Source organism: Phoxinus phoxinus (assembly GCF_949152265.1).
Source record: "Phoxinus phoxinus genome assembly, chromosome: 7".
Classification (NCBI taxonomy): domain Eukaryota; kingdom Metazoa; phylum Chordata; class Actinopteri; order Cypriniformes; family Leuciscidae; genus Phoxinus; species Phoxinus phoxinus.
In genome coordinates, this window is record NC_136882.1 from 12,126,618 (window position 1) to 12,198,706 (window position 72,089).

The following is a 72,089-nucleotide window of genomic DNA, read 5'->3' on the forward strand; positions in this document are numbered from 1 at the left end:
GTGTTATTATTATTAAAAATAGTTTTCTCTTATGAGAAAATGAATGGTATTTTATTTTTACATTAGGAACCCAACATTTGTGCTCATAGTTTATACAAGTCTCGTATTCATGGGTATATTCTCACGTCCTGATTCGTCTGTTCTCCTCAGAGCCTGACAAGAAACACTGCCATTGAGGTGGCGAGCACCGTGAAGGCTCTGCACAATGAGACTGAGTCTCTGCTAGTAGGACGAGTGCCATTGGTGAGTTCACTGTGAACATGATCTGGATTGAATGTTTGTAACGTAATGTAAAGCTCATTCTCATTCCCTTTTTCCAAGGCATAAATGTGTATGATGCTGCAAAGCAGGTCCCCATAGGAAAGAATAATCCACACTGTGATGCAGAGCAAATATTATAGCTATCCATTTTTAGGGAGTTTTAGAAAAAGCATCTGATACAAAGCACAATTTCATTACGAAATTTCATTCAGCTTATATTAAATGAAACATAATTGCCTCCAAAAGGAATCCTAAGGTATGAAAGCGCAACTTTCAAATGCTAATCAATAACATTTTCCCTCAGCAGAATGACCGATGCATTTGACTAGTCCACCAGATAGACCAGCACAAAACCTGGAAGTGGATTGATGTGTAATCTTGTCTTGTGAGCGCTCTGATAGAGATCTACCGTATGTAAGCCCTGACTGTGAGTTTATCTCTGTAGCAACTGGACCCTCCACATGAAGAGCTGCTGTCCAATGCCCTGCAGAGCGTGGAGCTTGAACTGGGCAAGCTGGCGGAGATCCCGTGGCTCTACCACATCTTACAGCCCAACGACGAGGAGGTGAGCACAAAAAAAAGCTGTAACTGAGAGCAACAGAGAGAATAAATCCCTTAAATATAGTGTGCCTAGATGTAAGGTCTATATAGAGGAACCGAATTAGTCAGCTATCTACCTACACCTGTTTCCTGCAGGGATAGTTTTTAAAAATGAGCCACTTCCAAATGTGGTTTTAAATCAGATACATATCTAATATCTGGACATCTGACCTGTGTCTAAACACCCATATCCGATTCCCCTGGGAACTCCAAGTCGAGGGCGTCACGTTTTCCCAACAAAGATAGCTTTTTAATGTCGGATTATGAAGCAGACGTGTCTGTATGTGCTTCCACTAAAATGGAAACTTTATATACAGTATAGCTAAGAAATTGCACAAACACAGAAACATTCAGGAGCATAGAAACTGGTTGTCAACCTCTCCCCTGTGAATTTTATAATTAAAAACAGCTTCGTTATTGAAAGCTACATTATATTTCTCAGCAACGGTGAGACAGATTTGCTGTTTTTGTAATTAAACTAACGAGCTTCACTATTACATAGACGCACACACGCAAACTCACAATCTCTGTCTTGTTGATTCATTCGAATTAATTCAAATTGATCTTACCCCGCTACTTTATTTCACTTCAGAATTCTAGATCTAACGAGCTTGTAGATAAAATAACAAATTAAAATTACCATTTGTTTCCGGACTATATCCGTTCAGTCAGATTTTGGGCTGCAAACATCCATGACAGCTTTTAACTTATCAATGCTGGCAAATAATCATGGCCACCCATCATGAATTATATGTATTATTTTAGTACGGCCACTCAAAGCCTGAGGATTAACCATGTCGCATAGTAAAGAGATCACCAACAGAATCATTTAATGTAAACAGATATTGGATACCAGACGTGTCTACAGTGAATCAATGTAAACGGGGCAGGACAAAAAAATCAGATATGGTCAAAAGATCAGATCTGTACATTAAGACTTGCAGTGTAAACACAGCCTTACATGTATTAACAAATATGAACTGAATGGATGTTTTGCAGTTCCTATTAGACTGACAGGTCATTTTGTGTGAGGCAGGATCCCTCCCTCGAGTACGGAAAAAGAAACAGTCGGAGTGGCATGTTTCGCATAGTGCCAAAGTTCAAGAAAGAGAAACTCCCCAAGAAGTCCAGTCCACAGTCAGGTAAGAGTGTGTGCGTGCGCGTGTGTGTGTGTGCGTGTGCGTGTGCGCGTGTGTCCGCATTTACTTGAATATCCTCACATGAGACGGACACTAAAATCACGGATACCTCATGCTTTTTTGCATTCATTGTCATGTAAAACTGTTTTAGTGTTACATTTCATTGGAAAAGATACAAAAACAGAATTATTTTTGGGGGGAAAAGATTGTTCATAATTGCTGACAATATGGGGAACTGTTAAAGGAAGTGATGTCAGATCTCTGAAGCCCATGGAGGCAGAGACACACCGCTTGTGTGATTATATAGAGCGCCATACAGCATGTACATCCTCTTCTGAGAGGACTTTCTGTTCATGTCCAGTGGTCCTCAGTCCAACCCAACCATCCATGAGCACCCCTGCACTCCTCTGGTCATGGTGTTGTCCTGTGAGTCAGAAACAGTCCATGTGTCTACACATGAACAGCAGGCACAAACCAAGGTGTACCACACAGAAGGGGGACAATAGAAACCGCTCACACAACAATAGAAACCCAAACACAACATATTGCACATGTAAATGCTTAAAGGTGAAGTGTGTAATTTCTAGCATTAATAGCACTTAATGGTATTGCACAAATAATGATTGTTTTCTGAATAAATGTCCCAAACGCTCATTCTGCCCAGACTCCTGCCAAACTGAGAGTCTTTCCCCAAACTCTTGTCATTGGTTGAGGTAGAAGTTGATGTTTAGGACGCTCAAACAAACAGAGCAATGTTTGGAAAGTGCCATAGTCTGTTCATAAGGAAGTCAATCTTGTGTGGCCCGACTTTTGACTTTCTTCATAAAGTTTGGTTCACACTGCAGCTTATTCTGGCAAGGATCCGCCTATTTAGACAGGAAGAGACTGTGTGACTGACATATAAAGTGCCCAAGATCCTTACGTTTTGATGTGCCTATCGGGGTGAATTTATCAAAAATATTTGATTTCTTGATTTCATTATATTTGGTGAAGAAAAAATCAGTTTCGACCTCTAAAAATGTGTATTATTAATTAATTCATAATAAAAATAATTTTGTATTTATGTGCCTTTAGCACACTTTAGATTAATGTACCGGTACCTGAAATATTTATAAAATATGTATAGTTGGAGAAAAAACTCAAAAATAGGCAAAAATTTGAATTATCTTTGTTGTTGTTGTTAGTGTTTTAGTGTCACCTTTTGCTTTGTTTTGATTAGAAATTATGCAAAAGAGTGTTTTTGAAAAAATATTATTCATGTAATGAACAATAATAGTTCATGCTAATAATAATCATTGAATTGCTCTTTAATATGAATTATTATTATTAATAACCATAACAATAATGATGCATTAAAAACATTAGGGATGCACAATATATCTGCCACCATATCGGTATCTGCCGATATATGATCATTTTTAATGTTATCAGCCGATAATTAGGCCGATATATTAAAGCCAATAAATGATGCATTATTTCCTTCAGCTGAGACACTTCAGATAGGCACTGTTCCCCGGGATGTTTTTGAATTGCTTGAAATATGATTGGAATCCCTTCAAAAAAGGAAAGTATAGTTAAGTGCAACATGTGCTGTCATATAGGCTGCATAAAATTATAATGAGAACATTATAATTGTGTGCTTGGGACATGGCTTTTAATGGTGAGACTTTTGTTTTTGTAATCAGGCTCTCAAAAATGATATAAAAATTTGGATTTAGATTTATCGGCCAATATATCGGTTATCGGTATCGGGCAAAATGTTCATATCGGTGCATCCCTAAAAAACATTCCTTTCCTTTTCAAAGTTGTGGTTTCAGAAAAATGGCAACATCTAAGTACACAGACTATGTGATCAGAATTACGTCTGTCCAAAAGTCCTGCTCAGTTTACAATCTTGGAAACAAAGCAGAATTGATATTTATGCTTGTGACTCTCAAGTGCGGATTTGATGGCGCTGTCCTCGAGCGATGAATTCTTCCTTCGTATCAAAACAAATTACACACATCACCTTTAATCCTCCCTGAAATCTGATATCTGAAGACTGTACACACTTTGCACATACTCTCCAAAAAAGCATTGCGAGGGAGTCAAAATAGTTTTTCTACCTCTTTTCTGTCAGAACAGATTGATATTCACCCACACTCTTAAACTGAACGTAGATTCGCGCTGGATTTGAGGCGCACGTCTGTTACGGGGATTGAACACGACAACAGAGTGCGTTGTATTTTGGTATTTTGGACGGTCTGAGCGCAGGACTTTAGGAGCGTTAGGTCGCACAGGCTTCAGCCTCCCATTCCCTCTTCTTCCTGCTGTCTCTCCTGTCTCTGTGTCTGCTCTGAATGGGATACTGGTGGACGTGCCACTGTGATAACCTGCATGCCAGAAACGCCTCTGGGTGTGCCAGTGACCAAACCGAACCTGTTTAACCCTCTCTTTGCCAGCTGCCGCCGCCACTTCTCTCTGTCTTCTCTTTCCTGTTTGATTTATTTTTTGGTCCCCTTTTCCTTTTGTGGTGGTTTTTTGACTTGTTCCTCCTCTCGGCCTGACCCTGTTTGCCTGTGTTCTTGCGAGTTCTTACGGGGGTTGGACACTGAAGGGGGCTTCTCGCTCTGTACTTGTGTAGTTCAAAGGTGGGGCACTGAGGAGGTTGCCGCCTGGCTGGAGCAGCTCAGCTTGGGGGAATACAAAGACACCTTCATCCGCCACGACATCCGCGGCTCCGAGCTCCTGCACCTGGAGAGGAGAGACCTCAAGGTATACACACAACCCCTTTCTGTGCCTCACCATGTCCCTCAGAACAACCCAAAACATTCTTTTCTCTGTCCATCTCTCTCTCTCTCTCTCTCTCTCTCTCTCTCTCTCTCTCTCTCTCTCTCTCTCTCTCTCTCTCTCTCTCTCTCTCTCTCTCTTTCTTTCTGTCATCTTTACCTGTCACCCTGTTTGCTATTTTGTGCTGCACTGCTCTGCTTGGCTTCCTCTGTGCAAGTGCCATTCGGATCTCAAATTACTTACACGAGTAGCCACCTTGACGCACACGTAGGGTTATTTTAAGTCGGCTAGGCTCGAAAGACGTCAGCGCGGCTGATTCACACCGACATGCCTCTGTTTGTGTAGCTCATGAGTACAGTGAATGTGTGTGTGTGTGTGTGTGTGTGTGATTTGGTGACAACTTCAAGCATATCAGGCCCTGTTTACACCTGGTATGAACATCCATCTCAGGTGATGTGATCGTAAGAAATCTTTGATTTCTTGACTGCACTTTTGTTCAAAAGTTTGGGGTTGGTGAGATATTAATGTAATAATGAAATAAGTGTGTTTTGTTTACTGTAGTAAACGCTGCTCAATGGCAAAATACAGTGAAAGCAATAATATTGTAATACCCGATCCACTCGCTCAACTTTACTGTAGTAAACGCTGCTCAATGGCCATACTGGTTTAATTCAGCCATATATTTGTATCACTGCATATTACAGTGGTTCTCAACTGGTGAGTCAGTTGACACGACAACGATTTACTAAAAATGGAAACGGTTTTCCTTTGCATTTTTGAAAGGTTTCATATAAAGATGACAACATTGTCAAAGATCCCTGTTCACAGATCTGTGAAAACGACTAAAACACTGTATCATGCATGCCAGGTCAGTAGTTGGCGATGTCACTTTGTTGTTTTGGTTGTCAAGTACTCGCGCATGTCTATACGTAGACTGAACATGTAATACGCATGCGCATGACGTCTCAGGCCCCGCAAAATGCCATTATTGTAGCTTGGCAACTCAGCATTGGCATGGTTCAATCTGAGGGGCGGGATAAACGGTTGTCTTTCAAATTCCCTCTGCACGCAATAGGATAGAGCTACAACCAACCAGAGCAAGGAACGGTTGTGTCTGAGTGAGTCCCATGCGTTTTCCCAAACTCCGAACACATCTTCCTTTTTTAAGAATGACTTCAGTGCTGTTCTTTGTTCTTTTCTCGTAGAAAAACTTAACTCCAAGTCCTCCAGAGTCGCGGCCAAAGCCGATTCGAAAGACCGCTGTTCGCCAGCAGCAGCAGCAGCCATTCTTTGTTTTCAACCGTCACAACTGCCGTTATTATGTTAAGCCCGCCCACTGACTCTATACACGATGTGATTGGCCTGACTAGAGTTTGTTTTTTCCAGCTCGAAAGCCAACAGAGAGTTGCTAGACTACCCTGGCAAAATTAATTTTGCTGCCGCTAGGGTGCGTCTAGATTTCCAGGCTACCATTATTGTATAAATGAATGGCCATAATGCATGAAAAGTTTTCGTTTTTTAGTTGAAGACGGTGTCGTGTGAACACCCACCACTAGGTTTGCTATAAACTGCAAATAAAATACCATAGTTAGAATGGGAAAATATAAACTTTTTAAAGGGAGGAAAAAACACTAGAAAAACCAGCTGAGAACCACTGCATTATAATGTATCATTACATATACTATGTTAACACTACAAATGCAATGTTGTCACAGGCTTTTCTGACTACCTCTGCATGAAGTTTGTTTGAGTGATCAAATCCCAAACCAGACTCCATGTACACCTGTATGTAGTGCTGTTCCGTTGAGACTGATGCTAATATGAGATGTAAACAGGGCCTTATTTACAGCATTTATTCGGTTATAGCTGTGTAGTGGAGCTATTTTAAGCAATAAAACTGTACAAAATAACAATGTTGACGAATTACACAATGGGTTCATAAGAGCAGCTGAGTGTTGCGTAGTGCTGAATGTTTATGTGTTTGGTTTTCTGCTCACACTTATCACAAGCACTAGTGAACCTTGGACTGTGCCATTTTTACTCCTCTGTTATGTCCTCCCATTTCAAATGTCCCTGCCATTTTTCTGGTTTAACCTCATTCTGTCTTAAGGGATGTCCTCAAATAGATAAAAAAAAAAAAAAACATTTAGGACAGAAATAGATCTGAGTGTTTCAACTGTAAACCAGTCAAGCTAAAATTGAGTGGTATTGTGGGATAATGGGGCATTTGCTGTGTCATTAGATCTGCTGCATTGTTTTAACCCGAGGTTAACCAAACCAAGTTTGAAATTTGATACTGTATCTGTATCTGTGTTATGCCTTATTTTCATCAGCCTAACTTCCACTAGATGTCACCTTCCTGTGGTTTTATCTCAAACCTACTTCTTAAATGGTTTCATTATACTTTGGGTATGCACTTGAGTAAGGAATATATATAAGAATACTAAATTGACAATCATTTAACTGATTAAGTTTATTGCTAATACTTCAAAACACACATGCAAGACTCCACACACCATAATCACATAGTTTGAATGAAATATAAATATTCCTACTTAAAGGGGTAATTCACCACTGGCAAGATGGGCTTTTATTCAAATTTGGCTGGATATGTGTTCAGTAGATCAGTGTTACGTGACTAGTGAAAAAGGGGCTGTGACATTCCATTGATCAAAAAGGTAGGGAAACTTCAACACCCATAATGCACTGGATTCGTCTGTGAACAGGGATGCAAAAATGTGGAAGAATCTTTAGTTTTCATAGAAACCCTGAAGCTGTCAAAGGTCCACCAAAAGGCCCCGAATACTGTGTGTTTTACATCATCTGTCGGACTTTTGCTGACAATAAAATGGGGATGTCTCGGTACGGGTAACACAGTAAACATTGTTCATTTAATACTACTGACATTGCAACAAAACTAAGCTGCTTGAAAATCTTACCCTTTAAGAAATGTGAGTATTCATTTATTTTTGTTTTTAAATGATCATTGGTAATTTATTACAGTTAATATGCTAATAATATTTATAAAAAATACAGATACGACAATAAAATTATCTTGCATGGAACGTAAAATATTTCAATTCTATTTTAATATATATATATATTTCAAATTCAATATATATATTAATATATAATATATTAATATTCAAACATATATTTGTACCTATATTTGACTTTTGAATTTAAGACAAATTTGCTTACACTTTTTTTTTTAAGGTTTCCCTTTTACAGTGTAGATACACAAACAAGTGGAAATATGAATTATCATGTACTTACTTCAGGGTAAGGGTTTAGTTTCGGGTAGGGTTAGTTGCTTGTAATTATGCATGCATTGCTGTTATTACTATAGTAAGAACATGTAAGATGTGTAACAAGGACACTGTAAAATAGTTAAGTGTTACCCCAAATTTAATTTCTTTGAATGTGTGATAGACTCTGAAAGTGACAATTTAACTTGGATTAAACTTGGGTTAAACTGCAGCTAAGTTGGTTTATGATATCTATGGTGAAATACAATCTGTATTAAGTAATACAAAGAATCCAAAAGTGATTGTAAGTATCAAAAATTTATTGTTTTGTTTGTAGAAAATCTGAAAAATACAATTTGTGTGTATCTTCTTGCCCTTAATCCTCAATCTTCTAATATTTAGTGGACTGGTGCGAGCGTCATTCTGAGTGCACTTCTGTTTGTCTGATTCCACTAGGATCTGGGGATCTCGAAGGTGGGTCATATGAAGAGAATTCTCCAGGGAACTAAGGACTTGGCCAAGAGTTCGATGGTGGACCTGTGAGACGTCAACACACATTCCGTCCGTGAGCGAAGAGGAGTTGAAGCGGAGCTCCGGCGTGCGAGACGCTTTGCTGTCGTCGATTCGTGTAGGAATAGCTTGTAGAAAAGCTAGGAATGTTTGTTTTAGAAGCGAGTGCCGGTGCCAAATCGACAAGGATTGTGTCCGAGACTTTTAGACCCATAGAAAAGCCATTCCTCTCTTATTGCATCAACGGCACAATCAGGTATGCAATTCTCATCGTGCACGCGACCTCTGGCCTCTTTAAAAGATCCAAATCAAGTAGCAGTACAGGACTTCCAAAACAGCGTTTTCTCCGAGAGGAGCTCACTGGCTCTTTGCCTTGCGGTAGATGGCAACAACAGGAGGGCGATGTGATGTGTCAGCAATATTCTGCTTTTGACAGCACTGTTTACATTTTAAGGAGTCGGGAAAAAGACTGATGGAGTATCGCAATCAAACGGCAATCATCGTAGTGATGCGGTGCAGTCCAAGAAAGGTCAAAAGGGGTTTCCTTCGACAGTGACATACTGATGCATGGTATGCTTGCTATATTTGGATAGCTATTTTACTGCATGATCTGCGTCTTGTTTTTTATTGTACAAACTAACACTTGAACAAGTTTTATATGGATTTAGTATAATGCCATTTGTTACTACTGAAGCATCCCTTTTGGTCCAAGTAGACTGCTGATTTGTTTCTATTTAACTGTCTGCATGGAAACCTTGTGTCAAAAGCAGTGTCATGTGCCATATTTATTGGTAAGAAATGTTTTAACTTTACAGTAGGACGTTAGGTAAGTCGACATCGCGGTGAATCATGTACCAAAGTGAATGTCCCCCGAAAACTTTAAATCCCCCCGTCAAATATTCTTCAAAAAATCTGTAACATCCACACGACATCTGTTTGTGGCTTAAAACGTATTATTATACATTAGTTGAAATAGGACTTCTGTTGTTTTGAATAAGACACTTTTTGCAGTTGACCTGCAACATTGCATAGTTGATATTTGCTGAGTTCACGAACCCAGCGCAAGTTCTATAGGATCATCTACATTTGGTTGGTGGCATTACAGGGTATAAGAGATGTTTGTTAATATATGCACTGTATATACGTTTAAAAAGTCTAAACTGTTAACTTCAGTTATGAGTAAAGCCTTTGTATAATAGAGCGCTTACATGATATTATCAGATGGCACATTTATTTGTGTATAGAGCACCATAACACCTTTGTGAATTATGACGTTTGGTAATCGCCTTTACACGTTAAGTGCTGTTGTACTCTATGGAAGGTGCAATATTGTTTTATTTTGATATTTCTTCTCTATTATGCTTTATTGTGTGAGGTTTTTCCATGGAAAACTTAAAAGATAAACTTCACACACCTTTTGTTTTTGGTTTCGGATCATGGTGGACAAATCATGCCATCTTCTCTCCAAAATTCATAAATCTTCCATTAGCAAATTGCTGATCCTGTCTAACCGTGCTTCCAGGATAATTTGCTAGACGGCTGGATGTCTCCTCACACCGACTATAAAACTGTTGTGCCTCTTTTTTTTTCTGTTAAATGGAAAATTTTGAACTTTGAGCTACACGTAGCTTTCCCAACCAACAGCGCACATGGGACTCATAACAGTGGATTTTAGTTTATATTATATTATAATGTTTCTCTAGAGGGTGTTCGATAACATCAAAGTAGTAGTTGATGCTGTATATATACAGAGAGAACGAGTGTCGGAAAAAGATGTGGTGTTTCCTACCAAGAAATGCAATTCTACCCACAATTTACCTGAAGTGAGAATTCAAACGGATGTGGAGAACGAGCACGGGCCTGGAGGACTGGGTTTGGTCTGTTGGGTAAAACCGAGCAGGATGTTTTTTAAAAGAAAAATACACATTTGAAGAGTTCAGGAAGAGTTTAGTCACTATATCAAACGATAGCACTAAAAATGAGACTCGATTACATGACAGCATTCATTAATCAATAATTGAATACATTACTGGTTCTCAACTGTTGGTTTACATTCAACATGGCGCCAAACGTAGAGCTCAATAGTTTATTGTACACAAAAAAGGTTCTTAAAAGTCATTAATATGATCAAAAAGCGCATACAATATAGATAATATTGTAAATGCACAAACAGTAGAAGTGATTTTTACACTTTTTCTAGGTTGTGTGTTTGGTTTCTAAATGTCAGTTGAGTTTTATACTCTCGGCAGCCAATAATTCACCACACAAAACACATTGTGGTCGGCACAAACCATGTTTATTCTTGTTGTAAGTGAACCCGTTTGGCCTTGTCCATGTTGGCAGCTGCGTAATATCTAGCTCTTGCCAAACGAAAGACGAACTTAATACCGTATAGAGTTTGATTGGGCGCGTAATGCTGGACGCACAAAATTAAAGATGAGGAAAAAATTGTGTCTTCGCTTCTAACAGTTGATAAGCCTATTCTATTTATGTCCTAACTATAGTCAATTATATAGTTAATTGGTTCCCATCAGGGCCGTCCTTTGGGCGGTGTAAACCCAGGGCCACATGCTAGGGACCCACCTTATATTAAGTGTCTTTAACTACTATGTACTAACATTTCAATTAATGTGTACATACATGATTTTACATTATGCTTACATTTTAAAAAATACCTGCATGTAATTACAGCTGTAGTTAATTGTTTGTATAATTACACATTGCACCTTCCTTTAACCCTTAAAGGGATAGTTCACCTAAAATTTTAATTCCGTCGTCATTTACTCACGATGTATGAGTTTCTATCTTCTGCTGAACACAAAAGAAGATATTTTAAAGAATGTTGGTAATCAAACAATTGACGGTAGCCATTGACTTCAATAGTAGGGAAAAAAATTATATGGAAGTCAATGGCTACCGTCAACTTTCTTGTTACCCACATTTTTTAAAGTATCTAATTTTGTGTTCAAAGAGAAAGAAACTCAACATGAGAGTGAGTAAATGACGACAAAATGTGTATTTTTGAGTGAACTATCCATTTAACCCACCTCAGTAGCAGGAAAAGTGATTTGCAATACAATATGAACTCAATAAGCACATTGTACCCAACATTTTTTATTTTTTTTATGTGAGTACATAGTACTTAAAGACATCTGACAACTAAAGACATTAAAGACAACTGTGACTGTTAAATGCCTTCTGTATGTGTTGCCCATGCAGCAGTTGAGAACCACTGGCGTCCATAATAAAGGCACAACAGCGCAGACTACAGACTATAGCCTGCTTTTTTCAGCAATCAAAGTTGCGGTTTAATCGGAAACTTATTGTCTCTCACTTCCCGTATTTTCTCAGGAGTGAGCACCTACTGAGGTTTCAGTGTCTGCCTGTTGGCATTATTGGTTGGCTGTTTAATCCATCGGCAGTTGTTCAAGTTTTACACATCCCCTCTATTTTTATAAATACTTTGGCCAATTTAATGCTTTCAACTACCACTAAGTGTGCATTACTCTCTGTTTAACACAATTTACCAGATTTAAATTTATCCCATCGACATTTTTCTCCAAAATCAGTGCAGAAAATGTCTATTAATTGGGAACAGACAAATACCCTATCATGCTGTGATCATATCCGACAATCAAATGGTGCATTTCAAGCAACAGTTCTGTTTGTGGTTACATGACATAATATCAAAACATACGTGCACGTATCTCCACGCATTCTGAAACACCAATGAATGTAGTGATGTGCTTTTCAAATATGACCGCATTGCTAAAGGTAATTTCCCCAACTAGCTAGAATCATTACCAAAGACACGAGATGATTTCGAGAGCACTTGATGCTCACACTATGAAGCGCCCTGTTTAATTGGCCTTACACGATCTCTGTTTGACCGCTGTAGCAGATCGGCCTTGTCTATGGTGCCTCTGTATAGTGCATTTGTTCACAACAGACTCAAAACACTCAAGTGCAGTCTTCCTCTCATGCCACACTGAATACATGTGCACATGATCACATGAACCTCGGTCCTCAAGCCACCACGTGAGTGTTTTTCATTGGACTGTAAGTGGCGGTGGGCCTCGGCTCATCGACGATGGCGAACGTAAAAAGCTGTAAACTGCCTGGTTTTTCAAAAACAAATTCATTTTGAGGAACTTGTAGAGCAAGGTCACATATCTTTGACATGATTTATATCCATTTAAGAGAAGTGCGATGTGAGTTTCATTTGTTTACATTGTGTTTACGATGGCACAGTTTCATTTTTAAGACTACATGTATAGGTATATTTACAATACTTGCATATTTATTAAGGTTAAACAACTGATGTGTATGTGTTTTCACTATTGGGATATAATGTTACGGTAGTCACTTGTATTGATATCTGGATGATTTTGGTAAGTAGTAGGTAATTTTTATGACTACTAAGTGACTGTTTTCTGTGCCTTTTTATCGTAGATGCATGGTTAACTATTTATTACAATATGGAGGTCACTGAGATGTGTATTTTTGTATCCTGATTAAATAAGTGTTTCGATTTCGATGTACATTTTGAGGTGGTAAAATGCTGCCAGTTGATATCTTCCTTCTTCAATAAAACTGAATGCTTACACAGTACACTTTGCTTTGTCGTGAATGTTTGATGTATTCACTTGAATTTGTATGTGTACATTGAATGAAACATGAATGTGCATTAACACACCACTGAATTAACACAATGGAATTATCTGGAACTGCTACGTCATTACGGTAAGGATTTTGATTGGGTGTTTGACAACGTTGTTATAAAAACATATATTTCAATTGTGCTTGAATACATTAACCACACTCAGTGTATATAAACAGATAATATTTTGAATATCTTAATATTTTTGATTTAGCCTAGGCCACGACCCCCTTGCAATACCTCTGAGGCCCACCAGGGGACGCGGCCCACACTTTTGGAAGCATTGAACTACTAGTGTTCACTACCACAGGGAAGATGGTCCTTATGAAGAGATGCTCATCTGGCTATATAAAGACTATTAATTTGCAAATTTATATCTACAGCTACTGTTCTCTGATCCATACTACAGACACTTCGACTGAAGAACATTTCATGTATGTACAAATTCAGTTTCAGATTACACAGATTCATGTTTGAGACAGACATCTGGTGGTGAAATGAATGTGAGGAACGTAACAATCAGGTTCAGAAAGTAAGAACCCCCATTCATTTTTACAAACTGATGTTTAAAACATCTACCAAGTGTTGTTAAGTGATGAAATACAGTATGCGTCTGTAGAAGCCATAAGGGTGATAAATAAAGGGATAGTTCACCCAAAATGAAAATTCATGTCATGATTTACTCACCCTCAAGTTGTTCCAAAACTTTTATGAATTTCTTTTTTTCTGCTGAACACAAAATAATAAATTTTGAAGAATATGGGTTATCAAACAGTTGATGAGCCCCATTGACTCCCATAGTATTTTTTCCATACTATGAAAGTCAATGGGGTACATCAACTGTTTGATTACCAATATATTTTCAAAATATCTTCTTTTGTGTTCAGCAGAAGATATAAGTTCATAGGTTTGAAACAACTTTTGGTAAACGATGACAAAATTATAATTTTTGGGTGAACTATGCCTTTAAAGTCAGCATGAAACAGTCAAGTCAAGTCATCTTCATTTATATAGCACTTTTAACAATGTAAATTGTTTCAAATTGGCTTTACAGTAAACGTATAATTTAAGGTAACAGATTGTTTTGGCTTTATAGCGGTTCTTGAATAAAGATATTTTCCAGCTAAAGTTAGTTTTGATTGATTCACTTCCGTCGCAAGGATCATTAGTTATTAAATTAGAGGCCGCAAAGACGACACCGTTCTCTCTACACAGACTTTAAACGCAAACCTGTGAGAAACGCTGATGGCGCTCACGTGCACATTAAGAATTAGTTCTATAGTTATGTGCGTTTGAATATATGTGCGCAGGTTTGTAATCCTCCATAGGGAGAGGCTAGTTGGCACTTCAGCACTGCGTTGTCATCGGGTCCAGGCGAAGGTCCTTCGTCAGATCTGGATCCGGCCTGGATCCGGCAGGCTGCGGGAAAACCTTGGGATAAACAAAGACACTAAAATTAGCGTAGATCCCATTCTTCTTGTGATGTAACGAGTACATCAGGATTTAAGGGAAGTGTTCCCAGTTCCGGCTGACCTAATCTATGCAGCCTAACATTGAGTTATAGAAGTCTATAATGCATTATGTGAATGCTAGGTCAAAGAGATGTGTCTTTAATCTAGCTTTGAACTGACAGAGTTTGTCTGCTTCCCGGACAATGGTAGGAAGATTGTTCCAAAGTTTTGGAGCTAAATAGGAAAAGGATCTACCGCCAGCAGTAGATTTTGATATTCTAGGTATTATTAACTGGCCGGAATGTTGAGATCGCAGTAGACGTGAAGGACTATAATGTGTTAAGAGCTCGCTCAAGTACTGTGGAGCTAAAGTGCTTTGTAAGTAATCAGCAATATTTAAAAATGTATACGATGTTTAATAGGCAGCCAATGCAGTGTTGACAGAACTGGGCTAATATGGTCATACTTCATGGTTCTGGTAATAACTCAAGCTGCTGCGTTTTGGACCAGCTGTAGTTTGTTTGTTAAGCGTGCAGGGCAACCACCCATAATAGCATTACAATAATCTAGCCTTGAGGTCATGAACGCATGAACTAATTGTTCTGGATTATTCATTGAGAGCATATGACGTAATTTTGATATATTTTTAAGATGGAAAAATGCGGTTTTACAGGTACTAGACACATGAATTTCAAATTAAAGATTGGTATCAAAGAGCACACCCAGGTTCCTAACAGACGACGAAGACTTAACAGAGCAGCCATCAAGTGTTAGACAGTATTCTAGGTTATTATGTGTGGAAGTTTTTTGTCTAATAATTAGAATCTCTGTTTTTTTTCAGAATTTAGTAGTAGGAAATGACTAATCATCCAATTTTTTATATCCGCTATGCATTCCGTTAATTTTGTGAATTGGTAGGTTTCGTTAGGTTTTGAAGAAATATACAGCTGAGTCTCGTCGGCATAACAGTGAAAGCTAATTCCATGTTTCCTAGTGATATCTCCTAATGGTAGCATGTACAGAGTGAACAGGAGCGGTCGTAGTACTGAGCCTTGTGGTACGCCATACTGAACTTGTGATTGATAAGACATCTCTTCATTTACTGCTACAAACTGATAACGGTCAGATAAGTATGATTTAAACCATGCTAGTGCAATTCCACTAATGCCAACATAATGTTCGAGTCTATTTAAAAGAATGTTGGTAAACTGTGTGGTCAACAGAAGGTGTGATAATCTTTCCTTCCCTATTGTTACATTTGCAGAGATATCTTCAAGAGGGCGGCGGGACAACCTGTCACTCACATGATCACAGCAGTAGCAAACTGTAACGATCCAATCAATTCAACACAAAATTAAGTCTTGCCCAAAAAAATGTCTTGTTCGTGAAGCTGTTTGCTTTCATTAGAAGATTTTCTTTAAAGAGATTTTTTTTTTTATAGAAAATTGTACTTTGCATATTAGCTACTGTAAAAACACATAATTATAGTTGATTTTAGTTGATCATAACTAGTGATGAAATGGCATGAAAATTTCATTTCATGATTTAGTGACCAAAATGATCACGGTTATCACAGAATCTTGTTAAAAAATACTACACAATGAAATCAATTCACCAAGTTTTATGTCGAAAACCAGCAAATAACATATAAAATTAGCATCAATATGCAATTTTTGTTTACATAAACATTAAAATAATACAGATTTTAAGTGTCTTTTATGTTATCTACTAACATGTACACGTTCAAATAAAGTTTTGACAAAAAAGGTTTTATAAAAAGATTAACCTCACATGTTTCAGCCTTTAAATATTTTTTTATAAAAAGAATGAGTCAAAAAAGATAAATTACTGACATTTACAATGCACATTAGCTTATCTTTTATTATTAATAGTAAAATTCGGTCAGATTTTCCTGTGGCGTTTGTAATACAAATAGGCCTAAGTTTTAGTGGATTTCCACCACTGAAAAAAGCTTGCTGAAGCTCTGCTACAAGATTTATTTACGGAGCAGAGAAAAACACCCGTAGTGTTTGGGTGCACCCCCATACTGAAAAGTTTAAAAAATGTCATCTCGCTGCCCCTGGAAAAAATGTGAACGGCCCCTTGGTGAGCTACCTCCAATCAGGCCAAGAGCTACTGGCGAGCGAGCGACATGTTGAAGAGTCGGAGCCAGCAGTTGCCCCCTTGACATAGCTTCTGTGTGCTGCACCTTCTCAGCAAGCAGGGGCGCCAATTTGCCAATAATTGAAATGATAGATAATAGAAAACCGCTTCGCGGCTATGAGGATTAAAAAAAAAAAAAAATGCTCTCGTGCCGCCCCCCATGCGACTGCCCGGTTCGCCCCTGCAAAAAAACGCTACTGACTGCAACATTCCATTTAAAAAAACAGGAATTTGATTCCATTTTGATTTCCATGGTGACAGAACTACAATACCCATAATACTGAAAAAAGATTAACCAATAAGAGAACCTGGTGTTACCATGACATAAATGTATGTATTTAATTGACAAAAACATATTGTCAAATGCTTTGTGGTAATACAAATAGTATGCTTTTTTATATAGTAAATTATAGCAACCATTATCATCATTATCCAATAAATTCATCAAACTGTAACTGCTAGCCTGATATTTACATGGTAATATATCCCAAAGAGAAAGTGAAACGACAAAAAGAATATTAAAATAATAAAATACTACATTAAATTGTATTTATTTATTTATGTTGCCTTTATATTTATTTATTTATTTATGTTGCCTGTTTAGCTTAGTCCCATCAGTGACTCTGCGCTCAACTGCTCTCAACCGCCGCTCCGGGTTGGATTATTTCGGCTGCTCGTCTTGTTTTCATGAAATGAACGGGGGTAAGAGCAACTAGCTGCCCACTGCACGGCTCTATCACTACAAGGTGAGACTCGCTTCAATTTCATTTGCATGTAATTTTCCAGTATAAATCACAGAGCAGTTATAAACCCGTTGATTGTTGTCAATGATGCGGATCACGACTGATGTTATCACAGGCCTGATGCTAATGCGCGAGCCAGCTGCGTCTGTGATGACATCACCAGGCTTTAACATTAAACCGCACATAAACACATTCCTGATAATGCTTTCACGTGCATAATTCTTAAACAAACTCCGCGGTAATTCATGTAAGTTAAGTCATACTGCCTGTACCGTGACGATGCCTGACAATGAAAACAACGAATCATCAAACCGATAATGAGAGGTAAGTATCAGATATGACATATCCGTGACTGCAGATTAACTGACATCTTGAAGAGCTTCAAAACGTTTCTTATAATAGTCAAATGGCGGTTTGTCATGGTAACATGCGGCTGTCAGAGCTGGGGGTTGTGCTGGGTCGTATTTTAACACGTTTGAAGCATTATTGACAGTTGTAATTTAGGGTATTATATTATGTGGCAAGAATGATGTGCGTGTCGTTTTGTACACAGCCACTCCCCTTTATAAGCTGGGAACAGAACAGTGAGATCTCATAAACATCTGTTGGTTTCAGGAAATCATTTGACCCTGGTGATGCTCTCAGCACAGATCACATGCAGCAGCCAGCAGTTGCTAATGTTAAAGTCACCATGAAATCAAAATTGACTTTTTATTTTATGGAATATTTCAGTACTTATTATAAATAATTTATCTGTGTACATATTTTTCTATATATTCATGTGCCTAATAATCAAAATAACTTCCCCTCCCTCTTGCAGCAACATCTCTTCTCTAATGACGTGTTTACTGACAGGAGGGCTGGACAACCTGTCACTCACATGACATCACAGCAATAGCAAACCACATTGATCCAACCATCCAGTGAATTCCCAATTGACAAAATCAAGTATTCCCATTTTTTCTTTCTCAGTTTGACTCGGATATACGTCAAGTATAAGTAAGGAAGAAGAGACTATTGCAACTTCGGTTTCGTGTCGACTTTAACTGCTGGGGTTCAGGCTTGCAGTAAACATACTTATTTTGTGTGCTGAATTCTTAGAAATAATGTTTACCTTTGCAGTCCCCACCCACACACTGTCATGCTGAAATGCATCAAAGTCTGACCTATTTCAGCACTCAGGTGTGAGCACTTCTTTAGTGAGAAAGACTTGCCGCACTAAGCAGGATTCAATTCTGTGGAAATGCTCTGGGCCAACAGAAATGGAGGGAAAGGGGATAGTTTACCCCAATATTTTTTCTCTTTATTAGGTCGTTTCAAACCTGTTTGACACAGAAGAACATATTGGGCCCTATCTTGCACCCAGCGCAATTGACTTTGTACACCGACACATGTATCATTCCTATTCTGCACCCGACGCACAGCGGACTTTTCCATCCACAGACGCACGTCGGTAAATTAGGGAATGAACTTGCGCTCGCGGGGGCGGTTCTGTGAAAAGAGGAGGCGTGTTCCGGTGCAAACGTTCCTGGTGCTATTTTGCCGTTTGAGAAAACAATTCCACCACTGACCAGGAAAAACTCAGTCTAAAGACAGTGGTGTGTTGTGCGTTACTCATATGATATTTTAAGGGCGCATGCTTGGCCATTATGTAGCATGTGAACAACGTGCATACACTTTGATTCTCTCATCTAAACAGACACAGCAGTTTTCATTTTTGCAAATCATACATTATTACAAGGAAAAATAATAATGTATTTAAATAAATAACAATTCCCACACGAGGGAAATCATTGCTGTGTCCATGAAGATGTGAAAAAAAATAGGCATAAATCTAGATTACACATTTACCCAAATTATTATACGCCTGTTTAACCAAAGCTAATTTGGGTGGGTTTCTCCCATCCCCATACATTGTCACTTCTCTGTCTTTTACGGCCCTGACTAGAACGTCGGTCTCCTCGCCTGTAAATCGCTCCTGGCGTGCGCCTGTCAAATCCGCTGTTATAATAGCAATCCGCCATGGAACAAGCGCGCCTGCTCTTAAAGGGAATGTGAGATGACGCTCTGATTGGTTTATTTCACGTTACGCCCAAATAGGGCTGTAAACGATTAATCGCGATTAATCGAATCCAAAATAAAAGTTTGTGTTTACATAATATATGTGTGTGTATTGTGTATAATTATTTTGTGTATATAAATACACACACATGCTTGTATTTGAGAAATATTTGCATTTATATACGGCATATATATTTTTATATGATTTATTTTATATAAAAATAGAACTATTTTATATATAAATAAATAAAAAATCTTAAATATATACATGCATGTGTGTGTATTTATATAAACAAAATAATTATACACAATACACACACATACATTATGTACAAACTTTTATTTTGGATTTGATTAATCGCGATTAATCGTTTACAGCCCTACGCCCAAACCACACCTATGAATAATGCGCAATAATCTTTCGGGCGCAAGAGTCATTTATCCCGCTGGTATAATAGCAACAGCGCCCGGGATCGGCCCACAAAATTACTTGCGTTTCGCGTTTGATACTTGCGTTTCAGAGCATGAAATGGGGCCCATTGTGTAGAATGTTGGTAAATCGTCACTAGTTTACATCTCTTCCAAATTACTGTAGTTATGGCGTGAACGCAGCATAAGCTCATTGTTTTAGTTCAAGAGTAAAAGGTGGCTGTTGTTTCGGTTGCGGTGTTCAGTGACTGACATCTGTCTAATTCTGCATAGCATGAAACGCGCTGATGACGTGTGATGAGGTGCGCAGAGGTATGAAAATACATTGACAGGCGGGTTGGACATCTTTTTTTCTGATTTTCAATTACTTTTTGCTTCAAATCAAAGTGTGTCATGTTGTGATTTACCTCGTAGCTGGTTTGTGTGGTTCATTGCTTATGACGCTTTAACGAAGACTTTTAAAGAAATCACTTGAGGAAAATGAGTGGGAAAAATACTTCTGGAACCAAGGCCATTATGAACTCAAGCCATGTTTGTTTTCTAGTAAAAACAAACTTTCCATTTCAGTTCATAGGCCTTAAACAAACTTGTTTGTCAGGCCGTGAACAAATGGTGTATTATAATTTAATCTGAGCAAGCATTCAAGGAGAGATTTAGTTCTGAGGCCTTATTAACCCACAATAACAGATGGATGCACTCATCCAAACTGCTACTCGAGAGGTAGCCTTCTGCATGTGACAATTGCTGCTGCTTTTTTCTCTCTCTAGTTTATCAGATTCTGTTTCAAATCCCTCTTCGCTTCTTTCACGCAAGCTTCTGCAGTCACAGATAAGATCTCACTGCTACAGCACACTGTTTCGGTTCAGGCTATGTGAGAATGTGATAACAGCCTGACATTGGGCCGTCATATAGCCTTGACCTACATTTTTCCAACATATTGGTGTACCGCGCGCGCACAGATGGCCCAAGATAATTTGACTGCTGTAGGCTGCATAACGTTAAAGATACGGACTTGTTCAACTTTCACTGTTTAGGTAGTTTTCAGTTTTCTCATATTTGCCCCTGTGTTTCTGTCTGACTGGAGCAGCTGGAAAGCCCATGTTGTACCCATAAGTCATGTGATTTCTAACATAATCCAACTTAAAGGCGTAGTTACCTCAACATTTTTAATTCTGTCATTTACTAATATACATGTCGTTCCAAATTTTCTAAATGATTAATCTGAGTGAAAAGTCAATGGGGTCCAAATCTTCATTACCTTTAATTCTTCATTTTTTTTATATTGCAAACACTTGGTATGTTTACATGAAAACTACCTAAACACTAATTGTGGTCGGCCTGAGTGAATCCAATCCGATTTGTGTTCATATGAACTCTGAATGTTGTGAACCGAAAGCCACTGTGACAATGTCATCAGAGTATAATTGTTGTTTTTGCTGTGATGATGACATAACCAAAAATGCTGACATACATGTCAGAAGAGTGGTGGTGATTTAATTGTTAATCCGATTTAATTGTTGGTAGCTAAAAAGAAAATGGTTGATTAATTTAACCCAATCTTCTCTCTTAAAGGAGAGGATATCCTCCTGTCCTGCCCTGCAACGTCATGGACGCCTGTGCCCGGATCAGAGGGGTCCCGTTAAAGAGCCGGGCCACTATGAAGAAAGAGGTATGTTGTCTACTGTTCTGCTCAAACATTTGTTGCATTAATTTTTTTGAATCTCCTGTCATTTCTAACAAGCTTTATGTTGGTTTGAGCAGACCATCCGCGAGGGCTCAAACCTGTGCCTGAAGAGCCTGTTGAAACACAAGAAGGAGCTGTGCAATGTGGTAGTGGAGCTGCATAATAAAGATCCACAGTTTTTATCAGAAGTAAGGGTCACACACTGCCATTCATTTCAGACTTCCATGTGCATGTTTTTATATGCATGCTTGTGGAATCAATGTCACAGTTAAAGGGATAGTTCACCCAAAAATGAAAATTCGGTCATCATATTCTCACCCTCGTGTTGTTCCAAACTCTGCAAAACACTGATGAAGATATTTTAAAGGGGTCATCGGATGCAAAATTCACTTTTATATTGTGTTTGCATATAAATGTGTGTGAACACAACCACCATACATATGTTTTACACAACCATTGAGGAATTTTAACCAAAGTATGTTACAAACTTTACATGAAGACCCTAAAGAATCATGCCAACTTGTGGAAAATGGGCATCCGATGACCCCTGACCCTCCATTGACAGCTATGCAACTACCACTTTGACACTTCAAAAAGTTCATAAAGAAAGTGTAAAACGTATCCACATGAATTGAGCGATTTAGGCAAAATGTTCTAACAGACACGATCGCTTTAAATGATGAACAGATTTAATTTAGGCTTTTATTCACATATTTATCAACGCACACATCAGTTGTGGTAAACATTTCAATAGTATTCGCAAGATGCAAGCGTAATGTTTGAACATATTGGTGTGAAATAAAATCGCATTCTAATGTCTTCTGTGTAAAGTTAGATTTAATTTGACAACCTCATTTTCATGACAAAATAATGCCATAAACTCTAAAATGACTGTAAAAATAGTTTTTTACAGCTCAAATAATAAACACATTTTAACAGAAGAATGAGTGTAAGTGCTTTTATGAAAGTAAGCTTCACATTTCTTCGTTTTAAGTCCTTCAAAAAACGGCCACATTTACTTCCATTGTAATTGCCCCCATCCATTCCTCTTTTTTTACTTTGTTCGAGAAAACAAGAGACTATTCTAATTTATATTTGTGCTAATCAGCATTAATATGCAACAAATGCTGACGATTTGTTATTGGGTTTATTGAACCCCCTGTATTCCTTTGATTGAATAATGCTTACAGATGTATCAGTTTAAATGTTTTGTGACCTCTTTTTGAGCTGAGTGATTTTGAAAGCCTCCATGACAAAAGATATTGGTGATAAGATAGCGTTTAGAGGCAACTGGGACAGTGCAGCAGTATGACTGTTGCATCTCACCTCATTATATACATGAGCGCATCTCACGAGGCTTGAGTCAATTGTCAAATTCAAAAAAAAGAAAGTTGCAGTGCAGCTTGTTTCCTTCATGTTGAGGTGGCATTCTTCCATGTTGCCTTGTTGTAATCCTCATGAAAGGGAGTGATATTTTAGTTTATTTGCACACACTGTCTGCATTGTTAACTAAAGTAAATCAGATAATGCAAACCTGTCCATAAGGCACTATATTTCCAGGGGACGGCACAACATCCCTCCACAGGGCTGTGCAGTGCGACATTGTCACACGTGCTACGAAAAAATAGGTCTGTGCGATTAATAATTTGATCACAGTAACACACGTGCGATACAGTTTGCATGTGTGTGTGTGAGACAGACCCGCTTGTTTGTGTGAAGTGGGAGTTTGTTGTGTGCTTGTTTGTGTGTGAGGTTAATCTAGGGCTGCACAAATAACCCAAATCGCGATTATAAAAAATCACAAAGTTTTAATTAAATACATATGCGCAGTGTTTCATGGTGAATCGCAGCACTCTGATCAGAGCTGTCACTTATAATGTGCATTTGTAAAAGCAACACATGCCAAATATCTCTCTAAACTTGTAATGAGAAGCATTTACAAACCTGCTCTAGTCCAACAAAGGAGCTCTTTTAATCGAGTGTTTACTGGACATGGTCGGTTCACTTAAGCTGTGTTTAAAATCAACCCTTTACCCTCATTCACCATTCCCTACATTACTCCACTAGTATAGTCCACTTGAGGGAGTGAATGGTTACGAGTGAGTAAATTCGTGTGCCGGAAGGGCTGCTGCTTTTGCATAGTTTGTTCTTGCTGTTTAATAATTGTTTTAAACTTAGCAAACTGGCAGCTCCAGTAGCAAACTCTGTCGTGGTATCTAGCCTGTATAAACCTTAATTAAACTATTTAATTATAAAGTAAAAAGGAAATGTATTCCTGTATGATATTATGCTGTAGCCACCAGTACGGATGATTCAACTGCGGGCGCCATCTTCTGGTCAGATTTGGGAATTTATTTGGTACGCAGTGCATTATGGGTAATCTCTAGACGTTGAGTGCACATCAGTTGTACAATTGTTATTGCGATGCATTATGGGATTGAATGAGTGCACTCGATAACGTCCAATATGGTTTACGACGCCTACAAATAGCTTTCCGGCCTCGAGTATGAATGAAACACATTACAATTTATGCGTGTATTGACTAATGTCCACAACACCCTATTTTAGGTTTTAAAAAAAAATAGGAAAGAAATACATTTGAAGTAAACTTATGCCAATTCATATGTTTTTCTCCAGTGTAGAGCAGTGTACAGTAGTTTTTTATTCTTCTCTGTAGTGGTAGTAGAATTAAGAAATTACCTTCACAGACTTTGGGAACACTTTATTTTACAGTGTCCTTGTTACATTATTTACATGTACTTACCATAGTAATAACAGTAAATTATGCATAATTACATGCAACTAACCCTCAACCAAATCCTACCCTAACCCTATAGTAAGTACATTTAGTTAATTAATATTACTCAGTACTTAAAAATATAATTACACTAACAATGACACCTTAAAATAAAGTGTAACCCAGATTTTTATCATAATTTAATATTTTATAATAAGACCTTTCTAATGATTTATAGTTATAGGCTCCCTGCATGTTAACAGCTTGCAGTTTTCCATAAAATAAAGGTTTTCTGTAAAATATAATGATAATTTGATCATCATGCATTTACTGCATCCATGATCAATAGAAAATGTTAACAAACATTAGTCGGTAAGGTTAATGTGCATAAAAAAAGAAACATGTTTGAACTGAAGGGACTGACAGTGACTTAATTTAAATCTGCACAAAGTCACCATGTTTTGCACTTGTGTTTTTGAACATTTTAATGGAATCTATGTTACATAATTTAAATATGATTGGCATGATTGTTTCTTCTTCTCTTTCGTAGGTACATTACGTATGCTTACCCAGTCATGCTGAGGGGGAGGATTTCACCTTACAGGTATGTGCTTTTTGTGCTGCTGACACTAACGTTCAAAAGTTTGGGGTCAGTAAGATATACATTTTTTTAAAGAAATTAATACTTACAGTATATTTAGCAAGGATACATAAAATTGACCCAAAGTGAAAGTAAATGCATTTAAAATGTTACGAACGATTTCTATTTCTAATAAATCCTCTTCTTTTAAACTTTCTATTCATCAAAACATCCTGACAAAAAAAGTTTCCAGAAAACCAGCATACCAGTTTTTAACATTGATAATAATAACAAATGTTTCTTGAGCAGCATATTAGAATGATTTCTGAAGGATCATGTGACACTGAAGACTGGAGTAATGATGCTGAAAATTCAGCTTTGCATCACAGGGATACATTAAATTAAAATAGAAAATAGTTATTTTCAATTGTAATAATTTTTCACTATTTTTACTATATTTTTAATCAAACAAATGCAGCCTTGATGAGCATAAGAGACATCTTTCAAAAACATAAATATAAAATTGTTCCAACAAATTGTTTTTACTTCATAAACTAAAGCTCCCTTAAAAAAGGGGTTTACCTTTTAATTTTTTGTATTATTTAATTTCTTTGTAAAGAACAGTGGCTCAGCAAAGAGCACAAAATAGATGCAACATTAGAGGCATCCTTTGTTGGATCCTAAAGTCAAGGATTCTTTAATGTCCACAGGCTCTGACGTCCCTCTCCACTGAGATGATGGAGTTGCTCAGATCACTGCATGTACATACCCTTAAAGATGAAGAGATTCTGCTCCTCAAAGACCCTAAAAGACCCTTTGAGAGGAAAGACAGTGTTTCTCAGGTTCGTGTTTTGTATATTATGCTTGAGTATTTGACAGTATGTTTATGTTTTGTTTGAGGCGTGTGTTTGCTGCTGTTATTATTTTGATATCAGGTGTCTTTCAATGTTTTGTCTGGGTTTCTAAATTTGTGATGTTGTTTTGTGTGAAATTGGGTCTAAACAGAACTAACCTTGTGGAAGGCAGCCATGGTATTAAGTTTTGTACTCTGAGCATTTCATCAAACCACAAATGTTTTTCAGACATAACAAGAGATTGCATGTTTTCTTTCAAATAAGAGTGCCGTGAGAAGTCAAAATATCACAACTTCTCAAAGAAATTGTCAGTTTAGGGATTGACAGTTTGCAGCCTGAATGATGTTTATCTTAAATATTAACATTACGTTTATTCTAACAATTTAACTTGATGATTTATCATGACGTAAAGGCTTATATCATGTCATTCTAGCATTTGTTTTATTTTTTTATTCATTAATTTTCTTTTAAAAAATGCAATCGTTGTTCTTTTTTCTTTCACCTTCAGGGCTGTTCAAGGGCCTTGTGTATATTGAGACATGGCCCCACTCCTCAGATTAGTGTTTGCACCATGCTGGGGTTGTTGGCTCGATACACAGCTGGGATAAGGTATGCCATGGAGTTGCATGTTCTGCAGAGAGGCACTTCAGAAGCATGTCAAGCTGAGGATGACGACACCAATCAGTCTGTCTCTTCTATCGAGGAGGACTTTGTTACTGCTTTTGAACATCTTGAAGAGGAGCATACAGGTAATTAAAAGCATTTTAAAAACTTTTATGGTTACTGGTCACTAGCTATCTATGCTTCTCAAAATAGCTGAAGGATTTTTGTTTTAAAATACACTGTTCAAAAGTGAAGGGTCTGTAAGATGTTTTTAAAGAAATTAAGAATTTTATTTAGCAAGGTTGCACTAAATTGATCAAAAGGGATAGTACAGATATTTATAGTATATATATATATTTTTGTTATGCTATTCCTTTGAGAAAAAAAAAAGTTTTTAACATTGATAAGGATATTTCAGAATGTATCAAATATATTTTAGAATTTCTATCTTGTCAAGTTGAAATGTTTTATATAATAATATTTTTTTTATGGATTGTGATATTGACCTTGTGTTTGCATAGTAAATAGCCACAATGCATAACATGACGTTAAAAACATTAAACAAACAAACATCAACATTGATAATGATTCTTGAGAACCAAACCAAAATGATTTCTGAAGGATCATGTGACTGCAAATTTTAAATAAATGTTTTTTTATTGTATAATTTTTCAATGTCACAATATTAATGCTTTTACTATAATGCAGCCTTGGTGAGCATTTAAAATACTTATTTTAAAAACACTAACAACCACAAACTTTTGAATGATAGTATAAATAAATAAAATAAGCTTTTATTTAAACCCTTTTAAAAACAAGACGTTAACTTTAGATTATCAAGTAACCTTAATTGAAATATTGAAATAATTACCTATGTTAATAATTATTCTGTTCTTACGAACTGTTCTCTGTTCTTGCAGGTGTCCATAGTCAGAGGAACCAAAGGGATGTGGCATCCCAGACCGTCCCTTACACTCATTTAAAAGACTTAACTGGATCTCGTATTATTATAAGTTCCATTCCCAGGAAGTTAGTGCACAGGGGAAAGACTGCTGCAGAAGTGTTAGAAACTGTCCTGAAGTCAACAGAGTGTCCTGAAATTTCAGAGATCTCGTATGGACTTAGCAGTCTGCCAAAAGGACGTGTTACCTCCACATCCGCCACAGAGTCAGATGATTCAGACTGCTCAAGTCCCAGTCCTATTATATTCCTGGATGAAGTTGAATACCAGAAGAGTCTTAAAGCAAAACTTGACATTCCCAAGATCCCCATTCTAAAGGATGGAGTTGAAGACTCTGACTCAGAAGTCAGTGAATTTTTCGACAGCTTTGATCAGTTTGATGAACTAGACCAGTCTTCTGATTCCAACATCAAGGTCTTTAAACAACAGCCCCTCCCTGGTCAAACAGAGAAGTATGTTGACAACTCTGGATGTAGATTTGTATCAAGGGGGTGCTCGACCACAGCAATGAATCCTCACAAGTTTGATCATAGGACTCTTCCAGCCAATGTCAAGAAACCAACTCCACTTAAACCAGGATCACCGTACAGTATTCACTCTGAATCACCAGATACCCCACGGCCAGCGAGGACTCCCTGCGAGGAAAGCGGGCCGCTCTTCAGTCCAGTTCGTTCATCTGCATTTAGCCCACTGGGAGAAGGAGGGTCCTTAGAGTATTTTTGGAAGGCAGATGTTGATGGCTCAGAATTACGTAAACCACAGGACCTTTGCTCACTGTACAAAACGTACGCAGATTTTGCCAACAACCTGTCAAAAGAAATCCTTGGATCGGTCTGTGGGTACTCCTCCCCTGTTGATTTTAACATTAATAAGAACTTGAGCTGTGTGTGTCATAAGGAGTTCCAAAACACTAATGGGCATCTAATGAAGCTTTCAGACATCCAGGAGACAGTCACCATCACTAAATCCCAATCACAGTCTCTTAAGGATGGGATTCAGAGGTTTGCTACAGACTTAGTCGAAATGAGCCTTGGAAGTGCCTTAAGGGACTTGCAGAAAGGTGTGTCCTCCTGTACCACCACACTTTGCCATTTGGCTGCAAAGCTGACATCTTCAGTATTTCAAATGGCCTTTCATGAGATAGGTATGCGCCATGCATACGTGTTAAAAGAGCGTGCCGTAAACGGTCTAGCTGGTTTCCTAGTAGGGGAAGCTGTTTCTGGAGCCCTTAAAGAGTTTCTGTTTGTGAAAAAGCAGATTTTCAACAACACGGTCACGCAATTTGCTGCAGATCTTGCTGAGGAATTAGTGTTTGAAGGAATTATGGAGGTTTGCCAGTTTGCACATCCCTCGACGTTACTCACACCAGGTGACTGGTCGTTTGACGAAGAGGAGGAAGTGGTTTCATCCTATGCCTCTGATCTGTCGGAGTCCGTTCTCCAAGAGGCTTTTATAGAGCTCTCACAAGCTGATGTGACATTCACTACCCAGGCAGCTATCAGTGTGTCAGTAGACAATATTTGCTACGTGAGTGCTGAAGATAGTTCTCTCATTACTAAAACCTGCAGTGCCCAAACAAGCTATCCTGGATCTCAGGCTGTCACAGAGGCTACAAATCAAGAGCAGGATGGTTGTACAGTGAAGAAAGCCTTGTATTGTGTGTCAGGTATCGCCAGTTGTGTTCCAGTTCCTGTGGCTGGCAATGTCATATCCCATGTACACAACTCAGACGAACCTACTCAGTCTAAATCTAGTATTGGTCACGTGTGTCAGACCAGCCCTAAAAGAACCATTTGTTGCCAAGTGGAAGTAACATCATCAGCCTCAGATACGTCTGCAGCATCTCAGTCTGGTTCATCGCCAGGTCCTGCAAGAGTCCAGGATTCTGCCAGTGGTGAGGAAATTGTTGACAGCATGTCTGTTGAAAGTGATTCTGGTAAGCCCTCAATTGGAAAAACTTTTCAAAACTTCTCTGGGAATATGGTGGACACTATAGTAGGTGAGGCATTCGATCTAATGAATTCTTCGACAAAAGTAAAGAAGAAAGTAGAGGACTGTGCAGACTTTTTGAGCAAAACAATCACAGCTCGCATATCCACTCCAAGCCAAGGGAATGTTAAATCAAATGTGTCGACTCAGAGAGGTTCCCTTCAGATTCCCTCTCACTTGGTATCAAAGGACTCTAGTGACCCATCCACCAGAAGTGCATGTCCAGTCTCCAAGCTCACCTCAGAGGTCCGTTCTGTCGTGAGAAGGGACACACTGGAAGTGCCCAGTTTTGAAGTTGGCTCCTGTGGTGGTAGAAAAGTAGGTGCAGAGGATTTTTCAAACAGCAACTCTGGAACGAAATCAGTTGAAATCCCTAGCACTCCACCCTCAAGTCCTCAGCAGCCATCAGATGAGCACAGTGAGAAACAGATCAGACAGTTCTCGAAGAAGCTCAAAGGTACGCTTGCAAAAGAATTTTCTCCTGCGACCCCTCCGTCCACCCCTTATTACCCGCCTGCCACCGACACAAAAGAAGCTGGTTCAGTTTCAGACAAGGCCGATTTCATGCTGAAACTCATTAGGTCTCTCTCTGAAGAAGCTGGTAGCAATGAAGATGAGGAGGAGACCCAGAAAGATGGTCCACACACTAGAAACTGCCAGTCAGAGCTGAGTCCCAATGTCAGGAACAGAATGTTTGAGAGGAGTGCGCTCCATTATGCAGAGCGTTTAGCGTGCCACATTGTTTCCATGGCAACTGAGATGGACACACTAAGCCTTGGAGATGTGAAGAAGGCTGAGGGTGACAGTGTTGCCTTGCATAGCGCACAGTTTTCTGAACAGACTTTGAATTCTTTGTGGACATATGCTGGAGAAGTGGCTGGAGAAGTCATCAACGATGTCAAGAGGATGATGAGTTCAACCCACTGTCGTCACAAAACGCTAAAAAGAGGATCTGTAAACTCTGTTGACAAGTGTCCGAGTGGAGACGGCCTTTTGGGAAATTGGTCTGGTGACGTCCAAGCAAGTGGGATGTCATCAGATTATCCAAGTTGCGAGAGTGTCACTGACGAGTATGCAGGATACCTCATTAAGGTGCTCAAGAAAGAGGGAGGCAACCGAGAGCTTATATTGGATCAGTATGCCACTCGTTTGGCTTATCGATCTATTAAATCTGGCCTGGCTCATGCGGCACGAAAAATAAAGCAGAGGTATCCTTTGAGGCTACACTCCTCTAGGCGTTTACACAATGATCATAGTCCTGATGTTTCTCAAAGTCCCATATCCAAGTCATCCCACACTGCACTTACTGATGGAAAAGATGGATCCTCTTGTGAATCTCTGCCATGTGCTTGTCAAGATGATCAAGACATTAGCAGTAACGAATATGTAGAACTTGTGAACTTTGCAGAATCTCTTGCCTACAACATCACATGTGATGTTACGAGAAAGCTGAGAATGTCTTCAGTTAGACTGCCTAAATCGCTGACTGATTCTTGCCTCTACAGGAAATCCAGTGTCGGTGACATGCACGAAAGTACATTTTCATGCTCTCTTTTAACGTACGCTGAAACTAACAGGCTGTATCATAGTACGAGCAGCTTAAATGATAGCAAAAGCAACAACAGTGTCATGCAAGTGATTGAACATTATGCCAGGAAAATTGTTGATGATACATTGGAAATGACGCTGGGGCCAGCATGTGTTCAGGCAGCTGGGGACAGGAGGGCACTTGAACCTAATTCCTTCACAGAAAAGCTGGCTGAGGCATATCAAACCTGCCGATACTGCCAAGGTCGAGAATGCCTGTTTTGCAGTAGAGATGGTCGTCGTGGTTTCCAGGGATTGAAAATCAGAAGGCAACAAGAATCTGATTCAGTGGCTGGACTGGAAATACCTAGAATTCACATTGATTTGGAGAAGAGAGCTGCTTTTGCTGAAGAAATGGTGTCCAGTGTCATTGAGAAAGCCAAAAAGGAGCTGAGCTGCACCAGCTTGAATGCAGACAGTGGAATTGGTCATGATGGCGCAAGCTTTGCAGAAAGTCTGACCACAGAGATTATGACGTCCGCATTGTCCAACGTCTGCCAAACCGTCAATCTTGGGTAAAGTGACACAGTTTTCACAGGGTCATACGTACAGGCTATCAATTAAAATTGCTCATCCATGGTTTTCCTAGATTTTGTAACTTTTTTTTTTTGGTATTTCCTCATCATGATTGATGACTTGCTGTGTTTCAGTACTCCTAGAAGGGATGGCGTCAATGTGACGGAGTCAACAGTGAGTCAACAGCTTAGTTTGAGTGTTGGTGATGACAGTCTTGGTAGTTGGTCCAATCTGAGTTTTGAAGAAGACCACCCAGATGAGAGCAGCAGCTTTCACCATCTAAGTGACAGGTGAACAAGTCCCACCACACTTACAAGCTTACAAAGCATTAAATGAAGCATTGCTGATCGACTAATACCACACTCAAGTTCAAAGCACTTTCTTTTCTTGTGCACCTTTCACAAGCATGTGGCTCTAATCATTGTGACAATAATGATCTGGTGAATTAACAGTGGAAGGAGTGCCTTTGTGGTGACCTGACCATTGCAAACCCTCAATGCAATATTTAGAGGAGAGATCTGTGTTTGAAAAGCTCAGACTGAATTAGTGAAGTCGTGTCAATGTCAGGCACTCTTAAGTTGTATAGTAGTCTTTAAGTGTGTTTTTAAAAACATTTGTAGTCATGATTGGTTTTCAGCTGAGGTAATTTGACTGTATTCACATGTTTAGTTTGAGTTTAGGTTGTGGACTAGAAGAACCTACTACTGTATGACTCATCATTGCTAAAGAACATTTATTGTTCTCTTTATTTATTTTATACACAAACCATTTTATAATTTATTTGACGCCAGAGTTGCTGATTATCTCACCATTTTCCAAAATTGCTAAAAACACCTAGTGCCTTGTCCAGATGAGCATTTAGGGATATTGTTTTACATTCTCAGAAATATGTAAGTGTCTTTGGCTTCAAAACATGACGACTGACTCACACTGTCTTGTCTTTCAAAGGCAAGCATTGTTGAGTATTGTTTTTGGCTGCAGTGTCTCAATGGAAGCAATTTCTATCAACATTTTAATATCTCCCAAGAAACTGAAAGTTAGAATGTATGAGCAATTTTTGTTTTGGATATCCCATTCCCAAGATACCATGAAGGTATCAAAATATTTGTGAAAGGTGTGGTTGTCAGCTCGAGGCAGTGTTTCTTGAGTAACTTAGAAACTCCATAAATTCTCAGTGTGTTCAAATATAGATGATAGTTAACGGCTTTCTTTTTTTAGTTTCATGTTCTCAAGGACTGTACTAATCATTTCATTTTTACATAACATGGTTAGGGTCTTGTATTTATATAATTGATTGTCTCATGACTGAGTATTAATGAGAATGAATTCAGAAATTCTATAAAAAAAACACCTGTATTAACACTCAGTTAATTTACATAAATCAGTTTAAAGGTGGGATCAGTAGTTTTTGAAAAACACCTTTGGCCAATGTTGATATTTGAAATAACCAAAACAAACACGCCCCTATCTCGCCCCTAATTTGATAGCTCTAATCTTTCAAATGGTGATTACCGTAGACATCAGTGTTTATATCCGATCTATAAAATGTAATCCCATCCCAGTACTTTTGTGATAATTTGAATGATTGTAACAGAAATAGTAATACTCCGTGGTTGAAAAGACTGTTTTTGAAGTTGTTTATATGACAACTGCTCTCTCTAGTTCAGCGGCAGCACTAACACAGATTTGAATATTCGGTGTGATCGTACTTGCCAAAGGTTTAATAGACATAGGCGAATCGTTGTCATTTGGGAATGCGATTGCGTGGGTGATTGAATCGATTTTTTTATTTTTTAACTAATGGGTATGATTGGTGTTTGGTTGAAAATATGGTTCTTCTGAATTCAAAACAAAACACCCTTTAAACCAAAAAGCAAATAGATTAATATCAACATAAATATCGTATCAGAAATATCATAAAGCTCCAGGTAGGTTTTCTAGTTTTGCATAGAAATGGTTTTGTAGTGTTTCTTCTCTTTCTCTCCCCCAGCAGTAATGGAAACAGCAGTAGCTGGAGCAGTCTGGGTTTAGAAGGCGAGGTTTATGAAGAACATTTGTCCTTCTCTCCATCAGACAGGTTGGTCTATGGAAAGAGGTGTAGCATAGCCAGCGTCTACGGCTCTAATTACTGCATGATGTCATGCAGCTTTTTATCAGCAAGCGCTGATAAAGCGCTGACAAGTTTCTAACATTACCTATTAGAAACAAAACTTCCCTTTGTTGTTCTCCATCCTGTGTTTGGAATTAGTCAATTGAATCTTTGTGTTGTGTTGGTGGAATTGTGGGTGTAGGAAGTGTTTGGGTTGGGTCATTGACTTCATAAGGGTTTTGTGATGTATTTGCTAGAGAATGATCTATCTGTTCTAACTGCATGCTTCCTGTTCGAGTGAAAAAAAGGATGTCCCAGTCCCCAATTCTCATTAGAGTTCAGGTCCACAACATGAATCATGTGCATTTGAGTACAAAGTGACTCACTCCATACAAAAGCAACAGAGATCACTTTATAATTCATTACATCATACACGGGAAAAATATATAAAAAGCATATCTAAAAAGGAAAAAAATTCCCATGCATTTACAACCAGAAATGGATATTGTGTCATGATTGCCTTCTTGTTTAAAAAAGAAAAGAAAAGTGTGATTTAAACTTGTACTAGAAAATACTCACCCAAATGATAATATATTGCTGATTTATCTGACAATATTGCAAGTTATCATTTGTAAAAGTTTATATTTTGTAAGGATTCCTTAGGTTTTTTTATTTTTTATTTAATATTTACTATGTTTGCAGTGATTTTGCTGGTGATAGCCAAACAAAAATTGCATTGTGATGTATTTTATATTACATTTTCTAAAGACCTGTGAGTATGAGTACTACATTGAAATAGATTTAAAAGTATTTAAGGCCATCTCACATTTAATAATATAACAGTATAGAGTACAGTTACAGTTTGGTGTCTGTAAGATTTTTTTTTAATGTTTTTGAAAGAAGTCTCTTATTGCTCACCAGGGCTGCATTTTTATGCGATTAAAAATACAGTAAAACAGAAATATTCTTAAAGATTATTACAATTTAAAAGTATTCTCTACTTTAATATATTTTACAATATAATTTATTCCTGTGATCAAAGCTGAATTTTCAGCATCATTACTCCAGTCTTCAGTGTCTGTTTTTTAATATGATTTGCAGCTCAAATTGATTTCCTATTATTATCAATGTTGAAAACAGTTGTGCTGCTTAAATTATTGGTGGAAACTGTGATACATACCTTCAAAAGCCCATTTTAATATTTATTTCATTTAAACTTATGCTTGAAAATGTCTTATTATTTGCCAATATTAAATTAAGCAATATTTAGCAATAGCGGTAGACAAGATGGTTCCTTAGATTGCGTAAATATTAGTATGCAAGTCTGATAAATATTGAGAGAACTTTTTTTGCTATAATGCCCCTCCCTAAAACAGTTTTCATTCGAAGGCATCAAGAAAAAACTATTGCATTAATATCCGTTAGCATGGGCAAGTCATAAATATGGCATGAATTGTAGCTGAAACTGCAGTGGAGCTGGTTTATGTGAGAAATGGGAATGCTGGGAGCCTCTGTCACTCTCTTTTGCATGTGGTTTGTGGTGTCGTTCCCTTTAGTCTGTCACTAAGACTCTCTTACACCTGTAATATTTTTCACCTCACAGTGACTATGCTGAAGAGAAGGAAGCTGAGGCCAAAGAGGATTCAGGCGGTAAATGAAAACTATATCTCTTCTTTATATTTTCCTCCAACGCTAGTGTTTATTCTGTGGTCTGATGTTAAACCTCAACTGTTAAACTAATTTCAGCCCTTATTTTGCTGCCACTCATGTAAAGTGGTCTTGCTTGGCCTGAGCACCTTCGGCGTGCCCCAGTCAAAGCCACAAGACTATTTATCCTCGTTCCTAGTGTTCTAACTGTCAGGCCGGCTCCATGTGGGTCAACAGATGAGCTCAAGCAGAGTTCTGTGTCTGGCCTAGTTAGCAGAGAGAGCGTGGGAAACTGGTTTGCTGAAGTAGTCTAATAGCTGTGATGATTTTTGTGTATGTATGAGCTGAATGTGTGTGGTTTGTATGTGCAGGAGCGGTGCGGGATCATGGGCAGGCAGAAAGAGCTCTGCTGGTGGTCAGTACCGATGTCCAGGGTGGGACTGTGGACCCCCAGCTGACGGCTGTGCTCCAGTGGATCGCTGCCTCTATCGCTGATCTGTCTTTAATGCAGCTCAGCCATTTCTCAGGCCAGGACCTCCTCCAGGTGAGAACACTTAGGCTATGTCAGGTCAAATCCGATTATTTGTGCATCCAATCTAAATTATTGACCCGTGGTGCTCTTTGTTTTTCTAAAAAAATCTGCATTGGTTTCTTTGGCAATGACTTTGCTTTGGTAGGCATACGGCTAAAAAAACAACAGCAATGTGGAGGGGTTTTCAATAAAGATGTTGACTTATTTACAACATGACAATACTACGCTAGACTACTTCATCTTCTGAGGCAGTGGCAGAAATGTAGGATGGCGGTATGCGCGGCTTTATTCTGTGCTGTCGTGTCCGCCGGTCTCAAAACAAACAACATCTGACATGTTTATGTTTTATGTGGCGTGAGAAAGTGACATAAACCATGCGAAATCCAACGATAGCTGTCAAATTTGTATAGGATTTCAAACCACATATGAATGTAGCTCAATATAGATTTGTAAATAAATCTGAGATAAAAAAAAAATTGACGTTCACATTTGTTACATTTTGATAGGATTCCAATCAGATATGCACAAAAATCGGATTTGAACTGGCACTTTGAATGAGGTTTTAGACTTAAAAAATAATGTTTCTAAATTTTATGTTATAAAAAATAATAAAAGGACACTTCCTGCTCAGCTACTGTTCGGACGCTCTTGCTTACTGCTCCGCGCTTTGCTCTATCGCTTTTATATTTTTTATATTTTATCTTCTTTTATCAACTAATTTTAACCTCAGCAAATCAGCACAGTGCTCAAACGCTTGGATTACTACAAAAAAGCTGAATTATTTTATTCGACCAGCCTCCCACTGAAAGTTTACATTCCGGGGAAGAGAAAACACAACTGCATAAGGATAAGAGAAAATGCCTCTTCTGGAATCTACTTGCTGCACTAACTGCCACAGACTTTTGCAAAGGATTGCAGTTCTTGAAACAAAGTTATTTGCGGGACCACCAAACCAGACGGAACACACAACAGAGCTCCGTCATGGACGCCCTCAGCATACAGCAGGTGAGCCCCATGAATCTACTGCTCCTCAACAGGCCATACTGAGTGTAGAGAAACAAGCCGATCGACCTACAAATCGATGGCACACACAGGGAGCGAGACCCAAAGGCAATCGAGACATCAGATTGTCACGAGTATCACATATTGCCGCAATAGCATCCTCTACCCCAGATACGGCTCTGACAAGGATTGCAAACACTGGTCTCCTACCACCGCCTATACATCTTGAGAACAGATTTGAAGTATTAATGAATGTAAATGAGGAATCTCCAAACGTGATGAATGTGATCGAACACAGACTGGATAAGCCAGTAGCTAACACTGATGCTAACTTGCGCTCAAGGTCGAGCAGACAGCGGCACAGAGCTCAGAGCCTAGCCGAGCACACGACTCTGATAGTGGGTGATTCAATTATCCGACACACTAGTAGCAGGGATACAACTACGTGCTGCCTTCCACAAGCAACAACTTCTGATGTAAACAGGGAACTTGAGAACATTCTGATGAAACATAAGACTGCAAATCGACTCATCATTCATGTGGGGAAAAATGATATTCATAAAGAGCAGTCAGAACTCCTTAAGAAGGATTTCAATGAACTTCTTGAAACACTTAAAAGACTGAAAGTACAAACATTCATCAGCGGACCACTCCCAGCAAGAGGAACAAACAGGTTTTCGCGGTTGCTTGGGCTTAATACATGGCTCCAAAAAACCTGCAATATAAAAGGAGTGAACTTCATTGACAACTTCAATCTTTTCTGGAGTCAGAGGCAACTGTTCCAACAGGACGGACACCACCCAAACAAACTTGGTTCAAGAGTGCTAAAGGACAATATCTACTTCTCCCTCAATCATCCTTCTGCAGTGTGTGCCAATCCACTCAACCTGAATGGCACACACACACCTGGACACAGTATGAATGACCACAGGACTTCACTCCAGCACCTGAATGGACATGCGGTTGACACGTCACACAAGGACAATGATAACACCACTCAGCCACAACAACTTCTGCTCACGGACACAATCTCAGCTGAGCCCTGCCCACAGACAGACTGTGACATACTAGAACTGCTCCAAGATTCAACACCCAAGGACGACTTCCTGGAAAACAGCCAGGGAAACCAGGACAGCATATTACAGCCTCCGATAACACCAGAACAACAACAGCCCCTCTCACCAGACACGCTATCTCTATCTCCAGCATCTCCACTTCTGTGCTTCTCAGAGAGAATGGAAAAACTGGTCTTTGCTGGAACCAAACTATCCCATTCTTTTGCTAGCCCCCAGATATCAACCAAAAAACGGCAGGCCCCAAAACCACCAAAGCCAGCGGGCCCCGCTCGCCCTCCCCCTCCTCCTGCAAGAGTTCTTCGGGCTCTGCCACAACGACAGGTCTCACACCCTCCTCCTTCTGCTCGAGGTGAACTAAAAACAACTGATACCAGCTCTCATTGATATGTGTCGGGTCCCCGCTATGATAACAGTAACTTTCTCAAATGTTTACAGAACAAGCGGGAACCCTGTGTGCCTGTATCTTTCTCTATTGCGGTTCGATTACATGATAGAAAGTCTAAGGCCTTCAAAAGCCGTACAGCAAACCCATCTAATCTGGTGCCTATTACACGCCAAACTAAGACTGCTGTGCGGACAAAAAGTAAGACTGTTAAGTTAGCACTCTTAAACATCTGCTCACTTAAAAATAAATCACTTCTAGTCAATGACTTAATAACCACATACAACCTGGATTTTATGTTTCTAAATGAAACTTGGCTAGAAGACAACTGCAGTGCAACTGTCCTCAATGAAACATCACCTCCTAACTTCACTTTTATGAGTGTCTGCAGAGCGGGTAGGAGAGGTGGGGGAGTAGCTGCTCTTTTTAAAGATGTCTATCCATGTAAGCAAATATCATTTGGTAATTACCCGTCTTTTGAATATCTGGGTATTGTGTTAAAAGGTGCTCCACGCATTTTACTAATCATTGTTTACAGGCCTCCAAAATACTCTTTAGCCTTTGCTGAGGATTTTACAGAACTGTTATCAACCATTTCCTCAGAGTTTGACTGTTTTGCTATTGCCGGAGATTTCAACATCCACATAGACAATGCAGAAAACAATATGGCAAAAGAAATCAAAACTGTTTTAAAAACTTTTGATCTGACTCAGCATGTACATGGACCGACACACAATCGTGGACACACTCTAGATTTACTTATCAGTAAGGGTCTAAACATTTCATCGATTGTTATTAAGGATGTAGCACTGTCTGATCATTTCTGTATTTTCTTTGATATATTGATCTCTCCTGCCATTGAAGCTCGATCTGTGCCTGTCAAAAAGAGATGCTTAAATGAGAACACTAGTGTACTATTTATGAAGGCTATATCTTTAACACCAAGCATATCTGCTGACTCTGTTGATTTTCTCCTTGATTCTTTTAACTCAAAAGTTAAAAGTGTAATTGATGATATTGCTCCTGTGAAGGTCAGGAAGAGTGGTAGACAAAAGGCACCCTGGAGAAACTCAACAGCAGTGCAAAATATGAAAAGACAATGCAGAAAAGCAGAGCGCATGTGGCGGAAGACAAAACTTGTAGTCCATTATAACATCTACAAAGACACCATCCATGCTTTCAATATGGAACTAGGCAAAGCTAGACAGACTTTCTTCTCAAATATTATTAACAGCAACTTAAACAACACACGCACTCTTTTTGCTACTGTAGAAAGATTAACGAACCCCCCGAGCCAGATTCCCAGTGAAATGCTCTCAGACAGCAAGTGCAGTGAGTTTGCTTCTTTCTTCTCTGAGAAAATCAATAATATCAGAAAGGTGATCAGCACATCCTTGAGTTGCACTGGGGTCAGACAGATCAGACCACAACCTGAGAAAGTTACTATGTCTGATTTCAAAGAAATTGATGGCAAAATTTTGGAAGAAACCGTACAGCACCTTAAAACATCAACCTGCGCCCTTGACGCTCTTCCCACATCTTTCTTCAAAAGTGTGTTAAACAGCTTAGAAGCAGATCTCCTAGAAGTGGTAAATGCCTCACTTCTCTCTGGAAGTTTTCCAAACTCCCTGAAAACTGCAGTTGTCAAACCCCTCCTAAAAAAGAGTAATCTTGATAAGACTATATTAAGCAATTATAGACCGATCTCAAATCTTCCTTTCATTGGCAAGATCATTGAAAAAGTTGTTTTCAATCAGCTGAACAAATTCTTAAGCTCGAATGGATACTTTGACAATTTTCAATCTGGTTTCCGATCGCATCACAGCACAGAGACAGCGCTCATAAAGATAATTAACGATATTCGCTTAAATACTGATACAGGCAAAATATCAGTGCTGGTACTACTCGACCTCAGTGCTGCATTTGACACTGTTGATCACAACATACTTCTTGACAGGCTGGAAAACTGGGTGGGTCTTTCTGGGATAGTCCTGAAATGGTTCAGGTCATACTTAGAAGCGAGAGGTTATTATGTGAGTATAGGAGACCATAAGTCTGAGTGGACATCCATGACATGCGGAGTTCCTCAAGGCTCAATTCTTGCGCCACTCCTATTCAACCTGTACATGCTTCCAATGAGCCAAATAATGAGAAAGAACCAAATCTCTTACCACAGCTATGCAGACGACACACAGATCTACTTAGCCCTATCGCCTAACGATTACAGCCCCATTGACTCCCTGTTCCAATGCATTGATGAAGTCAACAGCTGGATGTGCCAAAACTTTCTTCAGTTAAACAAAGACAAAACTGAAGTCATTGCGTTTGGAAACAAAGATGAAGTTCTCAAGGTGAATGCATACCTCCACTCTAGAGGTCAAACAACTAAAAATCAAGTCAGGAATCTTGGTGTGTCTCTAGAGTCAGACCTTAGCTTCAGTAGTCATGTCAAAGCAATAACTAAATCAGCATACTATCATCTGAAAAATATTGCAAGAATTAGATGCTTTGTTTCCAGTCAAGACTTAGAGAAAATTGTGCATGCTTTCATCACCAGCAGGGTGGATTATTGTAATGGACTCCTCACTGGCCTTCCCAAAAAGACCATAAGACAGTTGCAGCTCGTACAGAACGCTGCCGCCAGGATCCTGAGCAGAACCAGAAAATATGAACATATCACACCAGTCCTCAGGTCTTTACACTGGCTTCCAGTCACATTTAGGATTGATTTTAAAATATTATTACTGGTATATAAATCATTTAATGGCCTAGGACCTCAATACATTGCAGATATGCTCACTGAATATAAACCCAACAGATCACTGAGATCATTAGGATCACATCAACTAGAAATACCAAGGGTTCACTCAAAGCAAGGAGAGTCCGCTTTTAGCTATTATGCCAGCCGTAGCTGGAACCAGCTTCCAGAAGAGATCAGGTGTGCTCCTACAGTAGCCACATTCAAATCCAGACTCAAAACACTTCTGTTTAACATTGCATTTACTGAATGAGCACTGTGCCACTGTTCGTCCGACTGTTTGCACTGTATTTTATTTTATTTTATTTTTATTTTTTACTCTAAACTGTTTTAATTATTCTTATTTCTTTTGATTATTTTAATTTCTTCTATGTAAAGCACTTTGAATTACCATTGTGTATGAAATGTGCTATATAAATAAACTTGCCTTGCCTTGCCTTGCCTTGTTTCGCATTATTTTTTAAATGTGGCCGATATCAGATTCAAGTGTGAACAGGTCATGATCCTGAACTGCCCCTGTATGTGCAAAAGAACAATAACAAAGACGCTGTCAAACGGAAGTAAACACGGACGTTACTGAAGTCAGCATTTACGCGTTAATTTATAAGGCGATAAGTCGTGGCAGACAGTGAATTTGTGTGCAGGCGATATAGATGATCAGGGGAAAAAGAGCAAAGTTTTTCTTGTACTGGTTTGTGCTGTTCACACTGTTATTCAAAAAACTGGGTCGCATATGAGCAAACAATTTGGATTTGGGCCACATTTACCTGCATTCTGAATGTAGTCTAAGTATTACTATATGTGCAGTAATAGTATATTGCAAGTTATCAATTAATTGTTGACCGTTTGGCCAAATCAAAAAGGTTTCCTTTGGTTTCTTTAACTTTATTGAGGCCTGGGAGATTATATATATATATATATATATATATATATATATATATATATATATATATATATTAGGGCTGTCAAACGATTAAAATATTTAATCGCGATTAATCGCATGAATGTCATAGTTAACTCGCGATTAATCGCACATTTTTATCTATTCTAAATGTCTCTTGATTTCTTTTTGTCAGAGGTGTCAAAAGTATTCACATTCATTACTCAAGTAGAAGTACAGATACTAGGGTTTAAAATGACTTCTGTAGAAGTTGAAGTATCAACTCAAGCTTTTTACTCAAGTAAAAGTGTAAAAGTACTGGATTTTAAAACTACTTAAAGTATAAAAGTAAAAGTAATGCAAGGCAAAAAATGCCATTAAGGACAAAAACTTAGACCGCGCCAAAGGGGTCTAAGGCCATAATGACTATAATGTTATATTAAAATGTAAATGTTGAAAAACTTGTGAGGCACTAGGCCACCTGTTTCAGCTGCATATAAGGATTTCGGATATTGCCATCTTTGTGGGGATATTTTGACACTATAATGGTTGCGCGCACACACACACACACACACACACACACTCTCTCCTCTCTCTCACACACACACTCTCTCTCTCCTCTCTCTCTCTCTCACTCACACACACACGCACTCTCTCACTCTCTCTCTCACTCACACACACACACACACACACACACACGCACGCACACACTCTCTCTTCTCTCTCTCCACACTCTCTCTCTTCTCTCTCACACACACACTCTCTCTCCTCTCTCACACACACTTGCCACTTATCCCGCGATTGTCATACAGTAGGCAATATTGTAAAAACGGCTGTCCCCAAAGCAATATTTGACGCGATTTGCCCCGTATTCTTGAGCACAAAACTGTTGATTAATTTCTCCCTCGCTTACCGCATCTACAGTAGGTTTCCTTCGGAGGAGTTTTGCCGCTTTGCACAACCAAATGTAACTACAGCGTGCCGCGCGGACAGCCTCTCACAAGTTAGAAAGAAAACACAAAGCCAATCAGTTTAGCGATGTGTGTTCAGGAGGCGGGACTCAGATCTAAAACAAGCAGAAATGAAATAGGAGTAACGAGGCTATTTTTAAAATGTAAGGAGTAGAAAGTACAGATAATTGCGTGAAAATGTAAGGAGTAGAAGTAAAAAGTCGGCTGAAAAATAATTACTCAAGTAAAGTATAGATACCCAAATTTTCTACTTAAGTAATGTAACGAAGTATTTGTACTTCGTTACTTGACACCTCTGCTTTTTGTCCCATTATATTTTCTCATTTTAATGCTCTTATCAACATGGAAAAGTGGATCGGCTTGCTTTGTGCAAATGTTTTTTATTGAAAACAACATTGGGATACTGTGTTCAATTTCACACTAACAGTCTCACTTGGAGCAAATAATCTCTCACACAATGTAACACTGTCCATCAATAAAAGGGTGAAAGAAATACTGACGAGGTAACGTTACTGATATTGACGAGTGGGCGTAGAAACGCATCAGCTGTGTGTGTGCTTGACCATCAAGTGATTTTTCAGACTGGACCTGCTGCGATGATAGCTCAGTTCACAATGACAAAACACACAGATCACTTTGGTCTTGTCAATTGAACCATTTCGCAACTTTTTAAAAGTAAACTTTCCATTCAGAATCTTATTGGCATCCATTTCGGCGTCTCGCGCTCATCATTCATCCACTCAAAACGTAACGTTAAAGAGGGTCGCACACCTTGACGAGAAGCGCAGCACCTCGTATTTAAAATTCGAACACATTATTCTGTATGAGTGTACACACACCGGCGGCGCTATTCAGCGTTTTTATTGCTGGCCATAAACTGAGAAAGTGCGCGTCCGATGTGCGATACGAGTTGTCCTAGATGCGGCTCGGCGCTGCGTTTCTCGTTCACTCCTTGGCTGGTTCGCATCGCAAGCCCAAACAAGTGTGCGCGGCGCGCCTGTTGTTTTGTTTCTGGTCTAGCTAGATCCGGTGTGGTGTTGTAGTTTTAATAACGTTACTAGTTGTTGCAAAAGCATGTGAAAAAAATACAAAGTTTGCTAGGCGTTAATCTCGCGATAAAAAAATTGACGCTGTTAAAATGGGTTTGCGTTAACGCCGTTAATAACGCGTTTAACGGACAGCCCTAATATATATATATATATATATATATATATATATATAATAAAAGAACAGCATTTATTGGAAAGGAAATCTTTTGTAGCCTTATAGATCAATTGAATGCGTGTTTGCTGAATAAAAGTATTTATTTCATGTCGAAGAAGAATTGTACTGGCCCCAAACTTTTAAACAGTAGTGCATTAGTTCATAAAATAATCAAATATAATTGGCTCATTTCACAATTTTTTTTATTTTAAATGTAGGTTAATTTATTTGAAAGATATTTGTTTCTTTAAAATATTTTAAAATATGTAAAGTGTCACACAGGGACTTAAGTGAACATTCTTGAGTGATGACGCAAACTGTTAAATAAATAGATTCACAGTTATTGAAACTGGATGTTTATGTATTTACTCTCAAACTCAAAGTGAGTATCATATGATGTTAATTAGAATGTTTTATCTCTATAAACTAACTCCATCAGTACCTATCAGGATGTTTCCGATCCAAAAGCTTCGCCTGATTTCATGTGTTTTTCTCTGGCTCTAGCTGCCGGCCGTGGCCCAGAGGCTGAAGGAGAGAGAGTTCAGGGTCGCCGACCTCCTGCAGGCTCTGCTGAGATACTTTGAAGAGTGTCGCTCCGAGGAAGAGACACGACAGGCTGGAGACACGAGACGGGGCCACAAGAGCCTCTTCCAGTGGCTCCTAGAACAAGCGTAAATCACCATCATACACTGACACCCGTCAGCTATTAAAGATGAAGTTTCCTGTCACTTTACAGTGATCTGCAATTAATCTGCCAAACTTAGAGGCATAGCCAGTGGAATGTGTTTGTGTTGTGTATTGCTTGTGCACCAGTGGCCACCCAGGGGGCGCCATACTGAAGTATACAAACAACTGAAGTAATCTAAGAGCCGTTCGTTCAAGTGTGTGTTTTGCATGCCGTCACCGAGAGTCCCTTTTGCTTGCTTTCACCTCTCACCTCTTGTTTTCTTTAAGATTAGACTGCATATCACACGTTCGGCGCACCGTCAGTGAGTTTTGCTTTCACACCTTGCCACAACACAAGACTGATGGGTTTTTTGAGTTGGTTTGTTGTAAGGGAATCCCCATGGCTGCAGGAAAGCTTATGTCATCTACATGCCTCTCCTTTACGGTGATGTTTGCACTTGTCGAAGGGACCAGCCATGCAATCCAGCAGCGCTCCGGGTCACCGGAAGGTATTCCATGGCACATAACTCAAGTGAATCACAGTCAGGGGTAATTATAATAATTGCCTAAAATTATATTTACCCGGTTTAGCACATTTTTGGCACCAATACTTACCAGTCATAACAGTTTAAAAATATATTTCCATTGGCAATTAGACACAAGATAGTTGCTGTTGAATGAATCCATCAATATGTAGTCAATTTTACATTCCCCTGTTGTGACATCCAGTCATTATTTCTGAATGATAAAAAGCCCTTTAGCTATGTACATTCATAATAGTTCAAAATGAATCGGTATACCTGTAAATATGCTTTTCTTTAATTTAAAATTGAAATGAATTGTTTACACCAGAGGCTGCGATTAGACTCCACATGATCATTAAGATCACTAAAGAGTGCAGGGGTTTGTGTTGCCAACTTACAGAAAAACACAAATATACTTTTAAGCCTACTTTAAAAAGCTGCTAAACCTGGAAACCCCCCTTTTGCCAAAAGAGGAAACTCGCAGTAAGCTTCTTTTAAAACTATTGAACAGGGGACTTTTCTCTCATATTCTCCTGGCGTTGTCCACTCATTGAAGGTTACTGTGACGCACTGGTAGTGCACTGCTAAATGAGGACGCCTCTGCAGTGAGTATATCTGATCTAGTCACCATCTCTACAGTCTCCTCCTCTACGTGGACCTTCTTTACTCACTGCCTGCCCTTTAGTGTGCACTACACCGAATATTGCACTTTACTGAGGAATGGTCAGACAGGACTTTCCCTATATCTTTCTTTAGACCTCAAGAAACAATCTTTATTATTGCAATGCATAAGCGATAGATCGCCAACAGCTAGTAGGTGTTTGTCACGTGTAACTTATTAAGCCTCAAGGGACCTGTATGAAATGTATTTGCACTCCGCAGTTTTGTGCTTCAAGGAAAACTACTAATTTTCTACTCACTCATGTCAGACTAAATCTGTATGTTGCTTTTTTTTTTTGGAACACATACATTTTGGTAGAATCTTAACACTGCTATTTCCATATAACAGTAATTCCTAGTGACTGCGACTGCCAAGCTCCAAAAAAGGAAAAGAAAGCGAAGTAGTCCATACGACCTGCAAGCAGTATTCTTAATATTAAAGTCTTCGTACGATAGTTTTCTTTATTGAATTTTAAATGATCTAGCCCACATTTGCGTTCAAGATTTAAATAATTATGTATTATGTTTAGTTAAACAATCACAAGATAATTTTTGAATGTATGAAATATAGATAAGCTTTGGAAAAGTGGATGATACATGTGACATAATGGTAAAGAAAAATAGAGATATTGTATGGCTTCAGAAATCGTAGAATATTGCGCACAAGTTTCTTTGTTTTTGTTTTTTGTTTTTTTGTCAAGATGAACTAATGTTGTATAGTGTAGAAATTCTTCAAAAATTCTGCTTTTGCGTTCCACTGAAAAATAAAAGCATATGGATTTGTAACGGAGCCCCGCACATGACATGCAGGAAAACAATCTGTATATTGTGGCGATTCGTTCCCATGATTTACTAATATGTCAGCACGTTTTACTAATTCGTTCCCTCGTTTTTTAGTAAATCGCACGCACAATATAATAATTTGTTCCATCAATTTACTAAATCGTGGCCATGAATTTGTTCCCTTGATTTAGTTGACTCCAAATGAAGGAACAAATTACTTCAATGTGGCCACGCTTTACTAAAGCGAGGGAACAAATTACGGTAATAAATCGTGGGAATGAGTTCTTTATTCATGGCCATGGTGTAACTAAAACAAGAAACGAATTCTTAATTAGTGGCCAAGATATATACATTTATATTTTTACATTTTTTTGTCCGGATGTAATGTGCAGGGCTTTGTCGTTTGGAACAACAATGTGTCCTTTTAGTTTAATTGACATGATCCTGCATGTCTTGCTCAGATACTGTTACAGTGTGTTTTGATGATAAGAGAAACAATATGGAGGCAATCAGAGTTGTAAAGATCGTTGTATCTTGTGGTTTCTTTCATGTATTTGCCCTGTAACATGCATGATGCGCTTTCAGCCCATGCTTCATGTACTTCTCTTTACGTGTGCATGATGCGGATTCATTATCTTGTGCATGGTTTCAATCTGGCTGACACCATATATGCTCACACTACCTACTACAATGAAAAAAAAAAAGCATTTCTGTATTCATGCTGTTAAAACTTCAGCGCTGCCAAATATTTTTGGATCTGCACTTACATGGTATTTGTTCACATTCTTTTAAAATGTTTTTTAAAAACCTGCCATACCATGTTGAGTTGGACATTTTCATATGATAGCAGTATCACTTAAACCATAATGTGGGAGAGGCTAAATAAGTTAAATACTGTATACGAACATTGAAGCTTGAGTAGATTAAAAAAAAAAAGTTGGCACAAGTATGCCGTGACCATCAGCGCTGCCTCATAATTAGTGGGATTGTACGTGCATCTGTGTTCTTGCAGTAATTGTAAACATTAGTGCTGTAGATGTTCTGCCCTTGTTCTTATTCACCTTATTTTTGTGTACATTCCTATCGTTCACAAATGATCTATAGCTATTTTGTTAAGTAAGGCCACATGTATAATGCAAAGTACACGCCATACTAAACAGATGAATATTTTGTTACTTGTGCAGTGTTTCTCCATTCTATCTCATAGTATAGTGGGCAAATGATACACAGTGACTTCTCTATTTTCTTCCTGCCCATTTGTATAATCTTGCCAAATAAGATATTTAATAATTTATGTAAGTATAAGTTGCAATGGTGAATACACTACTTGTCCCCCAGTGAAGTTGCTGAGTAGTTTACACATGATTAAAGCTTAATGCACTACACCTGTACACTGTAAAAAGCTGTGGGTAATAAAGCTTTTTCATTTGAATTGTGATGTGTGCTTATTTACTTTTCACATGAATGGGCTCATGTAAGGAGGTATCATATTTTTCTTAATTATCATGTACAGACATCACTGGAGTGTGCTTATGACGTTGTGCAAAGAACTATTTGGGGCTTCAGGGTCCAATCACATTTGACTATGTGATATGCAGGGCAGTCTTTTAACTTGAGCGCCCAAATTTTAGAATGCGAGACGATATGAGTGCAACGGTCAACCATGTCTGTCCAGTGCATGTTTACATAGAAGGATAATGGAAAGGTTGCACAGTGGAATGCAAAAATGCATTCTGTGTGAATGGCCCCTAACATGACAATAAACATGTTTGCCTGTGCAGTTATCGAGCTACAGTGGAGTATTACGTAGTCTAGCTAATCTGTCCAAGTGTTAGACAATGTTTAATTGTAATGCAATTAATATTTCATCCAGAAAGTGTACTTTCTGGATGAAGCTGAGCTACAATTGTACGGTGGCCGAGAGAGCTCAACGTGCTGCAACTGATGAAAATGCATGGAAATAGAACATTAATTTGACAACACATGCTGCAAATACTCACAACGCAACCAATTACAGAAGCACGCTGCAAATACTCACAACTCAACCAAATACAGAAACACTGCAAATACTCACAACTCAACCAAATACAGAAACACTGCAAATACTCACAACTCAACCAAATACAGAAACGCGCTGCAAATACTCCAATGCAACCAAATACAGAAACACTGCAAATACTCACAACGCAACCAATTACAGAAGCACCCTGCAAATACTCACAACTCAACCAAATACAGAAACACTGCAAATACTCACAACTCAACCAAATACAGAAACACTGCAAATACTCACAACGCAACCAATTACAGAAACACTGCAAATACTCACAACTCAACCAAATACAGAAGCACCCTGCAAATACTCACAACTCAACCAAATACAGAAACACTGCAAATACTCACAACTCAACCAAATACAGAAGCACCCTGCAAATACTCACAACTCAACCAAATACAGAAACACTGCAAATACTCACAACGCAACCAATTACAGAAGCACCCTGCAAATACTCACAACTCAACCAAATACAGAAACACTGCAAATACTCACAACTCAACCAAATACAGAAACACGCTGCAAATACTCCAATGCAACCAAATACAGAAACACTGTAAATACTCACAACTCAACCAAATACAGAAACTCGCTGCAAATACTCACAACGTACATATGATCAGGATGTTAAAAAACTCACCTTTCAGAATATAAACAACACTGACAAGTAGACATTGAACAATAAGACAATAAGCAGTCCCAGCCAGGTTCGTCACTTGTTGGGTCCCTGTAAAACATTTATGTGCTATTTGCAGCACATTTATGTATTTGGTTGTGTTGTGAGTATTTGGTTGCGTTGTGAGTATTTCTAGAACGATTATGTATTTGGTTGCGTTGTGATTATTTGCAGCGCATTTCCATCTTTGGTTGCGTTGTGAGTATTTCTAGAAAGATTCTGTATTTGGTTGCGTTGTGAGTATTTGCAGCACGTGTTGTCAAACTGAGGAAGATGTTTTCTTAATTTTCTGTGTTTTTGGGTAATTTGCTTGTGTTTGCATAATAGCAGAAACAAACAAAAAACTGACCATTTAATTCTTATGGTCAGTGAGGGGGAGAAGAAAAGGTCTGTAAAAACTCAGAAAAACACTTTTCTAACATTATGAGCTGACCTCCAGAGGGATAACAAAGAAATTAGATAATATTCCTGCAAGCAAAAGCTGTCAAGTATTGTTTTTCACCCAGTATCGCCACTCCTTACTGTAACTAAAGCTGGAAAAATGTGCTATCCTCCGGAGCTGAAACAACAGATTTGGTGTTTGTTAGACAGAGATGAGGTTCACAGTAATTTCAGGCTTTGTAATGACATGCTGGCAAAAGAATGCAAAATGGCAGCAAGTCTTACAATAGAGTAGATTCAATAAATCGCCCACTAAAACACTGATGAAAGCCCTCAGTGCTGTCATCCACACCCAGCCCTCGCACCATTACACAAGGTGGCTCTCAGCAGCGCTCAGCCAACCCAAGCAGAGACCCTTTGACTTTATTAGGTTGGCCTCACGTCCCAACTGGTGTGGTCTGACATCAGAGGCTTAGTCTTAGACTGGAATCCCCCCTTTGGGTCTGCCATGATTCAGGCTATGATATCACTTCCTTCCCAACCCGAACACAACGGCTATGTTGCTGGGTGAATCCTTTGTGGAAGAGAAGCGACTCTGACATTAATGACATATGGTAAATAATCTCCACCTACCTCATTCTTAATGCTTTCTATTTTGTCTCCCCATTAAAAGACTTAATGAATGCTTTGTTCAAAATAAAACTTTGCTTAACCACACACAGTTGGAACGTGTTCAGTTTGCATCACTAGCAGCACCAGATGTATGCTTTCTTAGTGGATTTTGACAAATCACATTTGGCTATGCGCTGACACGCAATAATTAGCACACAGTCCAATGCGACGGTCAAGCTGCCGTAATTTATCGCCGAAATTCTGATGACAGCTGGGTGTAGAAAGTCTTTCAGATTCATTTCCTCCATTAACAAAGGGTATAAACAGTCATAAAAGTTATTTCTCATGGCACACTACATTTCATTTCGACATAAATACAATAGCTGCTACAAAAAAATCCGGTCAATAAGGTCAAGTCAGTGCAGTGGCGTCTTTCAGATTAGTTAAAGGTTGGTGGGAGAGATAGATAGCAATGTCTTGAAGAGATTCCAACAACCACCCGATTTGTTTCAGCCTTTCAGAACACGAACCAGATGACATTTGACCATCACAATATGGTCGTCACCCAGCACCTTTCATGAAAAGGAGCGGGCGGGAGTCAGCGACTCTGCAGGACGGCTGCAAGCTAACACCCCGTGCCAATCTCTCTGAATCTATTAGCAATTCATTTCCATTCGTGACCACAGCCCATTGTTTTACCTCACAGCAAGGAGTATCGAGTGGCCGTAACCAGGACGTCTCAGACAACACGACGACGCACATGGCAGTGGTTTCAGTTGTGTTTGTGGGCTGAAATAGAACTCTCGGGTGGGTGGTAGAGGGCTCTCCCACAGCCCTGAGCTAGCAATGTTGGCCCTGTTTACCATGGAATCGTCCCACGGTGGGAGAGCGTCAGCTTCAAGTCATTTCAAAATATCAGTGTTTACTGGGGCTTTACATGAGAAAGTGACCCCTTGCTGCTGTGGAGAGGACTCAGTGTTTCCCATGGTTTAACATGTTTTTATTCAAGTGACTGAAAACACATTAATCACATGTGGGTGAGAAAGCAAACCTTGTCGTAGACACCGGACTTACATCAGTTTGACATATCATAATATCAGTCCTTTGATATTGATGCTTCCTGTCTCCTGACGAAGTCATTCCTGACTCATACATATCATAATATGAAAAACAGTCGTCTATCATGACATCAATTTTCCTGTAGTCATCCCAGTCGTAACACCAAAGGGCAAGTGCATCCACATTGACATGGTAATGGTACGGATTAGATTGGGGGGAATTTCAAATAAATGGGGAGTCGTTCTTAATCACAGTGTATGAATCATGTCTCCAAAAATGTGAGTAAATAACCAGTAAGGTGGCAGCCACAAGTTGTACCATCTTCACAGTGTTGGTCAGTAGGGCAGGAACTCTTTGCCTGCTGGTAAGCTTGGGAAAAACTGTCAGCGGCTTAAATGGGCAGCGCTGCGGCTACTTGAATTAGGCCTTAACTAATGGAAAAACAAGCAGGAAGCTGTTTGTGGGGAGTGCAGGAAAGGCAGGGAGTCAGTGCTAAACTGGTGACATGCTGCATGTGTCGGTTTTGAGAGGAGTTTGGATGCGGCTGAGGAGCCAGTTGCAATTTATCTTGGGATAATAAGAGACTGGGCAGCCTCTAACTGACGGTTTAGCTGTACTGGTCTACCACTGCCCTATTCCGCACTGTTCATCTTAAAATCATCGCCCCATGGTGATACAGCAAGCACCACCTGCATTTATATTAGTGCTTTTCTAAAACCTATTGTGCTGCCTACATAGGGAGCTGCCTCGTGAAACCTCACAAGTGACAGATTTGTGTGCAATACAAAAATATTGTTTATAGTAATATCTAGTGGGCTTTTCTTTTTTCCTCTAGTGGCTCAATCACTCGCACATGCACTGTTCGTGTAGACAAAATAAAATGGGCTGCATCATTTGACCATGTGCGCAAACATCAGCGGACTGTGCTGATGACAGAATATGATGTCATATGGACTGTCGGCGAACCGTAGCAAAACATCGACGGGGAAAGCATACTTTGAGCTTTAACTTCGTATGTTTCCTTAATATGCTGCCTCTGTTGGCAGCTCAGTAGGTTTTGGAACAGGGCAAGTATGTGATATCTGATATGATCAAGTTTAATTTTATTAAAAAATTTCCTTCCAGCGGTTTGTTATGGTCCATATATTAAAAAAAAAAAAAATGCGTTGCCAATGCTCACTGAACAATATAAAGTGGACTGTGATCTTTGATCTCTGACCAGATCTTTGAAAGCTCTTGTACTATGAAAGCCAAGTATTCTTATGAGCTGCCTTCTACAAACCATAACAATAGAGAAGTTATGCTGGCTATTTCCCCCAAACCGGATCACTGCGTATGCTGGCTGGCACAAGTTTCATTACAGTTCCTAGAAATACTAGAAGCAATTAGACATTATAATCGCTAGACTGAGCTTAGACTAGTGTGATGATTTCTCTGGCATGACACCAGTCTTTGTCCAGCTAACCTTTGATGCTTTGTATTCCGACTACTGAAACTACTCATAAACTGAAACCGAATATATGCATTAAGACTGAATATTTTTGGCACATTTATTTTGCAAGTGATGTTTTCAAATCAGTGCTTGGTCAAAACCACATTCCCCCTTGACTTCGAGTAGCCACATTTTTTTTATTACCAACAAAATGTCTAGTCCACTTTGCACTTTAGTAGGCCAAGAACAGCCCACTTAGACAGGAAGTGGCCGTCTGACCGACATGTAAGGGGACCAATCTCCAAGCGCATTTATTTTGAGTATCAATTCCATAAACTTAGGCAAGTCCAGCAGCTAGTTGATCCTCGTAGCTGCACGTAGACTTGATTTCAACATCTGATTTGAACCCCCTGACTGTTACAAACCTGTAAATCCTGCACAAAGCCAGCCAGTCAGAATGGAGCATGGTACAGTATGTCTTTTGGAGCTCCTGCCAAGTTTGTGTGCCCCATGCATGAGAAGGTTAATGGGTGTGCCAACTTATTCGTTACTCTGTAGGTTGTTACACAAGAATCTTCAATAGATAAAATGCAAAGACCAGCAGACATAGAGTAGAGCTTAAGTGCCCTTCTCAAGACCTCTTGTGTTATGGTGCATAAAAGAGAGTGAGGAAGAGAAAGAAGGAAGAGGCGGGTGTTCTTTGTGTGCTCTGGGATGACTTACCACACAGGATGTGGCGGAGAAGGGAAAGGACAACACTGCACTCTTTCATGTCTTATTTCTGCAGTCTGGAACGTGGCGGCTTTTTAATTCTGTGCGTATGACACTGATCACAGATTAATACGAGCAATGACCGCAGTGCAGATTCTCTGTTGTTAAAGGAGTAGTTTACTTTCAAATGAAAATTACCCCATGATTTACTCACCTTTAAGCCATCCTAGGTGTATATGACTTTCTTTCAGACGAATGTAATCTGAGTTATATTATTGAATACCCTGACCCTTCCAAGCTTTACAATGGCAGTGGATTGCAACTATCAGTTTGAAGCTCAAAAAAGTGCATCCATCTGGGGTCGGCAAACGCGCCGGCGCGTTTTGCTAAACAAAATTCCACATAGCATGCTCCACACCACTCTAGGGGTAAATAAAGGCATTCTGAAGCAAAGCGATGAGTTTGTGTAAGAAAAATATCCATATTTAACACGTTACAAAGTAAATTTCTAGCTTCCGGCCAAACGAACATACACAGTCTACTTACGTATAATTCGCAACTTACGCAACTTGTGACGTGGGAAGTAGCGTAGTGTGTCATGGCGTTATGTAAATATCAGCAGTACCGTCGCATTACTCGCTTAGTTGCACTTTAGGCTTAAAGGAACACTCCGACTTTTTGGGACTTTAACCTATTCACCTTATCCCCCAGAGTTAGATAAGTCCATACATACATTTTTCATCTCCGTGCGTGCTATAAGTCTGTTTGACGCACCCACCGCTAGCCTAGCTTAGCACAAAGACTGGATGTAAATGGTTGCAGCTAGCTTACTAATCCAAATAAGTGACAAAATAACGCAAACATTTTCCTATTTACATGTTGTGATTTGTATAGTCACAGAGTGTACAAAAAACAAAGTCACATGAGACACAGACATATTTTAACTGTATAAATACTGGGAACTATATTCTCTGAAGGCGAAGCACTGCTACTTGGGCGGAGTGATAACCGCAGCACCTGAGACGCGCCGTGGTGAGGAGCAAAGAGTTCGTTCAGAGTTTGGGTAACAGAGTCAGCAATTTATAAATAGTAAAAGCGTAGTTTACAATCATGGGTTTTCGCTGTATTGTAAAGAGCTGTGACAATAAACAGAGGAGACCAGGTAATACCATGATGTTTCATAGAATTCCAACTAAAAACGCTGACCGGATGAAGAAATGGCTACTTGCTCTGGATATTGACCAAGTAAAAATCATCTGAATTTTCCTCAAAATCAGCCATGATCACCATTCACGTCCGCTAATAGATAGTCAGTCACTTTTTATTTTGTTGACAGAAGAAACAACGGCGCGTCTCAGGTGCTGCGGTTATCACTCCGCCCAAGTAGTCGCCTTCAGAGAATATAGTTCCCAGTATTTATACGGTTAAAATATGTCTGTGTCTCATGTGACTTTGTTTTTTGTACACTCTGTGACTATACAAATCACAACATGTAAATAGGAAAATGTTTGCGTTATTTTGTCACTCATTTGGATTAGTAAGCTAGCTGCAACCATTTACATCCAGTCTTTGTGCTAAGCTAGGCTAGCGGTGTGTGCGTCAAACAGACTTATAGCACGCACGGAGATGAAAAAGGTATGTATGGACTTATCTAACTCTGGGGGATAAGGTGAATAGGCTAAAGTCCCAAAAAGTCGGAGTGTTCCTTTAAGTCGAATCTGTATGTTTGTTTAGCCGGAAGCTAGTTATTTTACTTTATAAAGTTTTAAATATGAATATTTTTCTTACACAAACTCATCGTTTTGCTTCAGAAGGCCTTTATTATCCCTTCAGAGCCATGTGGAGCACTTTTATGATGGATGGATGCACTTTTTTGAGCTTTAAACAGATGTTTGCAATCCACTACACTGTAAAATGTGATTAGTTGACTTAACTTACAAAAATTGAGGAAACCCGTTGCCTTAAAATTATTAAGTAAATAAACTTTATGCTTAATCGGAAAAATTAAGTCATGTGGAATTGTCAAGTACACATAACTTACTTATTTCATCATTTTAAGGCAACAGGTTTAAAAAAATTTAAGTAAGTGAACTGAACACTTTTTACAGTGTGCCATTATAAAGCTCAAAGCGTCAGGGTGTTCATTAATATAACTCCGATTGTAATTTTAATTTTAAAGTGAACTAGGCTACTCCTTTAAGCACCATAAAAGCTATGAATATGTAATCTTTCAGGCTAAAAGGACATTGAAAATTTCCATGGGATTCAAACTCTCATGAGCGAGGCTCTGCGGTGACACTAATATTTCAAATCAAACTTCCTGCCTCTCCTTGAGTGCTGAAATATTGTGAAGTTTATGCAAAAAAAAAGCAGTCGGCCTGAAACACTTTAACACAGCCGCATGGAGTCTGCAGCCTGAAAAAAACCTCCTCACAGTGACTCCACAGTCTGCAAAACATGGGAAGGATTCTGGCTTGGTGCTCTTGCTCATCCTGTGTGTACAGTACCACGCTTACAGGAGAGCTAATAATAAGCTCGCGGGGCCTGCTCAGCACTGAGGAAAGTGCCTGCCAGTGGTTTCGGCTGCTTTGCTCTCAACACTGCCTGGTTTTGGCCGTCTGTCATATTCTGATGGAGTGCTGGGTTCGGCGTATTCAACTACCTTCTGGCTTGGGCAAGAACAGCTCACATGGCAAAACAAAAGGGTATAAATACCACCCAAACCTTCCTGCCACAGCGCCTGCATTCTGTGGAAAATAGCTGAAGGCACGAGAAACCCACGGCAAAACAAGGGTTCTCACGGTATATTAATGACTCTCCAGCGAGCGTGGCGTGCTGCGGGATAGAGGTCCCTGAGAGGGCAGCCAAGTTCATGAGGTTATGGAGTGTGCTGAAGCTTGTCTGGCCTTGCCCTAATTTCAGAAGGGGATTGCAGGTGACCCGATCGGCGTCCGCAGGAATGAGCATTGCCAAAACACTGTGAACGGACACGAGTTGCGCAGAAGTCACACAAACTCCATTGTGGTGCTTTTTGCAACCAGAGTAATAATTGTGGTTCTGTAAAAAAAAGCTGATATAATGGTGGAGCATTGCAAGCTTTCAGCGCTGGAGGCTGGATGAATGGGAGAAAGCCAAGCACATGAACTCTGTTGACATTCGTCAATTCTCAAATTCGCATTTTCTCTGCAGCTGTCTAAAATAACTGCTTTAAAACAGGTTTCTCTGGTGGGATTGGTAAGCGCTTGAGCGTCAAAAGGCGCATTCGTTTACAAAGCTCTGTTCTTTTTTGCATCGCTCTAGCTTGGCAATAACGAGAGGCATTTCAGTGTTTATAAGTTCAGATAAACACTCAGTGACTCATTGATTTTCTTCAAGAATATCATGGTTGCTGATCTGAGTAGTGGGTGTTATTTGGAAAATCTGTTTTTGGACTGTAAAATAATTTTTCAATATGGTAGAATGTAATGTTCCTCTAACGTTTACATAAATCAAGAAAAAACTTTCTTAAAGTCCGCGTGAACCGGAAGTTGCAAATGACTTTTCTCAAGTGTTGTGACGCATTTCCGAGTGAAAGGGAATATTGAACAGAGGGCAGGGTTTTACTTCAGCGCTCCTCCTCTCCATCTCTCGCTCATAGCAGAGTAACGGTTTGAGGGGAGTGGGTAAGCGTTTTCAACCCAAGCCGTCAAGCCTACGTCATCAGAAAAAGACCCATTCCAGACCCGGAAGTAACTTTTCAGACTTTGATTAAAGATAACTTCGGCAAACAATTTTTTTCCGTGTATTAACTTGCACAGATTCATTGTTCACCACAAGACTAGTAATATCCGCTAACAAAGTAAATAGGGTCAATTTTGATTTCATGCCGACTTTAAAGTCCCCCTAGTCAATAATTGTATCACTTAAAACTCATCTTTCATCACCAAAATTACATATTTAAACGTTTTTCCCTTGAAAACAAATTTCTTTATGCCTTAAAATTGCTTGAATGTAACTCTACACCCTTGCCTCATTTATTATACGCGGTTCAATGAATATGCAAATTAGCCCCGCCTCCACTCACACCAGCTCAGAGGTCCACTGGTTGACGATCACACGTTGGCCTGATTGGTTACAAGGTAGTTTGTGACGTCAGAAACACCAGCGATTTCAAACCATGTTTTTGAGACTGTCTTTGGTTCACTGCAGTTTTAAGTAGAAAATACTCAGCAATGGTGTTGACTTATGAATTTGCACATGGTTTGTCTTAAAGCATATATAAAAACACCACATAGACATATAAACAACATTAAAAACTTGATTTTCCCATGCACAGGGAGACTTTAAAACATAAAAAAATGTGATGTTTTGAACATTCAGAAAACATTCAGAAGTGACTTTTTCATAACATTTTTAAAATTGTTGAATGGAATTCTAATTTAACATTCACATAAACAAAGAAGCGTTCTTAATACATAAAAAATGGACGTTTTGAATGTTTAAAATACATTCAGAAAAAACTTTTTCATAACTTAATGCGAATGTTAGCAAAGCATTCTAAGAACATATTTTTGCTACTGTATTATTTCCGCGTGCCTGTATATTTTATATACAGTTTGCATTCATTATTTGTTCCTTATGCATGTGTCTTGTGACTTCATGTTCTCTTCAATTATTTTTAATGATCAAACATTATTGATGATCGTCCAACTAAACAATTAAAACATATATGTTCCATGAACAATATATAAATAAAAATGTTGTGCTAGTGTTTTTGAGAACTTCTTTAAAGATCAGATAACTTTGAACGAAAGTTCTATTAATGTTACTGGGAAGATTTTAATATATTATAAACATTATAACATCATGATTTTCTGTAAATCTGCTTTGAAACAAAATTGTGAAAAGTACAGTAATATACGACAAATTTGACAGACTTTTAACAAATAACAATTAAAATTGCTCTCACGTTTTATACAACCAATCCAAAATCTTTAGCAAATATGATTAACATCAATAAGACGTTCCGAGAATGTTGTTCTAAGAACGTTTTCTCTCAATGTTATGAGAATGTTCTTCAAGTAAAAATAACATTGTAAGAACATTCCACGAATTCCATTTCTCTCACAACCTTTTTACAATATGAGAACATTCATTAAGTACAATTGTAAGGGCGTTCCATAAACGTTGTACTCTGAACGTTTTATGAGAACATTTATGAAAACATTCAGCGAATAAAAATAATATAATAACGATGTGCCGAGAATGTTATTATAAGAACGTTAGGAGAACATATATTAACTATTAATAACATTATAAGAACGTTCCAAAAACATTATTTTAAGGATGTTTTGTCCTAATATAACTTTTAATCAATATGTACAGTATGTCAAAAGGTATAAGATCCAAAATGTTCTTTAGGTATAGTCAGACTCAGCCCACTTGGCATTATTCCCGAAAATTGTGTGTAGGTAGGCAGCTCACTAGGGATGATGCCCAACATACGATGCCCAAAATGGTGATCTAGGTAGCTAACTAGACATGAGGTCTCACTAGACATGATATCCCCAAAAAATGCTGTCTATGTAGACTAGTTCTTTTAGTTTTTTCACAGCCAGTCTTGTGTGGTCTCAGTATTACAACAGACAGGAGCCAACAATATTACATCACTCCAGGAAGTAATGGCAATTATAAAAAATAAAAACACAGAGCCATTATGGGTTTAAAGTACAAGTGGTTTATTTATTACTCACTTGTCATGTTAATCTTACTGCTTTCAAGAAGCTATCAGTTTTAATCTCATTATGGTTTGTATGGTAGGTCTATTTTGTGGCGAGAAAGATAATTAATAACCACAAATGCATTGATTTATTCAAAACATTTATAAAGAGGAAGTAAGGGCAGCATGACTAGTATCTCAAAGATAGTGCAGTCTTCATGTAGTACGCTAAGATATAAAATGTGACAGCATACTCAGGCAACCTGCTCTTGACTGAACTCACGCAAAAAAAAAAAAAAAAGCACAAAAAAAAAGACGCCTGAAAGCGAGATCATATGCGTCTATTATCTGATTGGCTGTCTGAGAAGCAAACTGCATTGCCCACCCCCATGTTTATATGAATCGTTGATCATTTGTCGAGTCCTCCCACTGAGAGAGGATTTGTGCCGCGATCGAGCGCTCATGGCAGCTAATGATTATCGCGCGTACCTGCGGAATCATATCGATATGGAAGAGGCTCCGGCGCGCGCTCCTCACACGGGCTCCACGCACAGAGCGCTCATATTCGGCACGCTCGCTGTCATGGGACTGCTGCAGGTCGCGTCGAGTGTGGCGATTTTGTTGCACTTAACCGGTTATCTCCGAGAGGTAAGACAACAATTACTCCCTACTTCTTAAAGTCTTTCAAAACAACAGTTTAACTGGACTCGTCAGAGTTTTAGTGCATGGATCGAAAGGTTTGACATGCGTTTCAGCAGTTTTGAGACCAGGTTCCGTTTAACCTGTTTTGAACTCTGAATGTCAAGCGTTGTTGCAGGACGGATCAGTGAGTGTGTGTGTGTGAAACGCGCCTCTTCTGTTCAAGCGCGTTTGAACATCAGAAGGAGCGCGCGCTCGCAGAAGCGTCTTGTGCCCACTCAGTGCTTTTTGAGTGGGTTTTTAACGTAACTTTAAAAACCATTGCTTCTATGTTTTATACATGCTGCACGATTGTTGGAAGTAAAAGTGTTTGACATAAGAAATAAAAAAGTATGAATTTTGGTCCGTCCAATTGAGTCCCACCTTTAAAGGGTCTCCGAATTGTCATCACCTCTGTCTTTTGACATAAATAATAATAATACAAATTATTATCAAAATGTTGTTTTCTATAAATAATTTTCAGTGATCCATGTTGGTTTATTGTTTTATTTAATTTTTTTAAAAAGTAACTTATAGCCTATCGGGATTTGAATCTCTGTCATTGCACGCGACATTACTTTTTAATTTTTTAAGTGTTGTTATTTTTTCATTAGAGACATTTATTGCTGCTAATATCATCTAAAAAAGATAGGCCTAATGATCTTAATTTGAGATTAAGTGTTTTATTTGTAGTATCCCATTCATTCTCTCTCCGAATTCACTCGCAAACGTTATTGTCGTTCAATTTTCTGGTTAGTAAAGGTATAAATAGTGTAATTTTGTACTCAGGTTTTGTTTTGGGGGAAACTAGCAGTCTAATCCAATTGCTGACACAGGAAATTTTGGTTTTTGGCAATGTTGATCTTCATGAATGTGTTGTTGGTCCAGCACTGGTTTACTTTTCTTCACATTTTCCATAAATCTGGAGAAAACAGACATTGACCAAATATTGTTAAAAGTCTCCCACAAGTGATACAAAGACATGCAGTCAAAAACTGGACATGTCTGCCCATTCTTATATATGTATATTAGAAAAAAATATTAAACAGTTCTATAAAATAACACAAATGGATGAATGGGAATTATAGTGACTGAAACATGTAGAACAAATAAAAAGTTCTTCTTTGTTGAGATTTAAGCTCTGCTTACCCTGGACAAACATTTACTCAACCAAATTGATGAACTGCATTCTGAGATGCTTTTAAGGATCATAATTTCCTGAAATTCAAAAAGTCGGCACTTTGGACTGGTTGCTACAAAGCACTTTTTTTTCACCCATTGTCATGTCAGGTATGCACTTTCCCCCTGACTTAATTTGCTCATCTGGTGGTCTATTTAAATGTTTGGCAGAGCTGCAACGGATGGGATGCTGAGAAACAGCTATCACATGTTGTCATGTCCAGATCTCTCTCCTGTAGTGTGAAAGCTGTGGAGGATATTATGACATCTTGTTTCATGAGGCTTTGGCACAAACACAGCGGTGTCGGAAGCTTCTTGTGCGCTGGTGGAGGGCCAAAGCAACAGATGCAAGGAAAGGAAAAAGTTGAGTGTCAGTTGTGTTTGGCGCATGGTTCATGTTGTCCTCAGAAATCGATGCAGGGACAATCCTCAACTGAACCAAACCATATATGATTATGAAATGCTTTTCATTAATTTTATAGTCCTTGAATTTCAAAATGCAGTTCAGTTTATCAAAGGAGAGAAATAACATCACACACTGCGTTACAAACTGTTGCTACTTGCAGTTACACACAATTTTGGATTTTGTTTTGTCAAGAATTTTGCAGTGTATCATATTACTTCCTGATTGAGCACCTGCACCTTTTATAGTTTTATGCATTCTTTACGCTATAGTTTTACTGTATTACCTGCTGATCATAGCGCAAGATCTGTGGGAATGGTTTATTTCACTTCCAGGAATGTGACTAATGTAAAAAATGTTAGAAAAGCATGTTTGTGCTTGAGGATACTCGAGGAAGAAAGTACTTCAGTGTTCTTCCTTCTTCATTAGGCTCAAATGCAAATAAGGTTTCACATTTCCTGCACTTATTTTGAGGGCAAATCTGTGTTGTTCTGTGCAATAGAATTTAAAATGTGTGATCTGAGTCTTTTAGTTAAAGTTAGGTTGGCCACTTGCGGAAAGGCTAGCAATAGCAAGCTAGCTTTTAAAGCATGAGATCCCATCCTCCCTTCGGATTGCTTTTACTTGATGAAACCACACCTTCTTCAAAACACATGAACGCACACACACATCAGAGTTTCCAAAGAAAGATGCCGTTAAATGACCTCATGTCGCTATTACAATAAAAAGGGGTCCGAAAAATGCAATAAGCGAAAGCTCCTGCTAGGAGAACAATACAACAGGGAAATGGATCCAAAACATGTAGAGTTACAGAAAATTACCCGAACAGGTAGAAACTTTAAAAATATGTCAAATATTTGCTAACGGCAGTCAAGAAATGAAGACTTTAAACCTCGCACACACATTAAAAGCTGAAAATGTGTCGTTCGTGGTCAGAAAATTAACAACATTAATAATGCGTTTAAATGTGTGTTGCGCTTTAACTTCAAACAGAACTAGTGTGTATTTCTCAAAGTACACATTGTAGAACATAACTCAGAACTTAGCACTGTCAAAACTGATGCCAGCGTGCCCATGACCATGGATAGCCGTCGTCCCATATTTGATTTCAATTCAAGTCATTCAACTGTCCTCTCAGAGTTAGTTACAGGCCTTTATTACGGGGCTTCGAGTCATCTCACAACACAGGTGTAATCCACGTTTTGAGAGTTGGGTCACCCTCCCACGCTTTGCTGTAGATACAACTTACTGTATATTTATACCACTTTGCATCATTGACATCGACAGCCTTTATTATTGTATAGAATATTATGAAATATGTTGTGTGCCTTATTCAGTGTAAGAAGTCACATCATCTCACAGACAGAAGGATGCTCAACTGCCGTTATGGAGTGAGTTTGAAGTAAAAAAAACAAAAAAACTTTATTAAATGTTGTATTTTGTTGGGCAAGAGGTTTGGAAAGTCGTGTTTGGAAAGATGTTTGACGCGTGTTGCTTTTTCAAATGCACGTTATAAGCGACTCAAACTCGCAGTGCTTTCAGATGGAGCAGCGTTTACTACTGATCACAGAGCCGTACGTCGCTGACAAGCTGAGCATAAAAAATAATCGCAGCCTTTGCGATTTCATAATCGCAATAAAAGCCAATTCTGTTTAAACACAATTTTACAACAAAAAACACAAATTCACGATTAATCGTGCAGCCCTATTGCTGCTGCTGTTTTTGCTGCTGCAGAGTAAGTACAGGACTTGCTACTGCCAATACAAACACAAAACACTGCTGTGAGCAAGACATGCTGCTGCTGTACTATATAGTGTACATGAATTACCCGTAGCAGATCTATACAGGTGGAGCTGGGGAAGGTGGAGGGTTTCTGAAAGCATGCTACAACTTCTACAGAAAATGCTGACCGAGTATATGAAGTAGGGCTGTAAACGATTAATCGCATCCAAAATAAAAGTTTGTGTTTACATAATATGTGTGTGTATTGTGTATAATTATTTTATATATATAAATACACACACATGCATGTATATATTTGCATTTATATACTGCATGTATATTTTTATATAATTTATATTATATATTCATATAACTATTTTATATATAAATAACACATTTTTCTTAAATATGTACATGCATGTGTGTGTATTTATATATACAAAATAATTATACACAATACACACACATATATTATGTAAACACGAACCTTTTTTTTGGATGCGATTATTTGCGATTCATCGTTTACAGCCCTAATATGAAGGTTGGCTACTGAAATGGCAAGAACCAATCAGCTGTGCACTATAGAGAATGATGTGATTGCAACTAGATTGAGTTAAGGACCATCAACCATCTAGATTTTCATGACGGTATTTGTATTAGTTTGTACTTTGTGTTAGTTCACACTTTGTATTAGTTCACACTGAATTGGATAAAGTATACCTTTAAACACTTTTGTACTTTGGGACTGTCAAGCACACAAAATGTCTCTATATGAAAATAATGCTGCTTTCCTGTAAGTTCATTAAAATCGTGCAGTGGTGCCTGTTAGTTAAAAGCAATCCAGCTGGATGCAGTTGTGTAACTGAACTGTGTTTGTTTGTTTTTTACAGGTCGACCTTGCCTCAGCCCAGCAGAGTCCTAATGAGGTGAGCTAATAAACTTCAAAAAGATACATTTGTTTTTCTCAAGTGTGTGTGCTTTGGCTTAGACACAGAAACCGCATCAGTTTTCAGAAACATTCGTTTCCTCATTTTACACAATACAGTTTGGGTTTTGGAATCTTTTGAAAGGAATCCAATGATTACACCTTAAAGGCTATGTTGCAGGTTAAAGTACCCAGTGAGCCAATGTATAGAAAAATAATGTAGGAACTATATTTAAATATGAACATATACTTATAAAACGCTATTTAGGCTTCTGGAGTCGTTTTTGTGAGAAAATTTTACTTCCGCGTTTGAAAACCGCCAAACCGGAAGTGACGTAGCATGAGGCAGAGCGGTCAAAGTAAACAATAGGAAAGCAATGGATCGCAATGACAGCTCGGACGCTGAGGAAATTCTAGCCTAAATGTTTACTCGTATGATGGACCTCAGCCATATAATTATGTGCCTAATATGAAGCCAAGAGAGTAGACAGGTCAGGATTAGACAAAACAACGGTCAGAGGAGACACATTGAGCTGTGGTGTGAGGAGAACAGGGCAGGGGTCTCGATGAGAGAACAGTGTTACTAGCTTATAGATTTATTCACGTTAGCCGACGATATGTATAACACTATGCTTAGATCACAATATTGTACAGATTATTATCATGTATCAGGCAAAAGTAAAGCTATTATTTAGACCCTTACCTGCATGTGTTGTGTGTGTCAGCCATTAGGAGACAGTTTCAAGAGGAAGAGGGACTTTATAAAGGTTTTGAATGGCCCCATTTGGTGACAATGAATACAAAAATAATCACAATCACAACTGTCTTACTGTATAAAAACTTTATATTTAGAAACAGCCAACACAAACATTAAAATTCGGAGTACAGATTGGAAATGAACTTAATATATTATATTTAGGCTATAGGCCTAATAAGTGTCGGCTGCAGACTAATAACAAACACATAAATGCATTACATTACAAGTTTATGTAGGATATGTTAATTAAATTAAGACAAGGCACATTAAGACAGGTAGGCTACATGTAGCCTATGCATTTTGTAAAACAGAAGTGAATAAGTGATCTCTGACGGATCCGTGACCATCATGTTTCCCGCCCGCGGCCGAAACACAATCTGACGGCGGACCGGGCGACCCGATGAAGGAGCCGGGACAGTGTGCACATATCGCCGTCATCATATAACTCCATGTCGCCGAGATTAAATAAACAGAAGATTTTGACGCGTATCCGAGAGTGGAGCGGAGTGTGAGCGCGCACTGCATGGCACGGACGCGCGGGCGCGAACACTTATCAACAGTGAAACAATTTAAAATACTCTATCATTTCTGGTCATACGGAAAATAATAATACATTATTCGCAACTACTTTTATTTGTGTAAATTCGCAATAACAAGAAAGCGTTGTGCTTTTGTCAAATAAAATAAAACAATCAGGCGCGCTTTCATGATCTCCGTGAACTGGAGCGCGAGAACTGAAACTAAATATGTAGGCTAAAGCTTGAAATGTCCACTTCAAAACGAACAAATTCGAATCGAAAGCTACCTTCTGATTATGTAATCCGTATGAAAGGTGCATTTCTCTCTAAAAGCGCACCCGCTTAACAGCGGAGATGGAGATATGTTTTTAACCGACACTGATTTAGAAAACAATAGTTTATTAATAAACAATTCAAATGCCTCGTTATTTTTTCAGACACATTTATTATCATTAGTCTATAAATCACCTTTCTATAGGCTGTGGTTCCAGAGACATATGGCTCTTCATTCAGCACTGCGGGAATAATATCATTTCCAGGTTCTAATTTTGTCTCATAAAAATAAATCAACAACAACAAAATCCATATTAATTTGTGAATATTTTAAATGTTTAATTAAGGGGCAACAAGTAGCCTAATAAACAAAAATTCGTCAATATTAATTTTTTTGCGCAGCATTTGGTGTAGCCTAGCCTACAGTTCAAATTAAAATTTTGCCTTTTAAAAATAACAACCGTTTTTGTTTTGTAATTACGGGTTAAAAATATTTTTGTTCTCTCTGTTTTGTAATTTAGTAAACTTTATAGATTTCAACCATATTATTCCTTCTTGAGTCTTTTTAACAAGAATTTAGATTAATGTATGAATTGAATAGTGATTGTGTGGACCTATGATGAGGGAACAACCAGTGATAACCTTGGTAGTAGGCTACCATCAAATGATAGCCGATCAGGATACACATACAGCGGTAGGCAGTGGCCCACCTTACCGGGTGACCACGTCGTGGTTCACCAGAATTTATAGTTTACCCACCTCTTTTTTTTACCACTACACCTCTGACCACGACGATGATTAATTGAAATACAATAACCACCGAAAACACACTGAATCACGACCGCTCCAACTGAATACCAACCTACTCTGCACTGAGCGAACGCACAACGCAGAGCCCGGCGGCAAACGACTACCTCATGTGACGCAATATGACGCGATGGTGAAAAAAAACGGTTTTTCAACACGGTCAAGGAAACGGTCACGTTTTCTACTAAATTTGTGCCCTTATGTCTTGCAAAACGATTTTAAATCCTGCATTTACTTTTCATATGGTATTTTCATACAAGGTTATATATTAATTTTGAAGAAAAAAAAAACCTGCAAGATGGCCTTTAAGGGCCCTATCTTGCACCCAGTGCAATTGACCTTGTACGCCGACGCATGTATCATTCCTTTTTTGCACCCGACGCACAGCAGACTTTTCCCTCCACAGACGCACGTCGGTAAATTAGGGAATGAACTTCAGTGAAAAGAGGAGGCGTGTTCCGGCGCAAACGTCCCTGGTGGTATTTTACAGTTTCAGAAAATAATTCCGCCACAGACCAGGAAAAACCTAGTCTAAAGACAGTGGCGCATTATTCAGATGCTATTTTAAAGGCGCATGCAAGACACATCGGTATATAAGGACATCTGATAAAGTGGGTTGTCCATCAAGAACCAGGAAACACAATTCTGAAGACTGTGAAATCACCTTTACCATCATGTAAGTTGCGTGCGCTGGCAAATCCGCCGTTATAATAGCAATCCGCCATGGAACAAGCGCGCCTGCTCTTAAAGGGAATGTGAGATGACGCTCTGATTGGTTTGTTGAATTACCCAAACCACACCTATGAGTAATTCAGACCACTTCAGGTTACTTCAGACCAACACATATTAGATTTGCGTCGGGCACAAGAGTCATTTATCCCGTCGGTATAATAGCAACAGTGCCCAAGATCCACCCACTTGCGTTTTGGATTTGATACTTGCATTTCAAATAATTAAAATAGGGCCCTAAATCTCTCCATGTCCCTTAGTCTTTAGACCTTTTTACATGCTTTTTTCAGGTTTTGAATTGATAGTTGCTTGCTGTTCAATGATACTTGACATAGTTTACACTTGGTGGTCTACTAACAGTGTCGGCACCACTGGTTGAGAGTTAATGGTTAGAGATTCAGACTTGTAACCCAAAGGTCGCAGGTTTGATTCTCAATACCACCAGGAAACTATTGAAGTGCCCTTGAGCAAGGCACCTAACCCCCCAATTGCTCTCCGGGCACCGTAGTGAACGGCTGCCCACTGCTCCGGGGTGTGTGTGCACTAACTTGGACAAATTCTGAGGATGGGTTACCACACATCACCATCCTTATTTAATGTTTTTAAATGGTCTACCATAAACCTTCGGTTACGGATGCCGCCTTTAGCTTCAGATAGCCATTCTAAAATTATTTTAGAGCCCCTTGGATTCAACCCACTTTATTTTCCTCACTTGTTTGAAATAAAATTACATTGCATATTAATAAACTGTAGTGTAGGCTATATATACAATTATTGTATTATCGAAATATTTATTAATTATTAGGTAAGCTAAGCATCAAGCATTCGTCATGTAGATAGATTCTGATAATTAAAACAAAAATCAGGCGTATGTATTCGTGACATCAATTACTGCTGTATTTGCTCAGAAACTGAAGTTATTTGTGTATTGTACTTGTCATATTTTTAGAATAGTACAGCAAAACTAAAGATCTTCCAGTGGGCTATCTTATTGAACTGTCAGCATTGGAAACTCAGACAGCATGCCTTCAGCTGACAAATACCCCATGCATATATATGTTATACAAATTATATATGTAAAATTATTATATTTACAAGTTTTATTCGTTGCACCGGTTTCTGAATATTGCTTTATCTATGTAGTCTACACTATTTAGATCAATCAATACTCAGAAACAGGTGCAGTTATTTTTTTTCAAAGTGAACCAAACAGTTTGTTCCCCGAGGGAGAACGGACAAATGAGCCGCCCAATCCCCTAGACACAACTCCCCCAAAAATTGTACATGCTTTGTGCACTCTGACACCGACCGTCAACTAAACTCCTTTAGGCGAATTGATTCATTCTTAGCATTAGAGACATTTCACAGTGCTCAAAGCATGGCATTTCCTCCTATTAGAACAAAGACATTCCAAAACTATGACCTTAATTTGTGTTTATTGAACTTATAGAATGTGCTTCTTGCATTTAATAGTACCAATGTTCCATTGTTAAACAGGTTCTGCATTGGTATTTTCAAAAAAAATTGTTTGTTTAAAGACAAGGATCAACAGAGAATACCATTGCTGTAAAACATTGCCTAAACCATGATGGTGTAGTCGCTTGTGAAAAGGTCGAGCCAAAGTCCCTGGAACTTTTCTTTGTCAGGAACTGGATATTTAAACATGTCTCGTGGCGTTTTTCTGATGGCTTGCTTTGCCAGGTCATGAGAACTGTACCAGTTTTATCATTACCCTGGGACAACTTATTAAGTGTTTAAATATATGTTATATCTTGGCTTTTTTAATGCTGCTCAAATGCGATTCAGTTTGAGAGCGTGTTTGTATTGGCCTACTTTGTTTGCGGTGCACCAAAGTTCTTAAGAAGGTCAGAGCATCGAACAAAAACCAGAACTCTGCACTAGAAAGACCTAATTATTATGTCAGTTTGTTATTTGATGCTAGTCTAGGACTAAAAGCCTAATATTATAACATTTAGATATTTAGTTCATATTTCTAACGGATAGCTTTTACTTAGGCCTTAATCTACTACCACTTATACAAATCTCTTTGTGGTATGAAACTCTAAAATTATGACATATTCCCATATACCCACAAATCAGACCAGATTTCACACAGTTGAAGTTATTCAAGTCTATTGAAGTAATCAGGGTTTTCCTGAATTGCTGGATTGTTGGCTTCATTTGAAAGACACCTTGCAACTTGAATACCTTAGCAGACCTTTTATTCTTTCTGATTTTTTTGTTTGCTTGAGGCATAGAGCACATTTCAGTCGTACCTGAGCAAGTGAAACTGCGAGGGGAAACCTCATTATTACCTGTTATGTTGGTAGTGTCCTTGCATCCTGGCTTGCTTTTTCTTTCTTTCTTGGCGTTACTTATCATGCACGGCGCTCATACTGTATATGAAGACTTGTTTTTTTTTTTTGTTAAAATTGTTTCTTCTACCACATTCTTCCTATCCCAGTAAATGTCACATTAGGGAAATTTCAAGAGCATCTCAGTAGTGTAGTGATGAATGAAACACAACTCGCACAGAAATTAATTTCTAACCAAGTGTAGCTTTCTGTTGGTAACTTGGTGAATTTGTATGACCAACGGAACCTAATGCAAAATCTGCATTGGGGAAATCTTTCACCCTCATGCAAAACTCCTGATCAAGTGGATTACTTTTGAAATATCATCACTTTATAAGGTTAGTTCACCCAAAATTTTTAATTCTGTCATTAATTACTCACCCTCATGTTGTTCCTAACCCATAAGACTTTCATTAATCTTCGGAAATTAAAGGAGAACTCCGGGCAATTTTTAAGTTAATCTTGATCGTTCTACCTTTGTGAGTACTGTCTATAGAAGAAGAAAAAACGAACCGGATTGGTGCTTGCAACACGGAGCTGCTACCGCTAATGCCCAGAGCTCCCACTCAGCTAAACAGCAGTTATGGGGGCATATTCATAAAGAGTGTTTTTGTGCCTCTTAACAGACATTACATGTTACATGACACCTTACATGACAACAAGATGCATTTAGCAACTTAGCCATTGTTTAAATTCACCTAAATAGTGTTTTAGACGGCTAGCTGTAGTCTCGCGCTAAAGTCCTGTGGGAACTCCCGTTGTAGCCGGGAAAAGGTATTGTTGACTGAAGAGTGTGAGGCTAGTTCTTCGTCTGTATACTCGGGTTCAAATAAATAAGGACGTCCATCAAACTCAAAAGCCTCTTCCATGTGTTCAAAATCTTCTATATTCTCCATAGTTACGTTATGAACCATTTCTTCTTCATTTGTGAGCAACTCCGATCATCACTCTTCACACACATGACGCTCCTCCCACCTGCACCTTAAATATCCTTTAAGATATTTTTAATGAAATCTGAGAGTTTTCTGTCCCTCCATTGAAATCCTATGCAACTACCACTTTCAAGCCCCAGAAAGGTATAAGACATCATAAAAGTAATCCATGTGTCTCCAGTGGTTGTTTAACCTAAATTTTAAAGTACCTTTTTTGCGCAAAAAAAACAAACACAATGTACCACTTTATTTACAGAATAATAATCTCCAACGCCCGTTTGAGATTAATATTTTGTTAAAAAGATTTGTGTTCCGAAGATGAACGAAAGCCTTACGGGTTTGGAACGACATGAGGTTGAGTAATTAATGACATATTATCATTTTTTTGTGGACTAACCCTTCAAAGCCAGTGCTTCTCAACTGGTTTGGCTATGGGATCCACATTTTCCCATAGTCATTAAACTGCGACCCAAGTTTTTAGGAATTTGAACCAACTATTTATTTCTCAAACATGGTTGACAGTTGACACACACAAGTACCATTCCACTTCACTCAACACACATTGATTGTAAGAATATCACTAACGCAGATTAATAAACAGTATAAGGTGAGGCTATTAAAATAGCAGTCCCAAGCTAGTTTTTGTTAATATAATAAAGTTAGTGAGTTGGTATGGTCACCATAGTCATCAAAAATATAGAAAATAACACAAAGTAAGGATAAAGTGGTATTTTGGGTAAATACATAATACTAACATGAACTGTTATTGAAATATATGGACACTGATTCTGATGAATAGAATAAATAGATGAATACCTGCATGCAAATCCTTCCTACAGTAGCGAACACACAACATACCAGTGACAGGCTAATGATTTTGTTTTGCTTTTTATATATAATGAAAAGATATATAAAAACATATATGCTCCTGCATGGTCCTCCGCATTTGCACAGACTAACGTCTGACAGGACAGTAAAGTTAAGCCCCGTTTCACACTTTGAAGCTGAGATCGTTCGCCAGCTTAGAGGAACGGTACATGATGCGCTAGTTTATGATTGAATCAGAAAAAAAATGCACGAGCGTGGTTTCTGGAGAAAGAAATCGCAGATCATAAGCAAACTTAAGACACTGTGGAGACATTACACATCACAATCTGATGTCAAGCGTCTTCACAGGATCTTTACAGGATGTGTGTGAACGCACGCACAGATTCCATAAAATCACTGGCAGTGTGAATGAACCCAAATCAAACGATCCCAGGACAAATCCCGGGACACATTATCAGCTTTAGTTTTTCTCTTTGCTCATGCTGCGTTCATGTCAAGTCAAGTCTTTTTACAATACAGATTGTTTCAAAGCAGCTTTACAGTGATAGGCCTAATTTATGTCATGACATAATTACCGTAGTCTTGATATGACAACCCATCACGTTCTATTTAGAGCTTTTCACGTCCTCGGCCTGGGATGT

At 38.7% G+C, this 72,089-nt stretch overlaps 3 protein-coding genes across 14 annotated transcripts in view; all 3 read left to right on the forward strand.

Annotated features, from left to right (window-relative positions):
• dgkh (diacylglycerol kinase, eta) overlaps nucleotides 1–13,138 on the forward strand; it is an 89,566-nt gene extending 76,428 nt beyond the window's left edge. For 6 of the 7 annotated variants that reach the window (XM_079618442.1, XM_079618440.1, XM_079618441.1 and 3 more), the window contains 5 exons: nucleotides 151–243; nucleotides 707–826; nucleotides 1,898–2,003; nucleotides 4,624–4,754; nucleotides 8,474–13,138. In XM_079618442.1, the coding sequence (XP_079474568.1) occupies nucleotides 151–243; nucleotides 707–826; nucleotides 1,898–2,003; nucleotides 4,624–4,754; nucleotides 8,474–8,560 (537 nt within the window). In that variant the 3' untranslated portion in view covers nucleotides 8,561–13,138. The remainder of the gene's footprint in view (nucleotides 1–150; nucleotides 244–706; nucleotides 827–1,897; nucleotides 2,004–4,623; nucleotides 4,755–8,473) is intronic. The other variant, XM_079618443.1, reaches the window with a different exon arrangement.
• Nucleotides 13,139–17,408: 4,270 nt separating this feature from the next.
• akap11 (A kinase (PRKA) anchor protein 11) lies at nucleotides 17,409–48,150 on the forward strand. Of its 6 annotated transcripts, none has more exons than XM_079617757.1 (12): nucleotides 17,409–17,547; nucleotides 21,607–21,703; nucleotides 21,796–21,906; nucleotides 25,006–25,059; nucleotides 25,746–25,877; nucleotides 26,398–26,638; nucleotides 27,413–31,544; nucleotides 31,680–31,835; nucleotides 33,539–33,622; nucleotides 35,238–35,284; nucleotides 35,653–35,825; nucleotides 44,590–48,150. In XM_079617757.1, the coding sequence occupies exons 2-12, from the start codon at nucleotides 21,641–21,643 to the stop codon at nucleotides 44,758–44,760; spliced, it is 5,364 nt and encodes a 1,787-aa protein (XP_079473883.1). In that variant the 5' UTR covers nucleotides 17,409–17,547; nucleotides 21,607–21,640; the 3' UTR covers nucleotides 44,761–48,150. The 6 variants fall into 6 exon arrangements, with proteins under 6 accessions (XP_079473883.1, XP_079473882.1, XP_079473885.1 ...); XM_079617756.1 differs by having other exon boundaries at nucleotides 17,429–17,547; nucleotides 33,536–33,622; XM_079617754.1 differs by lacking the exon at nucleotides 17,409–17,547 and adding an exon at nucleotides 17,709–17,868 and having other exon boundaries at nucleotides 33,536–33,622.
• An 11,415-nt stretch (nucleotides 48,151–59,565) lies between these two features.
• tnfsf11 (TNF superfamily member 11) overlaps nucleotides 59,566–72,089 on the forward strand; it is a 17,213-nt gene continuing 4,689 nt past the window's right edge. Inside the window, exons 1-2 of the mRNA XM_079618681.1 lie at nucleotides 59,566–59,991; nucleotides 64,216–64,251. Coding sequence (XP_079474807.1) covers nucleotides 59,806–59,991; nucleotides 64,216–64,251 — 222 coding nt within the window. The 5' untranslated portion in view covers nucleotides 59,566–59,805. The remainder of the gene's footprint in view (nucleotides 59,992–64,215; nucleotides 64,252–72,089) is intronic.

Bases quoted from the DNA above. Each gene is read 5' to 3' on its own strand.
- akap11 (XM_079617754.1), top strand. From the start codon at position 17,834: ATGAAAACAACGAATCATCAAACCGATAATGAGAG. The intron at 21,704-21,795 runs GTATGTTGTCTA...TGGTTTGAGCAG, and splicing joins GGGCCACTATGAAGAAAGAG to ACCATCCGCGAGGGCTCAAA. The intron at 25,878-26,397 runs GTTCGTGTTTTG...TTTCACCTTCAG, and splicing joins GGAAAGACAGTGTTTCTCAG to GGCTGTTCAAGGGCCTTGTG.